Source organism: Cryptomeria japonica, chromosome 9 (genome assembly GCF_030272615.1).
Source record: "Cryptomeria japonica chromosome 9, Sugi_1.0, whole genome shotgun sequence".
In the NCBI taxonomy this organism is placed as follows: Eukaryota; Viridiplantae; Streptophyta; class Pinopsida; order Cupressales; family Cupressaceae; genus Cryptomeria; species Cryptomeria japonica.
Window position 1 is genome coordinate 126,738,168 of NC_081413.1, and position 64,366 is coordinate 126,802,533.

The window sequence follows — 64,366 nt, forward strand, 5'->3', positions numbered from 1 at the left end:
TGCAAGCTATTATCCTTTCCTAATCTGCAAGTGATCTCATTAAAGATTAATCTGCTTCAGATCTTCTCCGAACCCTCGACCACCACCAAGTTGTCAAAGAATTCGGTAGCCATGTTTGGTGAGGAGCCGTATGGGTTTATTATGAGCATTTATCCAAGGCCACCTCATGCTTTGGTGCAAACACTCCCATTTCCCTTTCGGCTTCCACTCGACAAGTCTCATTCAAGAAAATAATAGACTTAAGATTGAAGCGGCTACTACTTCATCGAGAACCAAAAAGCATCTTGGCGGTAAAGTTGATTCTGGGAAATGGGCATTTAAGCATGGAGGAATACCCCCATGACAATACAAGCATTTCATCCAGATTTGTTGCCTCTCTTTTGGATTTGAAGTTAGCAAAGCAAGTTGTTTGGATCTTCACAAAGAAGCCATTTCCAGATGAAATCCTGCTAGAATTGCAAGAGATCCTCAACAAGGTGCACCATGATTCAGGAGCTCCTAGACCGAGTGATAGAATACTTTTCAATGTTCCCGGGGAACTCATCAAATATTATCCCTTTCTGCTTGACCTGAAAGGCAAGGACCTAGACAATCACAAAGCTCTAGCAGGTATGGGGCTCAGAGTCCTCAAATGGCGTTTCCTTGGTGAGAATCTAGAAGATTTGGGTAGGGAGGAAGAACTCCTTGAATTTGCAAGGATGAATGGAATTTTGCCACCAAAAGCAGAAGAAGAGGAACCTCATGCTGAACGGGGCAGGAGAGATGGTGGCAACAGTTCTAGTTGCGATCAAGGACGACCTCCGTGCAGAGGCCATGGAAGAGGCAGAGCTCCAATTCCCCCCGCTGGGCCACATGAAGATCATTAAACATATAGGTTTTATGCTGATGGTTTATTTTGAAGACATTGCTAAGCCTTTAGTTGGCTGCTGGTTTATAAGTTTTTTCTCAAAATATTTTAGATAATCCCTGTTAAACCTAAACTCATATTTAGAATGTTAAATTTTGATCTTAGTTGCTACAAACTATGAAGGTTTTTTGGAATGGATGAAGAAAGTGCTTTGAAATGTTTATCTTAGGTTTATGATCTTTTTAATTCTGTATCTAAATATTTTCAAATGAATATAGTCACGACTTTGCCTTTACTGATAAAAAAAAAAGTATATTTATTTTATTACATAATTATTAAAATCAATTAATAAACTCTTACTTTTTATTTTTATTTACAATACTCTATTAACCTTTCAAATTAAAGAAAAGAGTCAAAATTGACAAACTTAAACAAACAAGAAAAAAAACATTTTTATTAATCTTTATAATTAAAACTAATATACCTAAAACAACTTTTTGTAGGGTTGGACTTACATCCTAATATTTACTCTAATTTGATATTATTTTTCTATTTATAAATTATATATTTATTTTAATTTTTTGTTATTTGATCTAAAAAAGAGGGAATAATGTATTCGAACAATAAACTTTTAAAAGAATATCCTTATAGAGAGATTTCTAAGATTTATTTTTATACAAATAAAAATTTAAGTATACATTTCAAATTTAATTTTGAATAATATAAGTCTTCAATTTTAATTCTTACTTTCCTTAAAAAGATGAAAATTTTCCCACCAATCTACAAGATTTATTTATTATGTCCACATGACTTACATTTAACACTTTTTAACCATGATTAGTATTAAAAATTAATTCAATTTTTTATTAATTATTAAAAATAAATTTTAACAAAAATTAATTAATTTAATTAAAAATTAAATTAAATATTATAAGACAAATCTTAAAATCATCACAGAAAAAAATGTAACTTTATAAAAGTGAACAATCCACCAAATAAAAACACAGTACCATAAATTCATGAGACCACTTGCTTCTGAACGACAGACATAATAATAATAGCAGGGCCACTAAACGCCCGTATCGAAACAAATTGGACAAATCTTAACCGGTTGAGAGGGGGTGCCAGGCTGAGCAATTACTTGAATTTTATTTATACTGCACGCATAAATGGACGAAGTGCAGATAGATGGTGTTTCATCAGGAGATATGGATGTATTTATCCTTTCAGGGCAAAGCAACATGGCAGGCAGAGGAGGAGTATCTGCCCATAAATGGGACTCTTTCATTCCTCCTCAGTGTCAATCACATTCTTCCATTCTCAGGCTCAATCCTCATCTTCAATGGGAGAAAGCTCATGTCCCTCTGCATGCAGATATAGACAAACGTAAGCAAACACACCCATGTTCAATTGTTGTGTTTTTAATGAAAATGTGCATACTCATAAATTTCTAGAACCGATTTGAATCTGTGAATACCCTCGTGTTCCTTGCCATTGAAAGGCAAACAGTCATTCATTATTTTTAATATTGGCAATGCATCTCTTTATAATCATTTCAATCTGTACATACCCGATTGCTCTTTGACGTTGAAAAGCAGAACATAATAATTCTAGCTGCTTTTTGCCATTGAAATGCAGATAAAACGTGTGGAGTAGGACCAGGAATGACATTTGCAAACACTGTGCTGAAACATTACAGGGATAATGAAAAAGGTTCATATCGTATTGGCCTGGTGCCCTGTGCAATTGGTGGCACTGCCATTAAAGAGTGGGAGAAAGGAAGTTTTCTGTATAATAGTATGATTCACAGGACAAAAGCAGCTCTTGCTAGAGGAGGTGTTCTGAGAGCTATTTTGTGGTACCAGGGTGAAAGCGACGCAACTCACGAGAAATCTGCTGAGTGTTACAAGGAAAATTTAGAGAAGTTTATACATGACGTTCGTTCTGATCTGCAACAGCCCAATCTCCTTTTCCTTCAGGTATTGTTCTGATTGTAAATTTTCAATTTAAGTTCTTCTATTTAATTGGTAAATTTGTTCTTGCTGGGCGAATATTGGCGTGGATGGCGTGGAGTTGAATGTGAGTTTTTCCAACACATAACACATAAAAATGTCTCTATCCAGTGTTTGATGTTGTATTATAATTATACCCAATCTCAACTTTTACCATAGTCTCCATCCAGTGTTAGGTTGTGGTATTTTACCTAATTATGAAACTAAACATGTCTCGCTGGGATGCCTCTTTAATTTTCCACTCTAGCTAATCCCATTGAATTGGGATCCAAGTTTGCAGTGGGATCCAAGATTCTTAGTTTGCCTTGCAATTAAGGATTTTCTACACTTCTTTTAAAGGGTAAATGTTTTTGAGGCCACAAACAAAGCAAGTAGGTTACAGAAGGTTGCAGGACAAAGCAACTAGATAGGGGAAAAAAGAATCAAATATGAGTAGTTCAACCACAGTTTAACTTGTCATACTGTTTTGACCAAAGCTGAACTTGTCATTTAGATTCCAACAAGGTCAAACTCATATGAATGGGATAATATTTGCAGTGGCAATTTGTCAGCGTAAAAGCATAATTCAAAATATTGCCAAATACCTGCAAAAACTGTGAGTATGCACAAGTTTATCTCCTGAAGGAGAAAAGTAAACTCGCAGCTGAATCAATGCAAGTCTGAGTCATGGATTCATTATGAGTACTTGCTGGTGCATCTACAACACTGCAGAAATGTTTCCCAGCAGCTGGGTAAACCTGCAAAATGTGTAGTATGGTCCACAGCAAAAGATGCTGTTATTTGCAGTGTGGTTAGTTGTTTTTGGGTCTGTGTGTAAAGGGTCAATTGTAAAGGTAATAGCAGTAATGTCAAGATGCTGTTCAACTGTAAAACCAGTAAAATATACTAATAAAAATGCATTATAAGTTCAATCTACAATTTTAAACATTTACAGGAAGTTGTTTTAAAATGGAATAGCACAACTGTACAATTCATCACATTACAGTCTGTAATATTAAAGAAAAACTCTCAGCTAAGATGTGCCTATGAAAGAGCTGGAAGAAAATTCATGGTCAAAAACAAAATAATTCTCCAATCGCACAAGGTTTTGGAATCTATCATAAGAAATACTTTGCCAATGGCCCATATATACAAGATGTGAGTTTAAGTAAATATGAAATATCATATGCCATAAAGGTCAGAGGTCATAGTTTTCTAAATGTAAAGGGTACGAGGTTTTTAGCTATGCTTAGAGGTGTGAAAAAGTGATATAAAGTTGGTAATTATCTGTTTCTCATTTTTGCATGCATATTTTGGTTGTTGTGGACTAACAACTAGAGTAGATGCATTTTGGACACTACCATATGGCATGGTTATTCAGATTTTCAGCTTTTTAGAATAATGATAGTCTTGAAGAGTTCAGTAAGTTCAGGTTAATGATACTTCTTGGTGGTATTCTTAATGACCCTTGTGGGAGCAAACTCGTATGTTGTTTGAGGTGGATTCTAGAGTGGGATGTGTTGAATTGATGCATGCTTTAAGCCATGATTGTGGTTGATAAAATTTGAATACTCCAAAGGAGTAGAAAAATTGGCAACTCATTTTAGGAAGACTAAGTTTTGGTTTGGTAAGCATTCGTGGGACCAAAAGCCATGTAATTGGCAAGGTGTGATTTAAAAATTTCAGGGTGATTACTCATTATCAGATGGTTGAGAGATCAAGAATGCTGTGAGACAGAGCAAGATGAAAAAAGTAAATAGTGAAGGAACATTTGTAGCTTACGATCTCAACTCGATCTCAACTGTAGTCAAACTAATGCACTGTGTTTGGCCACAAACAAGCTTGGCTTATTTATTGCAAGACAATATATCTGAAAGATCATCTGGAGACGTGAAATCATTTTCCTTCTTTTGACTCAGATGCTACTTTTTTCATAGTTGATTATTATACCCACAGGGGTATGTACTATGGAAATTTTTCCTTAATGAATGGAGGGAGTTATCGCTTGGAAAGACAAGGAAAAATGTTTAGAGTTAGAATTCTCTTGAGAGAACTGCATTTCAGTCAAGCTAGTCTTAAGGTTATTGGCAATTAAAGGTAGAAGTCAATATCCACGTTTCTTGAGGATTGTGGCCACAATGGAATCCACTAAATTAGTTGCAAGTGAAGAATATTAGAAGAGAGGAGGCCCTTGAAGTGAGCCAGCTTGTACAAGCAAATTTTAATATTGGATTCTAAGCTTTTTCCACATTGGGTTTGTTTGAGGTAAATCTCTTAAATTATCTTGTGCTTGCATTTGTTGTTTTTCAATTTTCAGTCACTTGTTTATGACATGTTGCTACAACTTTCTAACAACTAAGACAAAACTTTTAGATTGTAGTCTTAAAATTCATGACTTGGCAGACTATCTGCAAAAAGATAGCAAAACTCAGCAACAAAAAAAATGTATTTACATTTATTAACTTGATAAAAACTCAGTGTTAGGCAAGAGCACAGACATCCCAAACACTCACAGTGAGTTCTGGCCTTCAACTCACTGAAACTTACCCACAAGTAAATGGGTGAGAAGCTCAGCTGCAGTTGAAGGCTGCAAGGTTTGAATCCATGGTTTGGATTATGGGAATGTTCCTATTTATATCAATTTTAGCCTTCCATGTTGTCCAATTTTATCACTGAACTAGTGAGTGACAAAATAATGAATGCAAGATTCATATTGGTGATTCCTCGAATGGATTATCCATGGGGTTTATGGATCAGATATATAGGCTATCAAATGCGCTCAACTCAGCCTTTTAGCAAGGGATGATTTTGGTGGCTGCTGAATCCATTGCATATCCTTGTTTTTCCTGTTAGAGTAATGTATTGTTTCTTTAATGGTCATCTAGTTGTCTAGTTTGCTTAGGTAGTTTCTATTTCTAGTTTTAGTTCACGATTGTTTCTTTTAGAAACATCGTCTTTGTAAATCTATATAAGGAGACTTCGTCTCCATTGTTTAATACAACAATATTGAATATTTTAATAATATGGTATCAGAGCGAGTCTGGGTTTGACACCCTCACGGGAGGGCCCAGGGTTTTGGGAGGGTTTCTCTAATTCGCAAATTTGAGGGTGTTTTGTGAAATCAAAGGGTTTTGCAAATTTCGTGGATTTTCTTCTTAGAAATTTGCGAGCTAGGGTTTTGGTTAGAATTTTCTAATACCCTTTTTTTATCCTGACAAGGGTTTTTGCTCGCATTTAGTGTTCGTCCTCCCCACGTTTTTCTTCTGCAACTTCTTCCGTGAATCATGTGGGTTTTGTTTCTCCATTGCATGGGTTTTGGGCGAGCATATTTCGGGCTAAGCGCGATTTTCACGACCTACGCGATGATTGGTAGTTTTCATGTGAGAATTCTTCATCGGCGTTTTCTGGGTTTGCTACTGTTTTCTGCATGGATGCAGATTCACGATTTTTCACGACCTGCTTGCGACGGGTTTTCAGTTTGTGTTGTTTCGCATTTTTTCCGCCACAGACTTCTATTTTATGTGCAACAACTTACGTGTTGTTTCCATGTGCACATGATTTCATTCCGCATTTTTAGTGCACAATTTTGAGTCTGGAGAAGATTTTATACATGTTCGTAGGGTTTTTTTAAAAGAAAAATTCTAATAAAAAATTAGTCGTGGGTTTTCATGATTTTTGTCCCTTAAAAAAATTACTAATAGTTTTTATAATTTTGTCTTCAAAAAAAATTATTCTAGGTTTATGTTTTTGTCCTTAAAAAATATCTATGGGTTTTAATAATTTTTTCCACAAAAATTATTCATGGGTTTTAATAATTTTTTCCACAAAAATTATTCATGGGTGGGTTTTACCGTTTTTCCTCAAAAATGATGTTTTGTATTTTGATTTGTGTCTCGGATTTTGTATCTTGGGTTTTGATTAATTTTTCACTTCAATAATCGTGTTTGGTCATCTATAATTCGCGATAATCGTGTGGGATTTTGGGTTCATTGGTGTTCCTATTTTAGGGTTTTTACAATTTTTATCCGAAAAACGATGCTTTGTAATCTTCATTTTTTGGGTTTGGCAATTTTTTCCTCAAAAGTCGTGGCTTCTTGCAGTCTGTTTTGGGATGTCGTACGTCGTGCTCATCTGCAAAAGTTTGAGGGTTTGCCGATTTTCCCTCAAAATTGCGGTTTCAGTTTCATCTTCATCTCGGTGTCTCTGGCTACAAGGAGTGATACCTTTGTTACCCAACATCAGGTTGCACGATGTTTTTTGATATTTAGAAGTTCTGCAGATTCTGGGAGGGTCAGTGGCAGGCTCTTGTCGTAGAGCGTTCGAAGAAGAAGGGGGCAGACTTCTTTGTTTTTCTTTCGGTTAGTATAACGATGACCATTAAGGGAGGTGTTAGAGTAATGTATTGTTTCTTTAAGGGTCATCTAGTTGTCTGGTTTGCTTGGGTAGTTTCTATTTCTGGTTTTAGTTCACGATTGTTTCTTTTAGAAACATCGTCTTTGTAAATCTATATAAGGAGACTTTATCTCCATTGTTTAATACAACAACATTGAATATTTTAATAATATTTCCAAAATGGAAAAGTGAGAGGTGATCCCTGAGGGTCTTAGCCATCCTATGAGCCTCCTTCATTGTTCTCCATCTCTTTTCATTTTCTACAGAAGTCTTTTCCATGAATGTAAATGATCCATTTGGATCAAGAGCATTTTCTAGATCTGGTCTCTTGAGCTCAGAACTCTTTCCGTACTGTTATTGGTAAAATCAAGAACTTACTATTCTGGGGTGCTTGCCATATATTGTAAGTGTGATCTTTATGAGTTACTAACCCTTTTTCCTGTAGAATCTTTAGTGTGAAGATTTTTACTTTATTCTTTCACCTCGCAAATCCCATGGCTATACCCAAGCCTATTTAATAAAAGTGGGAAATTATAAATTTTAACATAGGTACCGGCCAGTTACGAGCTGAAAGGAAGACCATAGAACCTTTCAGATCCGATCGCATGAATCTTCAATTCATTGCTTATCATTGTTTATTAAATTGAGAAATTACTAGTTGATCTCTTTGACTCCCGGGGTCGAGCCTGCCCTATGTTCTTTTCCTTTTACATATGGACTGAATACTGGCATTGGCCAAAATGTCTTGTAAGCCATTAGCCTCTCTTTTTATATATGTGAAATCAATCTCTGCTCAACAAATATAAAGCATAATCTTATCTCTTCCATTAGTATTTTAATTCTCCAAATACAATTTTCTTTGCATCTATGAGGCCTGGAACGTGTAGATGTCCTTGGTACTATACCTTTATCCTACAATTTTTTGAGCAAATAAATAATATAATATTTTCCTTATATTGTGTACTGATTGATAGCTATGCCCCATCTTCTATTAGAATGCTACCAAACGAGCTTCCATTACTCATGCTGTGGTTGATGCCAAAGATTTGAATCTATGACCATTATCCATATCTTTCAATGGCTTAACTGACTTGTCTACGACCTCAGCACCAAAAGAGCAGAGATTTTATTTAGCATTGGTTCTGGCTAGTTATGAGCTCAAGAAAGGCTCCAGCAACTTCTAAATCCCATTAACTCTGTGGTTCTTTCTAATCCTAGTTAAAAAATTCAGAAAATTGCTAACTTTGTCTGCTTCTCAGAGGGGATTCACTGTTAACTTTCGTCTTCTCCTTTTTAAGTGTCACCTTAGTGGTGGCATTCGACAAAGATTCTGTTGCCTGGTTGGCTCTGCTTTTTTAATTAGTAAATAAAAATCATGGAACCATATGCAGGAAAATAGTTCCATGGACATGTATCTAGTGTTAAGTTCTTTCAAAATTTTGTGATCAAAATAGAAGAGATGGAGATATGATCTGAAAGTTGTATTTTATCTGCTATAGTGTGTTTTAAAGATGCACTTCACTTATCAATTTCGGTGTGTGCATCCTCCTCAATGTAAGCATACTATATAAGTGGATGAGGGGTTACGTAGTGAAGAGATATGTCTTCCCACGTGGGAAGACACATCTCTTCCCTACCTACCTCTCACCACAGTATATAAACTAGTCACTGTTTACTTACCCGATCAGAAGGAGTGCGACTTGTTTAAGAATCGCTATACCACCCGATACCATGAACGGTGTAACCGTTGGTCAAACGCGATAAGTTAACTTTGGTTTTAATTATCATTAGTTAACGTTAACATATTAGTATATGTAATCAAATATATATATATCGGAAGCATGAAATATGTAGCGTCCTAAAATTGCGACACTTGCAATTTCGACCGCATTTGGGTCTTCACGATGGCGACGCAACACTGAACCTGAATGGAGACCCCGAAACTTGCTCACGACACCAAAAACTGCATTTTTCAGCACCCTGGCTTGATCCTCCTTGCACCCCGTTGTCCCTGGAGGTGGGACCATGGCGCCCAGCACCCTGGTCCCTGGCCCTATTTTGGGCCCGGTCTCCTATGGGGCTTTGGGTCTTTATGTTTGCAATTTGGAAAATAGTACTTCCTGGTCGGCCCAAGGTCGGAAAAATCAGTCTTTTAACCCTAATTGACAAGTATATAAACTACTTTTCCTCTCCCATTTTGGTAAGAGGAAAAAGGAGAGAAAGAAAAAGGCGTGGAAACGATATTCAAACATTCAAGCATTCAAGCATTCAAGCATTCAAACATTCCTTCAAGCAATTGATCATTCTAAGTCTCCATTCAAGGCTAGGTGTTGCATTCAAGACAAGGATTCAACCATTGAAGAGGAGATCACATACTACAACATACAACATACAACATACAACAACATCTATACCTTCGCATATAAGGATACAAACATCCTTACAACAAGGTATTAGTACTTGTTTTGTATTACATTTACAGCATTTCTCATTTCTTGGTTAATTCCAAAACCGGGGTTTGACCTAAAGGCAAACCCCTCATCCCTAACCCCCCAATCGTCCTCTCTTTTCTGTGTGTAGGTTGCAGGTACGCGGCTGTAATTGAAGATCTGGAATCCTTGTGCAGAGACGAACAGATCCACCTTCGTTTCGCGGATTTTCCGGAGGACCGTGTGCACGCCGGGCGCCATCGTCCCGTCAACTTTCGCTCAAATTTGCAGGACAGCGCCGTCTCGACATTTTACTGCTAATTCCAGGTCCGCAGCTTCATATCATATTCCTATCTCTGTTTATAAGTGAATCTTTCCTACTTTGCATGCATTCCTAGTTCAATCTTTCTATCTACATTTCTTTACAAAAGAGGGTATCCTTGATGTCTTAACCCTTGAAACTCATATAGAATCCAATCTTGCATTGCGTGGGATTGGATCTTGTGGGTTTCAACCCCTCTTTTGAATGTAAAGTCCTTCCTAAGTGAAAACCATCAACCCTAGTGACTCTCCCTTCTCTCTCCTCGGAGTTGGGGAGGGGAGAACGACTAGGGTTCGATTTTTCCGCTTTACAAAATAGTACAATCGACGTTACAAAATTAACACTCCCTCTTAACTAGGGAGGACACATTTCATGTTAGAGAAAACATCACAATTCATACATTGATTGTGAAGAGAGGAGATATCACACCATAGTGATATTCAGAGATATGGTTCAACAATGAATATCAAGTCTCATGATACTCACCATAACTCATAGTTATCAAGTAAGGTATGTGCACTAGCATCAAGTCACATGATGCCTACCATACTGATAATGATTTCATGGCATGTCCATGAATATTATGTTCATAATATTCAACATGAAGATCTATATCATAATTATGGTTTATTTAATGATATCAACCAACAGATATCTACCATAATGTCTCAAAGATATATATACTATCATGACATGTCCACAGATATCAAGTCACATGATATCCATCAAGATAGTTAAATTGATAATTGTAAAATCGCCACCTTACAATATCAATTTGAAACAAGTGTTCATTATTGAAAAGTCGTCACCCTTCAATAATGTTTACAGAAGGGCCATGCAGTCACACACATGACAAATAAAAGAGTTTACACACTAAACATCTTTAAATATATTAGTATATCAGAATAAATGATTCTATCTCAAAATTAAATAATATTTTCAACCATACCAAGTTTATCTCTAAAGTGTTCAATCTTGATCCTGGAGAGAGGCTTGGTAAGAATCTCTGCAATCTGATCACCTATACTAATATAATTCAGTCAGATCACATTCCTTTCCACCATATCTCGAACATAGTAATAAGGAATCTCAATGTGTTTAGACCTGTCATGAAATATTGGATTCATTGAAAGCTTGATGCAACTCTGATTGTCACAGCTGATGACAGTAGAATTTAAGGGCTGACCAAACAGTCCTACAAGCAATTTCCGGAGCCATACATCTTCTCTTGCTCCCATGGAGGCTGCAATGTATTCAGCTTCTGTAGAACTGTGAGCAACTGAAGACTGTTTTCTACATATCCATGAGATCATTCTTGATCCTAAACTGAAGCAGCATCCTAATGTGCTTTTCCTGTCAACTATGCTTCCAGCCCAATCAGAATCAGTGAATCCATGTAGGTCAAGTTCTACATGTTTATATTTCAAACCAAAACCAATAGTTCCTCGAAGATATCTCAGAATATGCTTTGCGGCAACAAGATTTATTTCCTTGGGTTCACACATGAATCGACTTAGTGCATTTACATCATAACATATATCAGGTCTTGTGTTTACCAAATACATTAGAGATCTAATAATTTGTCTGTAAAGTGTAGGATCTGCAAATTCAGATTCTGCAACTGTTTCCTTTAGCTTGTGCAGATTTGTCTCCATAGGTGTGGTCATGGATCTACAATCCAACATTCTAAATATGTTGAGTATATCAATGGTGTATTTTCCTTGATTAAGGATTATACCATCTTCCTGCTGCCAAACTTCCAATCCAAGGAAGTAGTGAAGAATTCCTAAATCTTTCATATCAAACTCAGAGGCTAATTCTTTCTTACATTGAGAAATACAATTATCCACTCCTGTGATTAGTAGATCATCAACATACAGAGTAAGAATTAATAATTTACCATTGATTACCTTGTGTAGAGATTTGGATCTACTTCATTCTTGAAAAACCCTAATTCCAAGAGATAGTGATCAATTTTTTCATACCATGCTCTGGGGGCCTGTTTCAGTCCATAAAGAGCTTTCTTTAATCTGCAGACATGTGATTCAGCCTTATGAATCACAAAACCTTCAGGTTGCTCCATATAAACTTCTTCAATCTTACCATTCAGAAAAACAGTCTTGACATCCATTTGATGGACTTTCCATCCTTTAGATGCTGCAATAGCCAAGACTACCTGGACAAAAGTGTATTTGGCAACAGGAGCAAATGTCTCTTCATAGTCAATACCTTCTTTCTGTGAGAAACCTCTGGCAACAAACCTTGCTATGCTACCATCTGCTGCATGTTTGATTTTGAAGAGCCATTTAGAAGATACCACAGATTTTCTTTTAGGCCTAGGCACAATATCCCAAACATCATTTTTTCAGAATTGACTGATACTCTTCTGACATAGCATCTTTCCAAACTTGATGCTTGAGCGCATCTCCAACACAGGAAGGTTCTGCATCAATGATCTCACTCATCAAGGCAGTATAACTAGAAAATAAGTTAGGTCTGTTACTTTCTCTGAAGGTCCCCTTTGGAGCAGCATAATTTTCAGCTTCTTGAAGCATCTTTTTAGCCCAAAGTGGTCTCTTCCTAGTTTTGGGATAATTTTCTTCTAAAGGCAAGCCTTGAACTTCATGCTCAACATCTTCAGGGGTCTCCCTCTAAATCTCAGGGGTGGAATCCTCATCCAAGCTTGTAGGAGGATCTTGGTGTTCTAATTCATTAGAGCTTTTGGACCTCCTGAATGCTATGTCTTCCTCAAAGATGACATCTCTACTTAGTTCGATTTGTCTTTGATCAAGTATGTATATTATGTAGGCTTTAGAGGTTTCAAATTTGACCTCTTTTCTTTGGGGACATGAATATAGACTGGACACCCAAAGATCCGGAAATGACTTATGTCAGGTTTGTTGCCAATAAAGGCTTCTTCAGGGGTTTTATTGTCAATAAGAGAATGACGACATCTATTTTGAATGTACACAACTGTCCTAGATGCTTCAACCCAAAATGAGGTTTCTATATTTTGGTCAAACAACATAGCCCTAGCAGCTTCTACTATAGTCCTATTCTTTCTTTCAGCTACCCCATTTTGTTGTGGGTTATAAGGTACAATTAACTCCCTCTTAATCCCAACATTTATACAATAATCTTTAAACATATCAGAAGTGTATTCCCCCCCATTGTCTGCTTTTAAGGTTATGATTTTCTTACCTGTCCTATTTTCTGCAAGAGCTTTGAATTCCTTAAATTTAGAAAGGATTTCTTTAGACTCTTTGTACCTCAGAAAATATATCCAGGTCTTCCTAGAATAATTATCTACAAATATTACATAATATAAAAATCCCTCTAATGAAGGTACAAACATGGGTCCACATAAATCAGAATGAACTAATTCTAATATAGAATTAAAAGACCCTTTAGTGTTCTTTCCCAAGGCACACCCTTTGCAGGCTCCTTCAGATTTTTGACTTAGCTTGGGTAAGCCGATCACCATCTTCTCTATCTTAGGTAGGGCATGGAAATGAAGGTGCCCTAATCTTATGTGCCAAAGTTCATTCGAATCTGGAGTCTCATGAATCAAGGCTAGAGGTGGAGTGGTGCAAAGTCTGTAGAGGCTGCCTTGTCTTACTCCAATGGTGTGGGCTTTCTTGATGGTGGAGTTCTTTGGCGAAGCAAGTACCTTTCCTTCCATAAAGGTTAATCTGTAACCCTTATCTTCGAGTGCAGAAACTGAGACAAGGTTTCTCTTTATACCAAGTACAAATAGAACTCCAGTCAGCTGTAGGGATATGCCTGACTTTAGGTTGATATTGCAGGTTCCTATTCCCATAATTGGATAATTTGAGTCATCACCAATTGTCACTTCTTCATTTGAACTTTCTACAAGTGTATCTAGGTGCTCATGAAATCCAGTGATGTGCTGAGATGCTTCGCTGTCAATCACCCATGTGTTGAAACTAGAGGTGACTTGACTAGAGAGGGCTGAGTAGAAGACTAGCTTCTCGGAATTACTCCCTTTCTTAATTTCTGCCATTGAAGCTTGTTGTTTGATCCTGTCTGGACACTTCATTGCATAGTGCCCGTATTGGTCACATCTGAAACATTGTACTTCAGAAATGTCTCTCTTCGTCTTTGAAGACCTCTTCCCATTTGAGTTGTTGTCCCTCTTTCTCTTAAAGTTCTTCTTCTTTCCTTTCTTGTGGGAATTAGAGTTTAGAACTTGAATGTCTTCATTACCATTGTTTTGTTTTATTCCTCTTGTGACAAGCCAAGATTCCTTTTGAATGCAATCGGTTTTCAATCTATCAAACTTAGGAAATTTAGAACGAGCACTGATTCCTTGAATGAACGATTCCCATGAGGTAGGAAGTCCATTTAGGACCATCATAGCAAGTTCTTTGTTGTCTACTAGATGTCCAATAGTGGATAGTTGATCCCTAAGCTCAGTGATCCTCAAGAAATAGGATGTAACTGTTTCTCCTTTATTCATCTTCATATGGTGTAGTTGATTCTTTAGGGTGAGAACCCTGCTAGTGTTGTTGATTTCATAAATGTCAGCTAGTGCTTTGAACATCTGAAAGGCCGTCTCATATTTAGAAATGACTGGTACAATGTAGTCTCTTACTGAATCCACAATTATCTTAAGGGCCTTCTCACTGTCCTTGCTCCATTGAATTTTCTCTGTATCATCAGAGGGTTCAGGAATTTCACTTTTGACATGGGAGTCAATTTTATATTCTTTCAAAACAAGCATGTTCCTGAATTTCCAAGATACAAAATCTGATGCTCTATCTAATCTATCTTCAAACCTAACTCTCGTTGCCATTAGGATTATGGGAATGTGATCTTAGCAAGAGCTTGGTGAAAGTTTATGAGATCGTTACAGAATTTTAATATGATCTTCCTTAACTTTGCTCTGATACCATGTTAAGTTCTTTCAAAATTTTGTGATCAAAATAGAAGAGGTGGAGATATGATCTGAAAGTTGTATTTTATCTGCTATAGCGTGTTTTAAAGATGCACTTCACTTATCAATTTCGGTGTGTGCATCCTCCTTAATGTAAGCATGCTATATAAGTGGATGAGGGGTTACGTAGTGAAGAGATATGTCTTCCCACGTGGGAAGACACATCTCTTCTCTACGTACCTCTCACCACAGTATATAAACTAGTCACCATTTACTTACCCGATCGGAAGGAGTGCGACTTGTTTAAGAATCGCTTTACCACCCGATACCATGAACGGTGTAACCGTTGGTCAAACGCGATAAGTTAACGTTGGTTTTAATTATCATTAGTTAACGTTAACATATTAGTATATGTAATCAAATATATATATGTCAAACGCGATAAGTTAACGTTGGTTTTAATTATCATTAGTTAATGTTAACATATTAGTATATGTAATCAAATATATATATATATATATATCGGAAGCATGAAATAGTACGATCGACGTTACAAAATTAACATCAAGAACAGGTTTTTTGTGTCATTTTTTAGGAGATGGCTATTAAAAGAAGGAAAATTTAAAAATATAAGGAAATTTTAAATATTGAAATGATAACATTGGTAAAGCATTCATAGATATTATATAACTTTAATGCATAACATTAAACTTGAATTGAGATTTCACATGAGAATTGACCCAAAAAAACATAATTTAAATGCTTTTACCATCAATGTGCATATATATTATATAAGAGTTACAAGAAAATACCCAAAAGCTGCAAAAGTTTCAACTACAAAAAGACAAACGGAATTATAGCTGTCCCTAATCAACAATAGCTTGGTAGATCTGCATCAAAATTGGAGTCCAAGTTCAAGTCATTGCCACTATGAGAGGCTGCTTATTGCAATGGAACCCCAACCAACCTCTCCTATTCCTCGTAAGCTTGTATAGCGTCTTCGAGATCAACATCTCAATGTGAGGTTGGAGTTTGATGGTACTCAAAGGTTTGTTGACCCTATAGTCACAAGGTACTATGTAAGACCCTATTCTCATCTTAGCGATGATACAAAATTAGGGATTGTAACAATAGAGAATGATAGCAATTCAAGTTGAATCCACAAGGATCAATTCACATCAAAGACATTATTTTTTACTAAATCAATTACCAATAATCTGCACCTAATAAAGGTTAGCACTATCATTACTTAGTCATTTTGAATTTATTGAATCATTGCATATGTACTACAAACAAACTAACAAATCAATCAAACCTGAAAGTATGATAGAACATTCATAAGCCTTATATCAATGATCAAAACATTACTAACCTAATCCTCTAAAAGTTACCTTGAAAATCAATGTAAGTTACAAACGTAATCATTTATAAAATTCACACTCAAAGAATGTAATTACATTGGCATGATCCACAAATCAATTTGAAGAACAATATGAATGTGTAAATTAACACCTACTTATAGTAAATTAAATATCTTTATCTATATTTAATTCAATCATTAGTTAACATCTAATTAAATGCTACAAGTTAAATTAAGTAATTGCCTACTTAAACCTATAGTTATAACTTCTTGATTCATGTGTTGAATTACATAAAGCTCTAATTATGATCATACCTTCATGAATATAACCAAGAGTTAGATCATCATCAACAAAATCGCATATCGGGGTTAAGCACAATTTACTACTGATTAATGACCACCTATGAATCCACCCTTCCTATAAGTTACCAGTCAAAAGGGTTTCCAAGCATAATATCATTGACTAATAAAAGTGTAACACATTAAGCTTTGGAAGATTTACTTACCAAGATCAGAACTAATTAACAACATGAGAATCATAATGCTGGAACAGTGGGGCAAAGGCTGCAACATGGTTGGGTCTTACAAAGGATAAGGGCAAGAAGAAACAAAGCAATAAATGGTGCGATCATCATCGCATTAGCTCCTATAGTGATGTTGAATGTCAAATGCAACGATCTTTGCTTGTTTAGACTACATCAAATTCCATGCAAACCAAAGAGACTAATTAAGCGGCATGGTGTCTTAGCACAAGCACCATGACAATTGACATTTTGGAGGAGCACAAGCATCTCTTCCATACAAAGTGCTGGGCTAATGAACAACCAGTGCATGGCATCATCAATGTTCGTAGTGAAAAACATCATTGTGTAAGATTTATTCAAGTGCCCAGATCTTTTCACTAAAGTACATGCAAGACCATGCTTTTTGGGATGGTTGTAACAAGGGGAGGATATTCAGGTAAAACACCATTGTACTTTCATGTTGTCAAAACCATGCAGGACACAGCTAACTATGACATTGCATTGCTAGAAGTTTGTGACATCCTACTTGTAAGGCCATATGTGCATGATAGAGATGGTGTTTATCAGGTGAACCCATAGGGATGTATTGTGCATGTGAGTGGTTGCTACTTCAATCTTCACAAGTAGTCTTGTTATTTGCCAAACAGTGCTTCAAATATCATTTCATAAATGCAAACGTTCACACTTCTTATTGCTAGTCTAGAGGCATCTATGCAAGAAATCAAACTTGCATTGGTGCAATGAAAGGTCGACATCATTGCAGCAGCAATGACTCAACAAGATACTCCAACAGTACAAGGGTGTCTTTGAAGGCTCCAAAGGTATTCGTACATGCTATGCGGTACAACATCAGATTGATTTGGTTCTTGGATGCCCTCTTCCAAACATCCCTTTGCACTACAAACCTATTTGGGAGAATGAAGAAGTGTGGTGCCAAATTTAGGAGCTAATTGATCAAGGCAAGGTTAGGCCTAGCTTTTATCCATGTGACAACTTGATAGTTCTTGTGCTAAAGAAGGATGGAACATGGCACTTTTGTATTGACTATCGTGTGCTCAATAAGATCACGATGAAGAAACAATATCCTTTGTTGCATGTTGATGACCTTTTGTACTGGCTTGGTGGTGCACAATACTTAATGAAGATTGATCTCTAGTCAAGATATTACTAGATACTAGTTTATTTTGAAGACATCTGGAAAACAACATTCAAAACCAAGGAGGGATTGTATGGATGGATAATTATGCCTATCAACCTAACCAATGTGCCAGTGACGTTCTTGTGCTTGATGAATGACATCTTGTGATTTTTTCACAAGTTCTTGTCATTGTCTACTTATGGCATTCTCATCTTCAACATGAATTGGGAGAAACATGCAGAGCTTGTCTTTCATGCCCTAGACACTATATGCTAATACAAGCTGCAAACCAACTTTAGCAAGTATACCTTTGACAATGTGCAAATTTATTAGCTAGGCTACATCATTGATCAACAAGCATTTGTGTAGATTTAGGGAAAATCTAGGTGATTTGAGATTGGCCAACTCCTACCATAGTTGTGTCCTTCGATTCTCACACATTGCTTGGTCACTTAGCCAAATTAGGCATGCCAAGGCAACATTTGTTTGGATGCCTACACAACAATGCACTTTTGAGGAGCTCAAGCAACATCTCCCCAAAACACCTGTTTTGACAATATTTGACATTACACACCCCTTTGAAGTCCAAACCAATACATTTGACTATGGATTCAATGCTATACTCACACAGCATAGACATCTGGTTCAATATCATTCAAAGACATTTAGTGACATGGTTATGCATTATACTACCTGTGAAAAGGAATTGTATGCCATCATACAAACTATTAAGCAGCAGCCTCACTACTTTCTTGGTAAGGAGATAGTCATTTAGTTGATCATAAGCCATTTTAGTTTCGGTACAGAGTATGTTGGAGAATGCATGTCACATGAAGTGGATAACTTACTTGTAGTTCCATTTGGTGATCAAGGGGAAAGACAATGGGGCAACATATTGCCTCGAGTGATTTTCAGTTCACTCTATCATCACATTGTTGGACTTGCATAGCCACAATTTTGCCAACTGGTAGGACCTCTACTTAGCAAATTTAGACTTTGCATAGACCTATGTTGTGCATGTGTGAGGTAAGAGGTTGGTGGCTTTCATTTGAGTAATAGGCTTCTTTTCAAGCTCAAACATCTCTATGTTCTAGAAAGCGCTCCTTGTCAATGAATCCTATGGAGGCACACTATGCCAAGACAGCTAGACACTTTGGCATCACCAAGACTATTTCAACATTACAAAACTTTTATTGGCCTCACATGCATGTAGACATTGAGTGCCATATCAAGTCTTGTACTCGTTGCATTGCCAAGCCCACAAATAAGAAACTTAGGCTTTACAACACCTCTATGGATTCCACAAAGGCCTTGGGAATCCATTAGCATAGATTTCATGAGTGGACTCCCTATAACAAAGCACTAGAATGACTATTTGTTGTGGTGGATAGATTTTTTAAAATGGCGATCATGGTTGCTTGCAAGAAGAGCACCACTGCACAAGAGACTCGGCACCTCTTATTTAATCATGTTTGGGTGTATTTAGGGTTATCTATATCTATTGTGCCTGATTGTGAGCCAAGATCTGTCAACACTTTTTGGCAATCCTTGTGGCAGAGATTGATACACAACTAGATCGGTCCACAAACTTTCATACGTAGACAAACGACTAGACGAAGGTGGTCGGTTGCACACTTTTGTATTTATGCATTGGGATGATAGTCTACCATACATTCAACATGCCTCCAATAGAGCTTTGCACAATTCTATGGGGCATGGCCCTTTCCCAACATGTCTTACATTCCCCCCCTGTAGAACCCTTAGACATATGGTGTTGCACACCACCTCATGCAGAGCCATGCACACAAGAAAAAATAGATAAAGTTTAGAAATTTTTGCAACACATACAAAGTGTTCATCAACACATTCAATTAATTCTCTTGCACCAACAATAGAAGTACCAAGAGCACCATGACATGCATGGCACATCTTACTCTTGTAAGGTTGATGACAAAGTTTGGTTTCATCTTTAGAATGAATGCTTCAAGGGGCCACACCAGAAGATGAAGCCTTCACTATTTTTTGCGCAGTTGATGAGAACCTTATGTTTTCAATCTCTTACAATACTTGGGATTGCATCCGATATTGAACGTGGAACTCCTCAAGCCATATTTTCCTTATATTCTTGAGCCAACATAAACTCAAAACTCTTTGGAGTTGGATACTAAGCACTAGCAAATAGTCATGCAAGATGAAATCATTCAAATTTCCATAACGTGCATCCACCAAGGTTCACATCATTGTTCAAAGTAGCTAAGAAAGGACAATCTGTAGATCAGGTAAAGTAGTACAATATATAGTAGCTCCATGTTTAGCCTCCCCAACTCATTGAAGATGCATTGGGGACCATTCTTCTCAAGAAAGGTTAAATGGGCAGAGCATAGTCACACAAGCCTTATGGAACCTTGTGCACACCCTGCCCTTCTATAGCACTACCGTGCATTCCTTTGCAACATACATGACCTGGGGACAGGCCATTGTGTCATCAATTGCCCTTGTATGAGTCACTGATCCATTGCATGCCACTGTGTATGGCTCAACAAAGCTTCACGCATCACCTGGCATCACCTGGCATCACCAACAATCCATTGTACATGGCATCTACAGCAAAGTTCCTTAGCCACAGGAATGGAATGCCAACCATCAACAACTGCCAAATAGTTGGAAGGTCTTAACAGTTTAGGAACCGAACTGTTTTACCATCTCATCTTGTAGCCACATAATAATATATACATTTCCTCACCTTGTCACATTGAAAGATGTTGATGGATAACTGAATAGTGTAGGCAAATTAATTTGATGTGTTTACTCCTCAATTCTAAGAGATTTCCACAATCCATCATATACAAGAGTGCAGTTTCTGGATTTGATCGTATTTACTCCTTTCTAGTCTCCAGAATCTTCATTCCTCGACTTGCTATTTGTAACATCTATTGTACCCTATTCCTTTATGTTGTGATTAGAAGTAGCATATATATATTTGCTAAAACTTTAATCTTTCTACTTGCATAATCTGATTGTGTGTTATTTTCCTAATCTCTTGCTTTTCCATGCATAATTTATAAACCCATCTTGTCAAGATTGGTTTTTTACGCAGACCACCTGGGATCTAGATCATAGGGGATACCACAGGCCAGATTATCCTGGTTACTTTGGAACTAGACCTTATCTCAGAGGAATCATCCCAGCCCTGCTAAAATAATGTCTTGGTAGTCTCACTGTACTGTGCCGAGCGAGAAGGTTTGCTCTGCCCAATTGGGTAGTTGGTTCTAAAGTATGCCTAGAGCACTTCTAGTTTTGTAGTAATTCATATCAATATGTGAGGTGATACAAGGTTCACATACTCAGGATTTAGTGCATTCGTGTTTATATAGAGCAGAGAAGCAATAATATAAGGCAGCGATCCTTGATTTGCCATCATAGAGTTAACTTTTCGATTCTTCTTTACTAATGTAGTTGCTGGTCCAATTTGAAAATATTATTTGTTGTTGTTGACAGTTTGCGACTTCAATTCATGAGACTACAGGTGACTCCATGTACTCATTTCATGGGTGATCCTCTTTGTGGTGTGTTACAGGTTGCTATATCCATGGGTGATCTTCCATACAGTGAAAATGTGCAGAAAATCAGGGAAGCACAATTGGGAATTAACATTCCAAATGTGTACTGTATTGATGCCAAAGGTCTACCTCAACATGAGGACAAACTTCACTTGACAACAGAGGCACAGGTGCAACTTGGAAAAATGTTAGCAGATGCCTATTTAAAATATGGCCTTTCTCAGGATTCACCTATGAATTGTAGTGAATGTTGCCAGGCACTGAGAGACTGCTCTGTAATATAAATTCAGTCTATTTGAGGTTCTAGCACCAAGGTGATTCAAATAGATGATACTCTGTAAATGATTTTCTTATGTTAGGGTCACTAGAAGAGAAATCAAGGCAAATTCATAAACATATCAAATTCCAATTTGTTAAGGCTTTGGAGTAAATCTATTTTGTTGTCAATTCTTAAAGATGTGTTGAAGGCCGTTGCTCAAAGCACTAATGTTAATAAAAAACAGAACAAACCTGGCCAATTGTTTTCTTCAGCAAAACCTACCTTTGTAACCAAGTTTACTTTTAATGTTTCGAAAAAGAAATTTGGATGGTGATAGAAAACATAAGATCACAAAAGTAACTGAATGTACAAGAAGTCACTGGATGGGGCTCTTACAAAATGTTTTATTGGAATAATTTTTTGAAAAATAGATTTAATGGAGGTACACCTTGTCCTATTCTAGTAAACACCCGATACATAGAATTCGTGTTGCTATTAATTTAATTATGTCCTAGATTTTGTGAGGCGTATCAGGCAGTACTTAATGGAATGGTAAAATTTAAGAAACAAATTGAATTGAGATCAGTTTGCACTGACTATTTGTTTGAAATAAAATAAAACTACTGCAAGCACAAGAAACACAATCCATGCCACAAAAGGAATTTCAACCATGAAAATACAAGAATTTTCTGCACAAGAAATGCTGTACAAAACCATACAAATAGAAATTCAATTAGAATGTATGTACAAAACTTTTTACAAAAGAATACGAGTTGATTGGTGTCTGGTGTGGGGCGCAACACTACAGTTTTTATCTGAGTTACCGGGTTCGGCACTCAGGTAGTCCATGCCTGGACCAGGTCCGCCCGGGTTTGGGTTCGCACCTGAGTCCAGGTTGGGGTCGCTGTTTTCCACCTGTTGAAAACAGCACCTCCAGGTTGGGTTCGCTGTTTGCCTAAGTGCTTGCAGTGTTGCCATTACAGAATGGTAAAAATATGCAGCATGCCTCAGGGACGTGTCCTGTGGGCATTTACTTGGAAACATGTGTTGGTTGAAAATTTTGTACACTTGGGGAAATATACAAAATTGTGGTTTCAACTACAACACACGAGTAAAAACTCTCCTAATCAAGGGAAGACTCCCCCTATATAACTACAACTTGGAAAATAAAATGGGATGGGACAACAATCTTTTTTTTTTTTTTTTTTAAGAAAGACAATATCCTTTTCTCTTCATAGAAAAGGATAGCGATTGAATATGAACAACAGTAACCACTTTCAAGTAAAATGAGAGAAATGAAATGAAGTTTCCTGAAAGCTCAAAGACTCCCGTCACTTCCTTTAGGACGGGACAACAATATCAAGCTCAAAGACTTGACTATTGGAAGTCCTATCTACCCTTTGCTATACTAAATTTTACAACGAATAAAAGATAACAACTCAAAGACTGGAATAATCTATTATTTCAACACAAAGACAAGAACTAATGCAAGCTCAAAGACGTGCTGCTATTTTTTATCAAACAGTAATTTTTCCTCAAAAATAGACGCAAGCTCAAAGACTTGCTGCTCCTTCAAGGGAGTTTCTTATTTTAATTAATCTTCTCTACTTGTAGCTCAAAGACTTCAAATCAGATTGGACTAAGCTCCTTTAGAAACACTTGGCATAGAAGAAATAAAAGATTCAAACTCAAACATGTAGCTCAAAGACTCAAAACTTGAGTAATCCTTCTTTATTATTCTTCAAAAACTTTCAATTCACATACATAAGTTCAAAGACTTCTTGCTGTAAATTTGGTAGAGTTTTTGCTTGTTTTCCAAAAGATAAATATTACAATAGAGCCCTCAAGTATTTATAGAAGAGGAGCCTTGAGAAAAAGGTGGGAGGATTTTAACTAACTTGAGAGATTCTCTCAACCACCAAGACTCATTCAATAACTAACTGAGACTTCATTAACTAACTAAGAGCTACTCCAACTAACTAAGACTTATTCCAACTACAGTCTTAATCAGACACAACTTGTAGTTGTCTTACATGTAATTACAAAAGTGCAAGTAATGTGTAACTTGCATTTTACAAAAAATACTTTTACATGTAACTTGTCAAAACAAAATTACAACTAAAGATTACAAAAGAGAGAAAATTCAACTAAGTGTTGAAAGACACATAAGTTGCGTTTTGTGAAGACATGAATCCTTGAAATTTCCGGATGCTCACTTGTAATTCCTCGGGATTCCGTTCACGGGTGTTCTTGGCAACAACCATAGGCTTCACAATAGTGTCGTGACAGCGGAGGAGTGCGAAATTGTTTTTATCCAGGATAGATTGGATTTCATGCAAAAAGGTTTGGTGTTTCGTCAATGCTTGAATTGAAGCTGCCGAGAATTGTTCGCTCCTCCATTCATTACAAATCCTCATTTGTAAATCAGCAAGAACTTCTTCTTCTGGAATCAGCTCTCCATCCTGACTTACTATATTGCAAGAGGCCCTTTCACAATGTGAGACAATACCTCGATAAACTTCATCCCGAAATCTCCTTGCATCACCGACCTCGTCAATGAGGGATTTAAGAACAAGGGTCTTGTTTTCCATGAGTTCTTCAAATTCCAAGTACATGACCCTGGAAGAGATGATGACGTGCTCCTGCAAAATACTCAGCTGTTGTTGGGGCATGGTACACCAGATTGTCAGACTTTTCTCAACACTTTCTAGATTCTTTTTGAAAGTGTTAGAAGTCTGATCCAGTTTCTCCTCAATGGTTTCCAACTTAGACATTATTTGAAAAATGTCTTTTACTACTTGTACACATTGATCATGAAGCTGATCAACCCAGGAATCTAGTGCTTGTACTTTCTGAGCAGCCCTTTCCACTCCATGAATCGATTCTTGGGAACCAGAAGAACCTATGGAGTTACTCCCTTCAGCAGCAGGTTTTGTGATTTTATGAATGGCTGCCATAAGCTGTCGCTCTTCTAGCTTGTCTTTCTTTGCAAGAAGATCGTCACACCTTTGCACTAGTGAAGCAACAAAAACTGAGCATCATGTTTAATGACCTCATGTGTTTGCTTGCCCAATTCTACCCTTGTAACCTTATAATTAGCAGCTGACATTTCATCAAGTGGCTTATCTGCAATAAGTTCCACAATTTCAGCTACTTTCATCTTGTTACCATCAACAGTTACCCTAGAGATAGTCTTGGCCTTCTTAGCAACTTTGGATCTGGACTTTTTGAGTTGCTGGTAGTCAAATGCATCAGGTGAGATCTCTTGCTTCTTCCTTTTCGGGGTGAAAGAACTAAGCCATGGAGGCAAAGTCATCAACTCACTTCCAGTAGTAGTCGTAGGCAAAGGAGAAGCAGTTTCTGTTTGAATTACCGTGGTCACCCTGGGAGGAATATTTGTTTGGACAGCGACCACGGTTTGTTCAGTTACCAATGGACATGAAGATTGCCTCATGAATTCTTCAAAACTAGAAGTGGAAGTATCAATTTCTGATAACTGAATGCAAGTGGGATTATCTTCAGGAACTTTCAACACACTTTCTTGTTGCCGAACAGGAGAAGGCTCGTATGCTGAAATGGGAACTGCATTCTGAAGAGACTCATCTACGAGCAAATCGGGAGGTGAAAGAGGCGTCTCAATGGAAACTGGAGGAATGACCTCATGAGGTGAGTCTGAAACTGCAGACTTAGGAGCATCGTCAGATTGTTGCCCTCTTCTGGATTATCCAGATTGATCACCTAAACATGGAACCGTGATTTCTCCTTCCCACGAATAGTCGTCTCCTCAGGAGGAAGCACTATTGCACGACTGACTCGTAACTTGATCCTTCTACCCGAAGATGAAACACCCTCCTTGTTATCAATCTGAATCTCAGACTTTCATCCAAGAGGCCTCGTAGAATCATCTTCTTTACCAACCTTAATTTTGATAAGTCTAACAGCATTACTTTTCAGCCATGCATTAGTGTTGGCCAAGATAGGCTGAAATCTGTCTAGGATGGAGACGCACTCCTTGTGTGACCATTGGATCAAAGGAAGTGGAGCTTCCTCAACCGTCCGTGAAATGTATTCAGGATCAAGTATATGCTTGTCATCAATCATCTCTTGTGGGATATCTGCCAAGTTCAAGTCAACAATTTGCTCAATAATGAGCCTGTAGTAATCCATCTGTAGAATTTCGACTTCTGTGCGGAGATCTACCCAAATGTCTTCAATGCGATGAACGTGCACAAAGGATTTCTTGATCTTCTCCTTCATACCTCTATAATCAAAATCAGCTCTAGGTTTGAACCTCTTAAGCTTGATTTCTTGCAATTCAGCCTCCATGGCCTTAGCCTTCACATATGTGACGAGGGAGTATTGACCAATTTTTAATGGGTTTGTGGTAGAGATCCCCATTCCAACCTTGTCTCTAGCAGACTGAAAAGTATGAACATCCATGATCTGTCTTCCCAACTCCATAAGAATTATTTTATCGGTTGGGTATCTTGGAAGCATGTATGGCTGACCATCATAGCATCCAATCCTGATATAAGTGAAGGTGAGAAATTGCAGGAACAAACACCCATACTCAGATACCTTGACCCATGCTTCATCTGATACTCTTTTGTTCCTGAGATCCATGTCAAACTGACACATGAAATATCCGAAGAATGCATCTTGGACTCTTCTAAAATGCAGTTTGCTGGGTTTCAATGGCAACTGGTCATAATATTCCCAAACTGGTACAAGCGAATGATCACCCTTGGTAGAAAGACCTGGAATGTGTCTAAGTGATGCTGCTAAATATACCAAATAAGAATTCATGAAGAAGGTCATGGTGGTAGGAACTGCTGCAAGTTGTTCACACAAGGCATCGCTGATGACTTTCCCCCATGAAATGTGATGTGACTGCTATATGAACATAATGAATTGATACATCCATGGCTCAAAGACATTGGAATGCTCAAGGCCCATCATCCTGTTGAGAAGAGTGATGGTGTCTCCTATCTCCCATTTGAAATCACAACAGTACAACTTTGCCCACCTTGAGAAGGAAGGACGTGGCTCTTGGATCCACCTATTGATGTGTCGCTTGCAATCTTTTTCCCTTTTCACATAATACTCTGCTGCACTTTCTTTAGTGATTTCCATATAAACAGGTGCAGGAGGTATTCTGAAGACCTTCTCGATTGTATCCGCATCAAGACGAATTATAGCTTCACCATCATCATTTTTTATGACTCTTGACTCCTTGTCAAAATGATGGGCGCATGCAAGGACGAACTCAGGTTCTAGGGCAGCCACTGGAAAGGAAGATGCATGATGGATATGACTGTCCAACAACCGCTGCAAGTTGTTATCCTGTGGATCTTCTGCCCTGTTGATGAATTCTGCCATATCAACGTGCCCTATTTCCGTGTCTCTGATGCGATCCAAAAGAGAAGAAACCTGGGAAGGTGCAACCTCATTCTGATATTTGTCATATTTGTATTTCATTTTCTTTGGAGTTGGAGATGCCGACAAATCTGACATTGATTGAGAACTTGGAATGCTGTGATGAAGACTTAAAAGAGTTAAGGCAACATCATAGTCAACTGCAAATATCATTCTTCCTTCTTCAAATGGGTAAAACTTTGATTTTTTGATTTCACGATTTTGAGAGAGGAAGAGGGGAATTATGTAGAAATGAGAAAATCTTGACTTTGACCAATTTTAGATCTTGGGAGAATTTTCGCAAGTATACAAGTTGGAAAGGACATACATGCAATCGGGATTTAAAAACCCGAATACAAGTACACTTGTAATTTCGAAAATAGAGAAATGGACGAAAAATGAGATTTTGACTTGCGGGAAATGATGGAAATGGAATGTATGGATATGGGGAACATGAATGGATAGGAATGCGAAAATCCGGGAAAGTCATTTTCATAAAAATGGGAAGAACTCTTCAACATGTAATCCGATTTTTAAAACCCGAATTTGCAAGGGAGGGGTATTTCACACTTTTCAACTTGAAATTTTAACAAAAAATGGTTAAATTCCTTAACCGTAGGGGAAGAACAAGAATTTCTAGCGAACTTGTAATCGAGATTAAAAATCCCGAATACAAGTAAAGAGGGAATTTTGGGAAAAACAATGCAATTCAACAATTGCATACCAAGGGGAAGATTTCTTTCACAAAAACCAATTTTTTGGGGGAAGAATCAACACATGCCAAAAATGCAACTAAGAACGAAAATAAAGAAAACAAGAAAATAATAAAATGAAGGAAATAAAGGAAAGAAAACATACCTTTCTTAAAAATGCACAATGCTTCTCCAATAATGCAACAATTCTTGGTATGAAGAAGCAAAATTAGTAAAAAGGAGCAATCCGGAATGCCAAACCCTTATCACCTTTTTTGTAAAAATGTCTTATATGGAAAAACGTGGTACCAAGCAAGAGCAAAATGTCATAAAAAAAATGCTTGAATGCTTCCTAGACCTCAACGCCTTGGTGCTTCAAACTAAAATGATCCATGTCCTTGAAGATGCGTGGCATTCAACATTTCTAAAATGCAACCGTAATGATTCACGTGGAGGAAAAAACGTGGCACTTGTTGCATATTGGAGGACATCATTTAATTGCTTAAAACTCCTCCCAAACTCCATGCCTAGGTGAGAGAGGGCAAAACGCTTTAGGAGATTGCAGCTATAATAAGTTCTAATCCCCCAAAACGTGGCATTAAATAAAAACGCGTTTGCTGATCTAGGGCAAAAAACCAGTCAATATAACCTCCATTTGGCATGAAAGATGTTCACGATTGCATGAAAATAGGGTAGAAGCAAAAACGCCTTTCCTCCCTAAAAAATCTCCACAAAAAATTGCTTTGAAATCTTCAACAAATCCATTTTTCATGCAAATCGGGTTTTGGAAGACAAACAACAAGTTCGAATTACCCAAAATCATGCAAATCGGGTTTTTGGGAGAAAATAACAAGTTTTATTTTCACTTTTTCCACTTACAAGCCAAAATCGGGTTTTTTTAGACAAATTGCAAGTTTTATTTTTTACTTTTTCACTTATCAAGCCAAAATCAGGTTTTTTTGGACAAATGACAAGTTTAAAATGGTCAAAAATGCACTTGCAAGGCAAAATCGGGTTTTTTGGAACAAAATGCAAGTTTAAAATACTTGTAAAAGGGAAATAAAATCCCTACAACAAGTTATAAACACTTGCACATATGTAATGGGGATTTAAAATTCCTATTACATGTGAAAACCATTAAAGTAAGGGTTTTTTGACCAAACTACAAGTTTACTTGCAGTTGAGCCAAAAAATCCCTATTTTAACTAAAAATGACCAAAAAACAATAAAAAAATAAAAACAACAAAGGGGAAACTTAAAATAAATTACAAGTAACATATTTGAAATAAAAGTGCACATGTAATCAGTCAAAAATTCCCCTACAGAGACCAAAACAATGAATATCATTAAAACTTGCAGTTTGAAGAAAATTCTCCACTTGCAGTCGGGGTTTTAGAACCCGGAATTGAAGGAAAGACATAGCAAACGAACCCATAATTGGACGAAATTCGAAACGTAGTTCGAGAATGGACTGAGGATTAAGCCAGTCCAAGGATTAGTCAAAATTTTGCCTCGGGAATTGTGCCATTAGAGTAAATTTTTTCTTTTTTTCATAAAAATTTCAACGTAGTGGTTCTTCATTTTTGGAAACAAAAATGAGGACAACAACTGGCTCTAACTGGGGAATTCTTTCATTTATCCTTCAAGATTGTGAAAGAAAAGAATCCAGAACTCTAAGTGCCTTCCTCTTATCCATTGGGTCATAGAGTCAAACAAAGCAAAAACAAACAAACAAAAGGTGGAAAACAAACAAGAGAAAGACATTATTTACAAGAAGTTACCTCAAATCTTCATTCAAAGTAATGCTTCAAATGCTGACCATTATAAGGCAGCGCAAATTGGGTACCATCATGATAAGCCAAGATAAAACTATCTTCTCCAGCAACACGGTGAATAGTGAAGGGTCCTTGCCAAAGAGAGTCAAATTTGCCATGTAAACCTTTCGGTTCCCTTCACTTATCCCAAAGCAAAACACGATCACCAACTTGGAATCGTTTTTGCTTTGCTTTCTTATCAAAAAGAATTTTGACCCGTTGCTGATGCTGAGCAATTCGGTCTACCACTTGTGTTCTTTGTTCTTCTAGTTGAGAAAGATACATGATCCTTTTATCTAAAGCATTCTCATAAGTTTGATCCTCAACTGCTTTAGACAACTTGAGAGCAGGAAGTTCCAAAGTGATGGGTATTTCTGCATTGATCCCATATAGGAGTTGAAATGGTGACATACCAATAGCCCTTTTGGGTGTAATCCTGTCCGCCCATAAAGCATCAAAAAGAGCCTTGTGCCAGGACCTTTGATTTTCCTCCACAAGTTTCGAATAATAGTAATCAAATTCTTGTTACTAGATTCCGCCTTACCATTACCTTGGGGATAATAATTAGATGAATGAGTTAACAAGATATTATACTCAAAGCAAAATTGTGAAATTTCTGAGGAAGAAAAGGTGGTTGCATTATCAGTCACAATTTTGAATGGAACACCAAACCTGGAAATAATATTCTCCTTGAGGAATCTGCATACTATCTCAGAAGTAGCGTTCTTTACTGGTATGGCTTCCATCCACTTGGTGAAATAATCAGTAGCTGTAAGGACATAGGAATGCCCTGCACTTGAGGAGGGATTGATCACACCAATGAAATCAATGCCCCATTGTCGGAAAGGTTCTTCAACAATAATCGGCTTCAATGGTAATGCTGCAAGCTTTGGTTTGCCTACAAATTGCTGACAATGTAGACACTTACGTACCCATCGGAAAGCATCTTGAAAGAGTGTAGGCCAATAATATTTTGCTCTCAAAATTTTGTGAGCGGTCATTGGCGTAGAAAAATGTCCACCACAAGCCTTATCATGGAAAGATTCCAACAATTTGGTTTGTTGTGCTTTGTCAACACAATGGAGGAAAGTATCGTCAATGGCTTTTTTGTACAGACCAGTATCCCATAATACAAAGTTCGCAGCTTTCAACTTGATACTTCTTTTTTCCTTGAATGTCAAATGTTGTGGACATTCGCCATAAGTCAAGAAAAATGCTATGTTAGAGTACCATTCATCAGTAGTACTAACAAACAACACCTTGGGAAGATCTTCAGAATCATCCAATTCTCGCTCCTCCAGAATACCTTTCGCCATCAGCTGACAGAGTCCTCTTCCTCGAACAAGCTTTGTAGGCTTGATCTCCAAGTCATACTCTTGGATTTTTGTGATCCAATTTCCTCTCTTTGTGCCAAACTCCTGTTGTGTTAAGATAGATTTTACTGATGTATCAGAAACTAACACAACGGTATGAGAATTCAAGATGTAAAAACGGAAGTTCTTACCTGCTTTAACAACCGCATAGGCATTCTTCTCAATAGAGGAATACTTGAGTTCATGAGATTTCAAAGGACAACTCATGAAAGCGATAGGAGATTCAATTCCTTCTGAATTTTTCTGCATCAGAATAGCTGACAGAGTATGCTCGGAAGCATAACTATACATGATGAACTCCTTGGTGTAATTGGGACAAACCAACACGGGTGCATGGGCAATTGCATCTTTGATTTCATTGAATGCCGCTCTTCCTTCAGAATTCCAATGGAAAGAAGACTTTCCTTTCATCATGTCCACAATATGACGAGTCTTCTCCACAAAGTCAGGAATGAATCTTCGCAAAAAATTTACCTTACCAAAAAAGGAATGAACAACAATCTTGTTGGATGGCAAAGGGAGATTCTGAATAGATTTAACCCTCTCAGGATCAACTTTTATACCCTCCTTGGAAACAATGTGACCAAGAAGTTTTCCCTCCATCACCCCAAAAACTAACTTCTTAGGATTAAGAGAGATGCCATGCTTGCGACATCTTTCAAGTACATCTTGTAGATGAAAAAGATGATTCTCACGATCTTTAGAAAAAACAGTAAGATCATCAAGATATACTACAATATACCTTCCCACAATACCACGGAAAGCCAAGTCCATAGCTCGCTAGAAAGTAGCCCCTGCATTGATCAACCCGAAAGGCATTTTGCGGTATGCAAATGTACCCCATGGAGTGGTGAATGCAGTCTTGTGTTGATCAGGTTCACTAACCTCAATCTGATTGTATCCCGAAAATCCATCTAGCATAGATAGCATCTCGGAACCAGTCACTGTTTGCAAGACTTGATCCATGATTGGCAATGGATAATTGTCCTTAAGTGATAGCTGATTAAGATTTCTGAAATCAACACAGATACGTATTTCTCCATTCTTCTTACGAACTGGTACTATATTCGCCAACCATGTTGAATGATGGATGGGAAAGATAATCCGAGCATCAAGCATCTTTTGAACTTCAGAAAGAATGGTACTTGAAATCTTCGGATTATACTGGCGTTGCTTTTGTCTGAAAGGTTCCACGCCAAGCTTGAGAGGAATGTCATGTTGCACTTCCTTGGGTTGGAAGGATTTTAGATCATCATATGAGTACGCCAAGACATCATGGTATTGGCGCAAAAGCTGAATAAATTGATCTCTCTCATCTGAAGTGCAGTTATTGCCAATATTGACAAACTTTGGATCTCCATCAGATCCAATATTATATTTCTCATATCCCATAGGAGGATCAGTACTTTCTTGTTGTCGTCTCTTGATATAACGATCATGTTGATCGAAAAGTTTTTCAAGAGAAACCAACCCCTTGGGAATTTTATTTCCTTTCAGCTGAAGGATATTTTCATCTGATTCAGATGATGTATCAGACACCGAATCTGATGACAAAGAAGTAGGAGAATTACTTCCTTCAAAATACAGGTTGTTGAAACCATCCTTAGCTTGCAAGAAATTATTGATCTGTTTATCATCATTGAAGATCTGCCAATGATCCCAATTGTCAGGCACACTTGGTCTGCAGATTATCTCAATAATATATTTATCTTGACCAAAGTCAAGATGGGGAATTAATGAAGTAGCTGAAACAGCAAGAGTATCAGCTCTACCATTGTATTCACGAGGAACAACTGAGATATTGAAAGAATTGAAATCTTCAATATTCTCCCATACCAAATTGCGGTAATGCTTGAGTCTGTCATTTTTAGTTTGATATATGTTTCTCACTTGACAAACAATTAATTCTGCATCACCTTGGGCATGAAGGTTTTTGATTCCTCTTTTCAATGCAACACTCATTCCTAACAAAAGCGACTCATATTTAGTTGTATTGTTGGTATTAGCAAATTGCAACTTGAAAGAGTAAGGGAAGATCTCTCCCTTGGGAGATACAAGAACTACACCAGCTCCAGATCCATTCGTAGCACAGCTGCCATCAAATTCAAGAGTCCATACATCATTTGAACTGTTGTTTTCATTGGAATGATTAGAGCTGCATTCATTCGAGATGGGCGCATTATGAAAAGAAAAGTTGTCATCTTCTTCCATAGGAGAGGATGAACTTTCCTCTTGAATAGACGAAAAATGAAACTCATCTTGTCAAGGAGGTGATGGAATACTTTCATCAGCAAGTGAAGATGCGACTTCCTCAACCATAACATACGAACTGGATGACCCATCTTCTAATGCTTGGTCCTGATCAGTATCAACAAACTTTTCATTTGCTGAAAGTAGTGAAATGTCAGAGCTGCTAGAAGGATAATCTTCAGCAAATTCTGAAATTTCATCTATATGAAGATAATAATTCCCAAAACCCGAAGATTCAAAAAGAATCTGAGCATGAGGGTCATTGGACTTGACAACCGTGTACTTGGTTTCTCTTTCAGGAATTAACTTCTGCACAACACCTTTGACAAGTATTCTTGCTTCTGTCATATCCATGTTGAGTTCACCTCCAACATCTTTACAAAAATTACGACCAAGTAACATTCCGTATGATGCAGGAATGTCAGCCACCAAGACAGTCATCTTTATTTTATTATCCAGAAAAGCAGCAAATGCAAATTGCACATCCTTGATTTGCCCAATAAGAGGCACTTGCTTGTTCTCCATGGAATAACAATGATCAAAAGTTTTGGTCAAGGTCAGCCCCAAAGCTTGAGCAACTTTCGCGGGCATGACATTATCAGAAGCACCAGAATCCAAGACACAATTGCTTAATTGAAAACCATTGATCAACAAGGAAATGTAAAAAGGTTCTATCTTTCCTTGGGTGGTAGATGGAATGGTCACCAAATGATTGGGCAAATTCTTGGTTTCTTGTGGGATAGTGTTTTCAAGTATAGGACGAGTCTCCTTACTTTTAACAAAATCAGCTTATCTATCAAATTGATCGGGATTAGCTTGTAAATACTCAACTTCGAACATTTGAATCTTAGTCTTCCTAGCATGGTCAATAATATCAAAGGCTTGAAATGAACCAGCTAGAAAGGGATTAACATTGTCCGATTTGGGGTTGGGCATACTGGGCTTGGGATCAACAGATGGAGCAAGAGGAGGACTTTTGTTACTTACTTGGATTTTCACTGCATCCTTTGGAATATAAGGCAACGATGTTCCTCTTTTAGCAATAATAACAGGTGGTTGTAAATCACTTGCGATCTTTTCAGCTTCTTGTTGGGCCAATCGGGTTTGGGATCTTGTCGTTACAGCAAATACTTGGCTATGAGTCCTATCGGTAGCAACAGAGTCATCATAGTGCATGTAACGTATAATAGAGTCGCCAGTCACTTCTTCTTCTTCTTGTTGAGGAAGAGCAACTTCGACGGATTGATAATCAAAATAAGAAGACTCATTTTGATCAGTCTCATAATAGCCAACTACTGCCTTTGAAGCAGGTGGCTCAAGTGCAAGTCTCTCCGGAGGGGGAGGCAACTTGGGTTGATTTTTGGCAGCATAACTGGCAGCAGTATTAGGATATGTCCTTCTTGGGATATCCTTGTACGGTGTGGGGTAGGAATTCTGAGATACTTGCTTCTTTAAAGCAAGAAGTTCATTTGCCAATTTCTGTACCATAGGATCAGTAGAACTAGAAAATGAACCATCCATATGCGAACCTCCTTTGGACCGATTAGAATCATTTTTGATCTTACTAGCTAGGATCAAATCGTCCTCAATTTCAGTAGCCATTGATTGAGCAACTTCTAAATTAGCAGGAGATGCTCGCCTTAAGAAGAAATTGACCTCGGGCAACTGAGTGTTAATGAAAAAACACTTGAGGTTCTCAGGAGTCGGTTTAGAATTAACAGGAATTCTATTTGCTAATTTGTTAAACTTAGCAATGAATTCGCGCATGCCTTCATGCGTATCCTTCTTCATTTGTGTCAACTGGGCCAACAAGGCGTGCTCATCTTCTGCAGGCTTGAAACGTTCCTCGAACTTGTCTCTCAATGCGTTCCACGAAACAATTGAACCAACAATAAGATTGAAAAACCAGTTTGCTGCAATACCTTGAAGAGTCTCTATAAACAACCGAACAACAACATGTTGATGTTCAACTCCAAGAACACCACACGCCATATAGAAAGACTTGACATGTTCATCGGGGTGTTGCTTTTACTCGCCATAAAATTTGGGAAGATTTTTGCGTGAACCTTGTGGAAGCGGATGAAGAGGTGGGGTTAATGCCAAAGGACCAAAAGCTACTCCCCATGGACCGGGAGGAGGAAGCGGAGGTGGATTAGCCATATTAGGTAATGAAGGTATCAGTGGGTTGAAAAAGAAAGAGGAATTTTCACTTGGGATAGATTTTTTCTTTATTGAGGGAAGATAACTTGTGGTTCGTGATAGGGAAGATGTACTAGTGAGTAAAAAGAATCTAGCTCTTTCAACAACAGATATTTCTTCTGAATATTCACCTTTCTTCCGACGAACGTAAACACGCAAACTTTCCAGCTTAAAGAAATGAAAGAATTTCCAAGCTCTTCTTTCAAAAACAGCAGGACACTAGTCTTCAAACGAAAGCGTGAGGCTTCCGAATGCGTCCGTGTCCCCAGCAGAGTCGCCAAAAAACTGTTGGTTGAAAATTTTGTACACTTCAGGAAATATACAAAATTGTGGTTTCAACTATAGCACACGAGTAAAAACTCTCCTAATTAAAGGAAGGCTACCCCTATCTAACTACAACTTGGAAAATAAAATGGGATGGGACAACAATCTCTCTTTTTTTTTTTTTAAGAAAGACAATATCCTTTTCTCTTCACAGAAAAGGATAGCGATTGAATATGAACAACAGTAACCACTTTCAAGTAAAATGAGAGAAAGGAAATGAAGTTTCCTTAAAGCTCAAAGACTCCCGTCACTTCCTTCAGGACGGGACAACAATATCAAGCTCAAAGACTTGACTATTGGAAGTCCTATCTACACTTTGCTATACTAAATTTTACAACGAATAAAATATAACAGTTCAAAGACTGGAATAATCTATTATTTCAACACAAAGACAAGAATTAATGCAAGTTCAAAGACTTGCTGCTATTTCTTATCAAACAGTAACATTTCCTCAAGAATAGATGCAAGCTCAAAGACTTGCTGCTCCTTCAAGAGAGTTTCCTATTTTAATTAAACTTCTCTACTTGCAGCTCAAAGACTTCAAATCATATTGGACTAAGCTCCTTTAGAAACACTTGGCATAGAAGAAATAAAAGATTCAAACTCAAACATGTAGCTCAAAGACTCAAAACTTGAGTAATCCTTCTTTATTATTCTTCAAAAACTTTCAATCCACATACATAAGTTCAAAGACTTCTTGCTGTAAATTTGGTAGAGTTTTTGCTTGTTTTCCAAAAGATAAATATTACAATAGAGCCCTCAAGTATTTATAGAAGAGGAGCCTTGAGAAAAAGGTGGGAGGATTCTAACTAACTTGAGAGATTCTCTCAACCACCAAGACTCATTCAATAACTAACTAAGACTTCATTAACTAACTAAGAGTTACTCCAACTAACTAAGACTTATTCCAACTACAGTCCTAATCAGACACAACTTGTAGTTGTCTTACATGTAATTACAAAAGTGCAAGTAATGTGTAACTTGCATTTTACAAAAAATACTTTTACATGTAACTTGTCAAAACAAAATTACAACTAAAGATTACAAAAGAGAGAAAATTCAACTAAGTGTTGAAAGACACTTAAGTTGCGTTTTGTGAAGACATGAATCCTTGAAATTTCCAGATGCTCGTTTGTAATTCCTCGGGATTCCGTTCACGGGTGTTCTTGGCAACAACCATAGGCTTCACAATAGTGTCATGACAGCGGAGGAGTGCGAAATTGTTTTTATCTAGGATAGACTGGATTTCATGCAAAAAGGTTTGGTGTTTCGTCAATGCTTGAATTGAAGCTGCCGAGAATTGTTCGCTCTTCCATTCATTATGAATCCTCATTTGTAAATCAGCAAGAACATCTTCTTCTGGAATCAGCTCTCCATCCTGACTTACTATATTGCAAGAGGCCCTTTCACAATGTAAGACAATACCTCAATAAACTTCATCCTGGAATCTCCTTGCATCACCGACCTCGTCAATGAGGGATTTAAGAACAAGGGTCTTGTTTTCCATGAGTTCTTCAAATTCCAAGTACATGACCCTGGAAGAGATGATGGCGTGCTCCTGCAAAATACTCAGCTGTTGTTGGGGCATGGTACACCAGATTGCCAGACTTTTCTCAACACTTTCTAGATTCTTTTTGAAAGTGTTAGAAGTCTGATCCAGTTTCTCCTCAATGGTTTCCAACTTAGACATTATTTGAAAAATGTCTTTTACTACTTGTACACATTGATCATGAAGCTGATCAACCCAGGAATCCAGTGCTTGTACTTTCTGAGCAGCCCTTTCCACTCCACGAATCGATTCTGGAGAACCAGAAGAACCTATGGAGTTGCTCCCTTCAGCAACAGGTTTTGTGATTTTATGAATGACTGCCATAAGCTATCGGTTTTCCTCTTCTAGCTTGTCTTTCTTTGCAAGAAGATCGTCACACCTTTGCACTAGTGAAGCAACAAAAAACTGAGCATCATGTTTAATGACCTCATGTGTTTGCTTGCCCAATTCTACCCTTGTAACCTTATAATCAGCAGCTGACATTTCATCAAGTGGCTTATTTGCAATAGGTTTCACAATTTCAGCTACTTTCATCTTGTTACTATCAACAGTTACCCTAGAGATAGTCTTGGCCTTCTTAGCAACTTTGGATCTGGACTTTTTGAGTTGCTGGTAGTCAAAGGCATCAGGTGAGATCTCTTGCTTCTTCCTTTTCGGGGTGAAAGAAATAAGTCATGGAGGCAAAGTCATCAACTCACTTCTAGTAGTAGCCGTAGGCAAAGGAGAAGCAGTTTCTATTTGAATTACCGTGGTCACCCTGGGAGGAATATCTGTTTAGACAGCGACCACGGTTTGTTCAGTTACCAATGGACATGAAGATTGCCTCATGAATTCTTCAAAACCAGAAGTGGAAGTATCAATTTCTGATAACTGAATGCAAGTGGGATTATCTTCAGGAACTTTGAACACACTTTCTTGTTGCCGATCAGGAGAAGGCTCGTATGCTAAAATGGGAATTGCATTCTGAGGAGACTCATCTACGAGCAAATCAGGAGGTGAAAGAGGCGTCTCAATGGAAATTGGAGGAATGACCTCATGAGGCGAGTCTGAAACTGGAGACTTAGGAGCATCGTCAGATTGTTGCCCCTCTTCTGGATTATCTAGATCGATCACCTAAACATGGAACCGTGATTTCTCCTTCCCACAAATAGTCGTCTCCTCAAGAGGAAGCACTACTGCACGACTGACTCGTAACTTGATCCTTGTGCCCAAAGTTTAAGCACCTTCCTTGTTATCAATCTGAATCTCGGACTTTCTTCCAAGAGGCCCCGTAGAATCATCTTCTTTACCAACCTTAATTTTGATAAGTCTAACAACATTACTTTTCAGCCATGCGTTAGTGTTGGCCAAGATAGGCTGAAATCTGTCTAGGATGGAGACGCACTCCTTGTGTGACCATTGGATCAAAGGAAGTGGAGCTTCCTCAACCCTCCGTGAAATGTATTCAGGATCAAGTATATGCCCGTCATCAATCATCCCTTGTGGGATATCTGCCAAGTTCAAGTCAACAATTTGCTCAACAGTGAGCCTGCAGTAATCCATCTTCAGAATTTCGCCTTCTGTGCGGAGATCTACCCAAATGTCTTCAATGCAATGAACGTGCACAAAGGATTTCTTGATCTTCTCCTTCATACCTCTATAATCAAAATCAACTTTAGGTTTGAACCTCTTAAGCTTGATTTCCTGCAATTCAACCTCCATGGCCTTAGCCTTCACAGATGTGACGAGGGAGTATCGACCAATTTTTAATGGGTTTGTGGTAGAGATCCCCATTCCAACCTTGTGTCTAGCAGACTGAAAAGTATGAACAACCATGATCTATCTTCCCAACTCCATAAGAATTATCTTATCAGTTGGGTATCTTGGAAGCATGTATGGCTGACCATCATAGCATCCAATCCTGATATAAGTTAAGATGGGAAATTGCAGGAACAAACACCCATAGTTAGATACCTTGACCCATGCTTCATCTGATACTCTTTTGTTCCTGAGATCCATGCCAAACTGACACATGAAATATCCGAAGAATGCATCTTGGACCCTTCTAAAATGCAGTCTTTTGGGTTTCAATGGCAACTGGTCATAATATTCCCAAACTGGTACAAGCGAACGATCACCCTTGGTAGAAAGACCTGGAAAGTGTCTAAGTGATGCTGCTAAATATACCAAATAAGAATTCATGAAGAAGGTCATGGTGGTAGGAACTGCTGCAAGTTGTTCACACAAGGCATCGCTGATGACTTCCCCCCATGAAATGTGATGTGACTGCCATATGAACATAATGAATTGATACATCCATGGCTCAAAGCTATTGGAATGCTCAAGGCCCATCATCCTGTTGAAAAGAGTGATGGTGTCTCCTATCTCCCATTTGAAATCACAACGGTACAACTTTGCCCACCTTGAGAAGGAAGGACGTGGCTCTTGGATCCACCTATTGATGTGTCGCTTGCAATCTTTTTCCCTTTTCACATAATACTCTGCTGCACTTTCTTTGGTGATTTCCATATAAATAGGTGCAAGAGGTATTCTGAAGACCTTCTCGATTGTATCCGCATCAAGACGAATTATAGCTTCACCATCATCATTTTTGATGACTCTCGACTCCTTGTCAAAATGATGGGCGCATGCAAGGACGAACTCAGGTTCTAGGGCAGCCACTGGAAAGGAAGATGCATGATGGATATGGCTGTCCAATAGCCGTTGCAAGTTGTTATCTTGTGGATCTTCTACCCTGTTGATGAATTCTGCTATATCAACGTGCCCCATTTCTGTGTCTCTGATGCGATCCAAAGGAGAAGAAACCTGGGAAGGTGCAACCTCATTCTGATATTTGTCATATTTGTATTTCATTTTCTTTGGAGTTGGAGATGTCGACAAATCTGACATTGATTGAGAACTTGGAATGCTGTGATGAAGACTTAAAAGAGTTAAGGCAACATCATAGTCAGCTGCAAATATCATTCTTCCTTCTTCAAATGGGTAAAACTTTGATTTTTTGATTTCACGATTTTGAGAGAGGAAGAAGGGAAATATGTAGAAATGGGAAAATCTTAACTTCGACCAATTTTGGATCTTGGGAGAATTTTCGCAAGTATACAAGTTGGAAAAGACATACATGCAATCGGGGTTTTAAAACCCGAATACAAGTACACTTGTAATTTCGAAAATAGAGAAATGGACGAAAAATGAGATTTTGACTTGCGGGAAATGATGGAAATGGGAAGTACGGATATGGGGAACATGAATGGATAGAAATGGGAAAATCCGGGAAAGTCATTTTCATGAAAATGGGAAGAACTCTTCAACATGTAATCCGGTTTTTAAAACCCGAATTTGCAAGGGAGGGGTATTTCACACTTTTCAATTTGGAATTTTAACAAAAAATGGTTAAATTTTTTAACCGTAGGGGAAGAACAAGAATTTCCAGCGAACTTGTAATCGAGATTAAAAATCCTGAATACAAGTAAAGAGGGAATTTTGGGAAGAACAATGCAATTCAACAATTGCATACCAAGGGGAAGATTTCTTTCACAAAAACCAATTTTTTGGGGGAAGAATCAACACATGCCAAAAATGCAACTAAAAATGAAAATAAAGAAAACAAGAAAATAATAAAATGAAGGAAAGAAAGGAAAGAGAACATACCTTTCTTAAAAATGCACAATGCTTCTCCAATAATGCAACAATTCTTCTCCAATAATGCAACAATTCTTGGAATGAAGAAGCAAAACCGGTAAAAAGGAGCAATCCGGAATGCCAAACCCTTATCACCTTTTTTGTAAAAATGTCTTATATGGAAAAACGTGGTACCAAGCAAGAACAAAATGTCATAAAAAAATGCTTGAATGCTTCCTAAACCTCAACGCCTTGGTGCTTCAAACTAAAACGATCCATGTCCTTGAAGATGCGTGGCATTCGACATTTCTAAAATGCAACCGTAATGATTCACGTGGAGGAAAAAACATGGCACTTGTTGCATATTGGAGGACATCATTTAATTGCTTAAAACTCCTCCCAAACTCCACGCCTAGGTGAGAGAGGGCAAAACGCTTTAGGAGATTGCAGCTATAATAAGTTCTAATCCCCCAAAACGTGGCATGAAATAAAAACGCGTTTGCTAATATAGGGCAAAAAACCAATCAATATAACCTCCATTTGGTGTGAAAGATGTTCATGATTGCATGAAAATAGGGTAGAAGCAAAAACGCCTTTCCTCCCTAAAAAATCTCCACAAAAAATTGCTTTGAAATCTTCAACAAATCCATTTTTCATGCAAATCGGGTTTTGGAAGACAAACAAGAAGTTCGAATTACCCAAAATCATGCAAATCGGGTTTTGGGGAGAAAATAACAAGTTTTATTTTCACTTTTTCCACTTACAAGCCAAAATCGGGTTTTTTTAGACAAATTGCAAGTTTTATTTTTTACTTTTTCACTTATCAAGCCAAAATCGGGTTTTTTTGGACAAATGACAAGTTTAAAATTGTAAAAAATGCACTTGCAAGGCAAAATCGAGTTTTTTTGGAACAAACTGCAAGTTTAAAATACTTGTAAAAGGGAAATAAAATCTCTACAACAAGTTAGAAACACTTGCACATATGTAATGCGGATTTAAAATCCCTATTACATGTGAAAACCATTAAAATAGGGGTTTTTTGACCAAATTGCAAGTTTACTTGCAGTTGAGCCAAAAAAATCCCTATTTTAACTAAAAATGACCAAAAAACAATAAAAAGATAAAAACAACAAAGGAGAAACTTAAAATAAATTACAAGTAACATATTTGAAATAAAAGTGCACATGTAATCAATCAAAAATTCCCCTACAAAGACCAAAACAATGAATATCATTAAAACTTGCAGTTTGAAGAAAATTTTCCACCTGCAGTCGAGGTTTTAAAACCCAAAATTGAAGGAAAGGCATAGCAAACGAATCCAGAATTGGACGAAATTCGAAACGTAGTTTTAGAATGGATTGAAGATTAAGCCAGTCCAAAGATTAGTCAAAATTCTACCTCGGGAAGCGTGCCATAGAGTAAATTTTTTTCATTTTTTCATAAAAATTTCAACATAGTGGTCCTTCATTTTTGTAAACAAAAATGAGGACAACAACATGGGGATGGGGATAAAACATCCCTTCCATCAACCAAAGAAAACAGAAAAACGGGGATTTCCCCTAAATAGGAAATCTCAAGGTGGTTTGCCGTTGTCCTGGAAGACCCTAGGATGTTCTCTGCGGCTGTCATTTGTTGACAGATTAAAGACATTATATATCCACAATCCACGTAACGAATTTGTAAATGTTTCATAAACACTTACAAATTCATTTGTTGACAGATGCAAAATAATAATGATAATTTATTATAATTATAAAAACCTAAATGCTGACCCAAAAGTTGTCTGATCCATAATCATTGCCGATCTTGTTGCCTAATGCATTTATGCATTTCTTGTTTAGTATTTTTAAAGTTTTGATTCTCAATTTTGAGTTTGTAATTTTGTAGTCGGTGTACTTTGTATTCATGAATTGATGAAAGGAATACCATATAATAATCATATTGATGGTTGGATCGATAGACTGTCATGGTGAACACAGTGCTTTGTATTTACTTTTTAAATTTTTTACCTTCTTATTTATTTTGAATTATTTTTTATTTTTTGTATTTCAATAATTTAAAGATTTCAGAACCTTTTTTTCGCTTTCTCAAAATCCAAAACTTTTTTGACGCGAGAATCACTGAAATATGTCTCAAATTATATCTGGACGGATGTCTTTTTTAGTCTGTATGTTCCCTCTCTGTGCATGATTGTCCAAGCGAGTATTTATATTCGCTGGAGGATGCAATTGTACATTTTGGCTGAAATTCTTGCCTGTGGTTGTTGGAGCATTAATGCATGGTCAAAGTGCCTTTTGGAATTTATAAAACTATCAAAATATGTAAAATTATAAAGATGTTGAAGATGTTAGGAGAAACGTTGATGTTTTTAGCTTCCTGAAGGTAGTAAGTTTGCCAAAACAAAAAAAATGTTTGTTATTTTTGTACGGTGCCTTGGATTTTCTAGTGGGAACGTGTGCAAGTTTTTGGCTTTGAGGGATTTAATCTGAATGATCATTCAATGTTTGGAATCTGATATATCTGTAGATCTGAAGATCAGAACTATATGATGTAGTTGCTTGACACCTGCAATCTGATTTGCATTTGGCACCTAGGTTTTGGTCCATGGTGTCCCATCTATCTGTTAAACTATTCAAATGCTAATACTGCAATAAATCTAAATGCACGAACGTCGAAAATAGAAAACTGTTATGGCTGTTTATGCAGCATTCCAAAATTAATGTCTATGCATGTTGGTTATTTGCTTGAGTGGGTATGTTATACCAACACAAAATGTTTGGATAATAGTTATGTTTTTATGAATGTCTTATATTTTCTATTAAAGATGGGCATCGCGTAGTTGCAGAAATTTTAATTTATAGAGTTCCAATGTCCTATGAAAAAAATACATTTTTCAGAAAGTTGTGTAGGACAGAGTTGTATAAATGATCATGTTTGGTAGACTAGGGGAAGGGTACCAGTAGTGGACATGGCTAACTTCGTGTACATATAGCTCTCAAACCATACGTCGGATTTCAATTTTTTTTATTTTTGGTTGTCTCCGTATACGACTTAACTGCTTATAACTAAGGATCTGGCTTCTGGGTAGTGATGATGCACGTTGTGGAAATCGTTATTTGCCGAAAGGTCAAAAAGTGGTCATTTCAAAGTGTCTACCTATACATGAACTCCTTTGCGCCAATAGTAGATAACTCATAATTTTCAGTAGTAGTGGACAAATGCCCTAGTAGTTTTGCACAAATGTCCGGTAGTGGTGCACAAATGGGCTAGTAGTGGTGCACAAATGAACTAATAAAGGGCAAAAAAATTGAAAAATTATCCACTATTGGTACATGTGATATTCACTACTGGTGCACCATTGGTACATTTTTTGGGCTCCTTTACAATCTCCTACCGGGGGGTTCGGTTGACAAAAAGGTGTCCACTATTGGAACTATGTCCGCTACTGGAACTATGTCCACTACTGGAACCCTTCCCCTAGTTGGTATAGATTTATGCCTCTATAATGTTAAAATATTTGATGTTTGATGTTATTAAACAATAGAGTGAGAGCTCTATTTAAAGAATTTACAAGAGACCATGTTTCTAAAAGAAACAATCGTAAACAGAAGTTGAAAATAGAAACTAACTAAAGACGACTAAGATGACTAAAATGACTAAGATGACCTTTAAAAAAAACATTACAATATTCTAATACCCTCCCTTGATGGTCATCATTCTAACTACGTAGAGAAAAATAGAAAAGGTTGCCCCCTTCCTCTCAAAATGTTTTGCGACATGAGCCTACCACTGACTCTGTCATTGAGATGAGCTTGCCATTGACCCTCCCAAAATCTGAAATCATCCACAAACTTTTGTAGATAAGCATGATGCCCCAAAATAGACTGCAAGAAGCCACGACTTTTGAGGGAAAAATTGTCAAACCCATAAATTGAAGTTTACAAAGCATCACTTTTTTTTTGGGAAAAACGGTAAAAACCCTAAGATAGGAATGCCTATACCTATGATTTTTGAGAATAAAATCAGGCAAAACTAAACACGATTTTTGATGCAAAAGTCGAAAAACCCTTACAATAATTTTTGAGGAGAAAATTATAAACCTTACAGAATAAGTTTTAAGGTAAAAAGTTATAAACCAAATTAAATAATATTTTTAGGATAAAAATCCTCCCAAAAATTTTTAAGGAAAAAAATTATTAAAACCCATCAAAAGTTTTTTAAGGGAATTTTTTTATTATATCCCATCAGAACATCTCTAGGCGACCAAACAAAGAGGTCGATTGCGTGCCCTAGTCGCATTGTTGTAGGGAGATGAAGACATCGAACAAGGCCCGACTCCACGAAGCCCTAGACCGCAGGTATAGAGGATTTGAAACTCTAGGTCGCATGATGTAGGATACAATTGTGGGTTGCAAATATGAAACACCACAATCATGAACAGATTCCAAAAATTTGTGGGCATGAAAAAACAAAAGAAAATCTCCATGATCTTCAAACGCAACACCCAAATTGCCCACGAACACGGGTCCACGAACCTACAAAAATTTTGAATTATAGCTCCAAAAGAGCCCATGAAATTCTGCAAAGATTTCAACAAAACCTCTAATGATTTATAAAAAATCGAAAAAATAAATTTCTGGAAAAAATCTAGATAAGAAGAGGTTACAAATTTTTTCTCAAAAAAATCCCAAAATTTTATGAAATCCCATTGGCCTGCTTTGATACCATGTTAAAATATTCGATGTTTGATGTTATTAAACAATAGAGCAAGAGCTCTATATAAAGAATTTACAAGAGACGATGTTTCTAAAAGAAACAATCGTAAACAAAAGCTGAAAAATCGAAACTAACTAAAGACGACTAAGATGACTAAGATGACCATTAAAGAAACGTTATAATATTCTAATATATAAAAGCTGAACTGAGATAGTTCGATACAATTTGTGTTGTTAGGTTGAGGGTAGGAGTCTATACTTCCAAAGTCTGTTCAAATGAACAACCGGCTAATGAACGTCCATAATACATAATGAGAAAGAGAAGACAAAAAGAGATTGTTTGGAGACACAAGCAAGATTTTACTAACTTGCAGAAAGATTTCAGTTTACAACTCATCTATCACCCATTCATTGGAGATGACAATCATGCAAAGACACTCTCCACAATGAGTCAAAACTTTGTCAACGTGTACTCACAATTTTCTTATTTTCACATTGAAGTTGGTGACATTTAACCTTAAACTTTATCTTTCCTAAAAACACAATCAACTTATCGTTCACTTTATCAGCAACAATGACGAATAAAACAAAGAAACACGATGGACAAGCGAACACTAGAATAATGTGGAAAACCCAAATAGGAAAAATCACAGTGAGAGTCAACTCACAATATATAAAATGATTACAAATTTGTACTAGGCTCACTGCCAAGGAATCACACTTCCACCTAAAAGACTTACAAGCTAAGATGCACTATCCTAGGACAAGATACACAAGGACTAGTAGGTTGAAGCTCACTACTCTAGGGAAAGATACAAAAGGATTTGTAGGGTTAAACTCATTGCTCCAAGGAAAGATACAAAAGGACTCCTTCAGGGCCAAATACAATATCACAACATCTGAATCAGTATGACGAAGTCTTCTCCAAAATGAAGTTGCACTTGAATCATTGTCACAAGTAGCCATTTCCTATAGCAATAACCACCACACTATCAGTGTCTTTGCATCACAACTTTGCAAGTGATATGATGATGAAAGCACATTTGCACATATTCTAATTTACTTGCCCACATCACAACACCCAAACATAAGAACTCCAAATGATCTTCTATATATACCATCTTCTTTGTTACAACCATCAATTAGCTCAACCAAAACAAAGGATAGACAAATCCTATTAAGCTGGCCACCAAACATAATTGTGGTGAATGTGGTCTAATCTAAGAGATAGAGAGGACCTAAACTATCATGTTATACTTCTCTAAGTAGCTCCAAATAATATATGCATTGTCACAAATCATCTAAGGACGACATTAATGTAACGTTTAGATAAACTATGTAGCACATAACTAGTTGGTCCAAAAACATAGCATCCAAATGAATAAACTCAATGTGGATCCCTACACACCAAAGGTACGACCCAAAGACAACACACTCTATAAAGTCAACATATGTCATTAAGATCATAGGACAAGCTAGAAAATAAAACTATGTCAACCCAAACACAGCAATTACTTAGAAGACAACATTAGACACAATGTAGCACCAACCAAAACGTTCAACGCCATGTGTAGCACATAAGGACATTCCCAGAATGTCCAACATCATTCCCAAATAGTTCTTTCTCACTATCACATCTATACATGCTAGTGCAACATAAATAGACACAAAACACTTCATTGTCAGAATGTTAGGAAACACAGTCTTGAACAAAATATCCATAAATATTATTGCAGAACACTTCTACACTTCAAAATGGAACTAAGACAACACGCAAACATCAAAAGCATGTCCTCTAAGTTGCAACACCTGAAACATCAATGCAAAGAAATGTAGAGATTTTTTTGGACCAATAAAATCCATTTTTGACAGACAACCAGACTGTCAGCAAACAACAATATCTAACAACATCTGCTGCAACAATAGGAACTTGGAAAGATAGCAGTGCAATGTCCACAAACAATAAAAATTATGTCCAAATCCGCAAGACCAAATTCTCAAATGCAAAGGAATACAAAGCATTCTTCCAACCAGACTAAATACTCTTTCCTACATATCACATTTCCTCATATAGAAAACATTCCAAAACAACATTAATATGAACATGAGTGATAGGGCCAAGGAAGGAACAACCAAATCATCATTATTATCAACATTATACTACCATCATTAACATATCAACACCGCATACTAAATGTAGACATCAAACACCGAGAAAATGGATATCCACAACCCAAAGCAACCCAATATAAAACACATATGATATCCCAATACAAGCTACAAGTTGACAACAAATGACAACACTACCAACACTCTCTCCATTGACATTAACAATACAACAACATCAGTGTCCATATAAAAACTACTTAATTGTCAAGAGCACATCACCAAGGACAACACATTGTCAGACATAAGGTTGATATCAATGACAAAACATATTGCCAACAATCTCCCCCTTTGTCACAAATGGCAACACCATATATATCATTACATAAACTCCTCCTATCAGTAGTAACTCTTCTCTTCAGCAGGTCTCTCTCCCACTTTGACATCAAGGACAAATGATGCATAGATACACCTCATCATTATTCTAGCACATATATCTCTCCCCCTTATAATTTTGCAACCAAAATCATTCTACCTCTACAATAGCAACAAACCAACCATTTGCTCCCTTTGAGAGCAACACTCAACATTAGTCTAGAACTAGGAGACTAATATGCCTCCTAAGAAAAATACACTACCACTAGTACTTTTATCATCAATATAGTTATCCCAATGAACATCTATGTAAGCCATGGGAGAGAAATCACTACCCCTTTTGTACCATAAGCCATAATCGAGAGTCCCTTTCAAATACCTGAATATTCTTTTGACCACCACATCATGAGATTTTTAAGGATTTGCTTGATATCTAGCAACCATACTGCATGCATAATATCGAGTCTAGAAGTAGTCAAGTACAAAAAAACACTTATCACAGATCTATATTGATTCTAATAAACCTCCAAAGATTCATCATCCTTACTCAAATGACAACTAGTCACCATGGGGGTACTCACTGGTTTAGCATTCTCCATTCAAAACTTCTTTAGCATCTCCTTAACATACTTTTTTTGAGAAATAAAGATTTCATCATCTAACTAAGCAACTAGAAGGCCAAGAAAGAATGAGAATTCACCAATCATTAACATCTCAAATTCCTTTTGCAAATCTTTTACATGTTTTATCTTTTCCTCAAAAGATGATATCATCAACATATACAACTACTGTCACAAAAATTCCATCCTCAATTCTGAAGTAAAGATTGATATTGGTTGTACCTTTCTTGAAGCCTTGCTACTATAGATACTTGTCCAACCTAGCATACCAAGCCCTAGGGGCTTGCTTGAGACCATATAGTGTCTTTTTCAATTTGCATACCATGTCTGGATCATTTGCCAGCTGAAATCCATCAAGTTGCTATATGCAGACTTCTTCTAGTTCACCATTCAAAAATTCTAACTTGACATCCATCTGATATACCTTGAAGTTCTTGCGAGCAACAAAAGCTAAGAACTTTTTTATTCCTTCCATTCTAGCCACAAGAGTAAAAGTTTCCTCAAAATCAATGTCTTTAACTTGAGAATATCTCTTACACACTAATCTAGCCTTGTTATCACTTTCTCTTCTTCATTCAATTTATTTTGAAACACCTACTTGGTTCCAATGACATTCTTATTAGTAGGTTTGTGAACAAGTTCCCATGTTTGATTCTTCTTAATCTGATCAAGTTCTTCTTTCATAGCTTTCATCCATCCTTCCTCCTTACATGCATTAGAAAAAAGTTTAGGTTCAAACTCATTTGATGTAAAATCACCTCCTCTATCAAACCTTAAGCATTTGATCTTAGCATCCGTTTAATTTTCAACCATATATTTGAAAATCTTAAATCTATCTAAAGCTTTTGATTTCTTCTTTATAAAAATAACCCATGTAATTCTAGAATAATCATCAACAAGTATCATAAAGTACCTTTAACCATGAAGTTCCCTTATCCTGGTAGGTCTGTATAGATCAATATGTATCAGCTCCAAAGGTTTTGAAGTAGAAACTTCTTGCTCTTGAATCTTGTCTTTGTCTATTTTCCCATCTAACATTCCTTGCATATAGTGTTTGCACATTTGGTAATTTTGAAAAATATCTAACAGCATGGGTTGAACTAATTTTCACCAAGTTATCAAAGTTTATGTGTCCCATTCTCTTGTGCCAAAGCTACCATTCACTACTCTAAGCAATTAAACAATTTACATCTACAACTTACTTCAAGTAGTACATATTTCCATTAGTTATTGTTCCTTCTGCAATCAGTCTTCCAGAGTCACCTTTCTTGATCTCACAACCCTTATCATTAAATGTAAGTTTGTATCCTTTAATGCACATTTGACTAACACTAAGAAAATTGTACCTCAAACCCTTAATATATAGAACATCCTTTGTCTTGATCCTTCCATCAATGGATATTGTCCCTTTGCCACAGACTTGGGCTAATTCTACACCAACAAACTTAACTATTCCACTATTTTTCTTTTCAAAACTGATAAATTTTCTTCTATCGCCTGTCATGTGGTTAGAGAAACCCTTGTCAACCACCCATGCATGTAGAGTAGACCACACAATCAATGATCTTTCATTGTTCTCATCAGATTGCAAGAAATTGGTTTCCTCATCATCATCAATTTTCATAGCCATGAACAAGATTTCATCATTAGAATCATCATACTCCTCATCTTCAAATGAATGGCTACTCTCTTTGGAGTACAACCTTCTCTTAGGGTTATCCCCATTGTCTTTGTCATCTATCCTCTTGTTTCTATCATCTCTCCTTCTATTGCTTTCTCCTTTATAAGGGCATCTAGCAACAAAATGAACAATCCTAATACAATTGAAACATTTTAAAGGTAATTTAACTTTGCATTTACTAGTGCCCTTCGGTAGTCTTCTCACAAAGTTAGCTTCTGCATAATCTAGGTCAGCATCATCTTCATCCTTCTTACTTGCTTTGAATGTAACTTCCTTGGTTTATCCAATTCAACTTTTCTCATCTCAAAAGCAGTAAGGGCTCCATAGAGTTGATCCATAGTAAAGCATCAAAATCTCTACTTTCTTTCAATGGCAAACTTCCTAGGAACAAAAGACTTAGGAAGAGTCCTAAGTACCTTCCTCCTAGTAATTTTTTTGGGATAGCTGAGATCACTAATACACTTTTAGAAGAAGAGCATGTTGAAGGCAAATATGTTGAAGTCTCCAAATCAACCAATGATGATGATCTCTTATCTTATTCTAGTGATGTTAGTCAAGATGGGTACTAGTTGTATATCCAAATGGAGCCTTTGGAGAGTAATTTGTTTAGAGAATCAATCTCATGTGAGGTACGCGTTTTCTCTAAAAAAAGCAACCAACCCTTAAGTCCTTGGGACTTGGGTGTGTTGGCACTTAAATATGATAGGGAACCAAATTGGGATGAATTACTTTTTGAAGAAAATGTTGTTCTAACTTCATCTCAAGAGTATGCATAGAGGATGACATTGAGGACATTGATTTTGAGAGTTTTGATCTTGAAAACAAATTAGAATTATTATTTCATGGAGCCGATTTTGAGCAAAAGCCTAGCGACTTTCTTGATTTGGATCCAGAACTTAATGTTGAGCATTTTCATCAAGATGGTAAAGGAGAGGCACATGAGACTTGGGATAACCATGGAGACATTGTTGAAAGGTATGAAGAGAGTTTTGATTTTTATATGCATCATAAAAATAGTTCAATAACCTTGTATGATCATTATTGAAAAAAAAGCATTTTTTTTTATAATTGATGATAATGAAGTGTAAATTTTATCTAAACCAGATGGAAAAAATAGGCTTCTAGAAAACTTAATTCAAAATTCACCAAGAGGTCAAAGTGAGCAAATTATTACCTTTGTTGATTTACAAATGATAAAAAGCACAATGGAAGAAATGAAATCAACTTTGTTTGATATGATCCATGATAGAGATGTGGCCACGAAGATTGCAAATGAGGCTTTAATATGTCTAGAGGGACAAAGGGAGATGTTATTGAGCTCACCATTGAGCTTAATTCCACGAAGCTTGCTTTGGAGAGTATCCAAAAGGTACTTCTTGAAGTGAAAGAACAAATTTATGAGGCCAAAGAATTCAAGGCGTAGGAGAACAGAAAAAGGGCCAAGGAGATCAAGCAAGTAATTGAAGAACTTGATTGCATAAAGGAGATTTGTGATCTCATCCATTGTTCCAAAAACTAAAAAATGGAAGACTAGATTAGTAGGATGATTGGTTCAAGTTTGGGGATGAGGATAATCTTTATTTTTCTAATAAACCATTGTTTGAGATAGGTGCCGATATATCATTCAATAATATACTCTTTCAGTTGGATGATGGAACATTTTTTGATTTCAATGATGTGGTTGGTGATAATCACATGATTTGGGATCCAAGTGAAGTTTTTAGTTGTGAAGTGTTGACTTAGGATTGGAGTTGTGGACAAATTTATAGAGTTGGTACTATTGTCCACTTTCCAATCAACGTACATAGAACTTTAGATCTTGACATACAGATGATTTGACATGCAATTCTAGCCCAACGATGGAGTATTTGATGGTTGGAGTTGAATGGGGAAGGTGATTTAATCATAGGAGAAGATTTTTCAACCATTTTCATACTCACAAATATCTTACGTTTTTAGGAGTAATTCATTATGACAAATGTTGCCCTTGCATTTTGATGATGTTTATGACAACATTAATTTATGGGTTGATTGATTTTGAGCACTTGTAGGTTTTATGGAAGCGGGTTGTGGGAGGTTTCTCGTATATGGTGTTGTTATTTCTAGCTCCCACCTTTGTGAATGATGGTTACTACAGTCATTTCATAATATTGGTATATATATCTTTAGTTGATACTTTGATGATTGCAATTGGTTTGGTTAGTTGGTGTGCTTGGGACTACCTTTTTGACACTCGGAGATTGGGTGTTAACGAGGTGCTATCAATTTATGATCGTGGACGTGTTCCTAGTATAGCTAATTTCAGGGTCAAGGTTAGTTGTCATCTTCTATATCAACCACTTGCCAAGAACTGATATACTCCATTTTTGGGTCATCATGAGGAGTTATGTTTTTTGGTTGAGCAAATTATTTTTTATGTTGCCCAAGATCTTGTTAGGTAGTGGGTTTGCAAATGTGGACCTTACTGAGATGCTTTGGGAAGGGGTTAAGATCTATAGCCTCACTATTGATTGTCTCACTCTCCCATAACCTATCTGCATATGTCACTTGTCTCTCTATCCATCTCATTAATACTTCTGTGTATGAATTCTCAATATTCATATGTCCCACTATCTATGCTCTTGTTGCCTCTATCTTTATTTGTTCTACCTAGGTATATGGTTCATCATGCTCTAATCTCATGGTGACCACCTATGTATCTATTATATCTTCTCTAGATATCACTTGGTCTCACTTTATTGTGGACAATATAAGCTCAATAGAAGCTCAATCAAATCTAACCCCACACACCTCGTATGCAACTCTAAGCTATGCAATGGGATAAAAAATATCCCAATGTCCCCCTTGGTCATAAATATCCTATAGGTATCCCAAACACCATGCTTCAACTCCATGGGGAGTCATCCTAGCTAAAAATCAACCAATGAAGTCAACCTAATGGCATATTCTACCTAGTAAAATTCTTGACATTCTACTAAATCATCATATAATGAAAGCACAAACACCAATTCTAATGCTCTAGTAGCACATAAATGTAGAGAAAAATAGAATGCCCATACCTGGTTTTTGTTTTGTTAATCAAGGCATATAGATATTGTGGTTGTAATAGATGATTTTGATATGATAATACCTACTTCATCCCATGTTGTGGTAGCACTATTTCTCTCACCTCACTCCATGGTTCTGTGTGGCCCCTATCACTACAACCTTGGCTTAGATTTATATCATTTGTCTATCTTTTCCTACTAGTGTATTGCAATCTTATTTTATCCATCTATTTGTTGGTAGTGTTCACACTACTACCAATAATACCTCTATCTCCTCCTTGTCTCTCTTCCCCTCCTCATCATCTCTTCCTACTTATGGTATTGCATCTCCTACAAGGGTTTTTGGTGCATAAATAGGCATCAATCCCACCCTCTACCACCATGTGACATACAAAAACTCCACTCATGCATCGTCTAATCTCTACTAATGTTAGACATGGCATATCTCTTAGCCTTGCTACACAATGGTAAACCTAGTGTACATAGGTAATACATCCTACACCTACTTGAACTATCTAGTAACTCTATTGTAATCAAATGGTACTCAAATGTACTCTACTTTCCTTTTAAACTATCTACTCCTATTCATGTAGTCCATCTATTACATATCTAGGCTCTCACACACATTCATGTGCCTATATAAGGAACATTACAATAGATACATTTGATATTTAATCAAAATTTTGTTGTCAATATAATAAGTTTCCAACCTATCATTGTCTCCACAGGTGGTAGGCATGGACCCATAACTTATCTAGTGATCATGATGGTATATCCAATCAATTGTGTAACTCTAATATGCTCAAATTCTCATATCTAGAGAAACATGGAGGTCATTAGCTTATGTTTCACATGCCACAAATATCACTTAAGGCCATGGTATTAATGAGTGAGCATGCTCTAACCTTAGGTGTGTTAGGTCCCAGAGACAACTGAGAGGGTGGGGGGGAGAGGAGGGGGAGGGGGCGCGGGATGAATCAGTTGTCTAATAAATTCAAACCAAAAACCATTTAACCAACTTAATGCTTAATACCGGTAAACCAGTTAAGTATGCTGGTAGACAGTGTTAACAGTAAATTGCTATACCGGTAAAGATTAATGCATGAAACATAAACATAAAGTCATCCACAACACATAACACCAATATTTGTACATAGAAACCCTGTAAGGGGAAAAACCACGGTGGGAAACCTTACCCACAATCAGATGATACTACTGCAGATAGTAAGTGTACATAAATGGGGTCTGCACATGCAGAAAGGCCAACAGCCTAGAGCTCATTGCTCAATCATAAAATGGGAGTCACACTGACTACAGTTGGATGGTTAAATCCAATAAGAATGTACTGTACAAAATAACATCTTCATATGCTGGATTCAGTACCGATGTAATGCTGATATGCTTCTACAAAAACTTAGCTTCACCTTCAAATGATGTCTTCGTGTATACCTCTGCTTAATCTCGCATATACCTTCTCACAATTCTTCTTCACCTTCCACATTCGATCTTACAAATAAGATCTTACATTTATACCATAACCTAAAACCAATTTTAGTAGGTCGGCTCTACAAGTTATTACAATAAAAACATTTTACAAACAATATAATATCCGATGCAATAACCGATTGAACATGTTGACTTAATGCATTTACAACAATAATAAATCATCTCCATAGCGTGTCATGTTGATCTGGAAAAGATAAACCTGCCGGTGTAACCCTAGATAACCCTAGACCTATTTGTCGGTAAAAACAAATATGCAAATATGAATATACCAATGATTAATTCTTCAAAACAAAGTGTTCACACGATGTCTTCGACATTACCAAGTGTCTTCCATATCATTCCAAGTGTCGGTGAACATTATATCTTGCTTGTGAACCATATACCAGTAACTATGCAATAGTTACTTGCTCGCCGATGAATGTTGCTGGATCTGCAAAGTGCTAGTGTTCCACTAGGTGTTGACATCAATGATAAAACCATACCAAAATACCAACAATCTCCCCCTTTGGCATTGATGGTAACACAAGATGGAAAAACCATCAAAGTGCCAAAACAGAAATGCCAAAAACCAAAAATCAACAATCTCCCAAAGAGATCATAACCAGAACTCAAAAATACATAATATCTCTCCCCAAGGAATAAAGTCTCTCCCCCTAGGAATAATATGTGTTATCCATGTGTTTTTCCATATCAATCTCTCCCCCTTTGACATCAAATGCCAAAGCAATACAAAACCAAATATAATTAGTTCAAAGAACTTATCACAAAATACCAACTCATTCAATATACCAACTACTCCCCCTGAGAAGTAGCTTCCTCATCAAGGACCAGAGTAAAAGATTTGTCTTTCAACATTTGCTTAAGCCATAGTACCTGTGTATGGTTAGTTGTTGTTGCAACATATTCTGATTCTGCTGTTGATAAAGATGTACAACTCTGTTTCTTACTCAACCAAGAAACTAATCTCTTTCCAAGAAAGAATGCTCCTCCACTGGTGCTTTTTCTATCATCCACATCTCCTGCCCAATTTGCATCTATGTATGCACATAGATCAAAATTTTCATCTCTAGGATACCATAATCCAAGATTTGCAGTGCCTTGTAAGTACCGGAAAATCTTTTTTATTGCTAGTTCATGATTTTCCTTAGGATTACTCTGAAATCTAGAAACAATACATACTGCATTCATAATATTAGGCCTGGTTTGTGTCAAATACAGTAAACCTCCTATCATTTGTATCTAGTTGGATTAACAGGTGTAGACTCATCCCTTTGAGATAATTTGTCATTTGTAGTCATAGGTATGCTTACCGGTTTAGAGTTCTCCATCCCAAATTTCTTTAGTAATTCTTTCAAGTACTTGGATTGACTCAAAAATATACCTTTATCTGTCTGTGAAATTTGCAATCCTAAAAACAATTTTATTTCCCCAATCATAGACATTTCAAATTCTTACTGCATTTTAATAGAAAATTCCTTACATAATCCATCTTCTCCTCCAAAAGTTATATCATCAACAAATACTTTTATAATCAAGATGTCATCATTAGTTATTTTGTAATATAAATTGTTGTCTACATTTCTTTTAGTAAAACCAATCTTTAAAAGATACTTATCCAACCTTGCATACCAAGCTCTTGGGGCTTGTTTCAATCCATACAGAGTTTTTCCTAACCTGCAAACCATATCATTGTCATCTATCAAAGAAAATCCATCAGGTTGTTCAATGTATACTTCCTCTTTAAGATCTCCATTCAAAAATGCACATTTAATATCCATTTGATAAACTTTGTAGTCCTTGTGAGCTGCAAAAGCCAAGAATAATCTGACTGCCTCAATTCTAGCTACCGGTGCAAAGGTTTCATTGTAATTAACTCCTTCTTTCTGAGAATATCCCTTACACACTAGTCTTGCTTTATTTCTGACAACCTTACCATCTTCATTAAGTTTGTTTCTAAATACCCATTTGGTTCCAATTACATTTTTATCTTTAGGCTGGGGAACTAATGTCCAAGTATTATTTTTCTCAATTTGTCCTAATTCTTCTTCCATAGCATTAATCCAAAATTTATCTTCACATGCCTCATTGATAGATGATGGTTCAATTTGAGAAATAAGACATACTTCTTCATTTGCCAATCTTCCTCTTGTCATAACTCCTTTAAATTTGTTTCCAATTATCTGATCTTCAGAATGATTTAATCTTACATATCGGGGTGTCTTAGTTTGTTGTTGTTCTTCAATTACTGTGGAATCCTCTGATGGTACCGGGGTAACTGGATCTTCATTCTGTACCGGTGGATTTAGTGTAGGTTCATTTGTCACAATTTTTGTTGCCAATTCAGAGTCTATATACCTTGAAGTTCCTCTGAATTGTTCATCAATCTTTACATTTGTACTCTCAACAATTTTCTGCAATCTTTTATTAAAACATCTATATGCCTTGCTCTTAAATGAATAACCAAGAAATATTCCTTCATCACTTCTAGGATCAAATTTGTCAATATACTCATCTCTTCTAATATAACATTTACTTCCAAAAATTCTGAAATACTTAAGAGTAGGAGTATTACCAAACCATAGTTCATGAGGGGTCTTATCAGTTTCACCTTTGATGTGAATTTTGTTGAATGTATAGACATCAGTGCTAACTGCTTCTCTCCAATACACATGTGGTAGATTTGCTTCAGATAACATACTTCTTGCTGCATCCAAGATAGTTTTGTTTTTTCTTTCAACAACTCCATTCTGCTGTGGTGTCCGAGGTGCTGATAATTGTCTTCTGATTCCATTCACTTCACATAATGTATTAAAGTCCTTAGATGTGAATTCTCCTCCTTGATCTGATCTTAAACATTTGATTTTCTTACCAGTTTCATTCTCAACCATTGCTTTGAACAGTTTGAACTTTCCAAGTGCTTCTGATTTTTCTTTGAGAAAAGTAACCCAACACATTCTAGAATAATCATCAATAATTAGCATGAAATATCTATTACCTTGAGCTTTTAGTTCTAGTTGGACCACATAAATCAGTGTGAATCAAATCAAGAGCATTATTGGATTTTTCTGGAATACTTTTGAAACTAGCTCTAACTTGTTTTCCAAATTGACATTTCTTACAAATTATATTTTGAGGTTTCACAATTTTAGGTAGATCTCTAACTGCCTTAGAAGTACTAATTTTTACCATGCAATCAAAGTTTACATGACATAGTCTCTTATGCAATAACCAACTTTCATCTATATGTGCAATCAAGCATGCCTTTTCACTGTTATTCAAATGAAAGATATTACCTCTAGTCTAATTACCGGTTGCAATTTCCAAACCAGTTTTATTCATGATTTTGCATTTTCCATTTTTAAATTGCAACTGAAATCCCTTCTCAACTAATTAACCAACACTTAAAAGATTATGCTTTAATCCTTCAACATAGTAGACATTGTTAGTGTTATGCTTACCATAAAGAGATATTGAACCCTTACCTTTGATTGAATAGGCTTTGTCATCTCCAAATCTTACTAAACCTCCATTGTATTCTTGAAAGTTCAAGAATTTGCCTTTGTCTCCTGTCATATGATGTGAGCATCCTGAGTCAATGATCCATTCATCCTTTACTTCAACTTTAGCTGCTAGGGCTTGTTCTACCGGTTGAGTAGTAGGTGCTGGTTGATCTTCTGTTATAGCAACAAAAATCCATCCATTGTCTGTTGGATCCTCATTAGAATCATCAGTCACACCTTCATCAGCAATGTAACAAGATTTGTCTTTGTTCTTCTTAAACATGTATCTCTAATATTCAGGATTAGGCTTGTATGTTCTTCTAGCTTCTTCTCTTAGTCTAGCATGTCTATCGGGGCATCTCGAAGCCATATGACCAATCTTATTGCAGTTGAAACATTTAAAGGGTGCTTTACCTTCATACTTACTTCCAACTGGACCTTTTGGCATTTTCTTTGCAAATAGTGCTTCAAGTTCTTCAAGCTCTTCATTCTCTTTCCTAGTTTCTTCAAGTTCTCTTGCATAAAAGGCTTTCCAGTCTGATTTGTCAAATGATGGAGCAGATGATGTTGATGCTTTAAAGGCCAAATCTATCTTTATAGTAGCAACGAGACCAAATTCCTCAATTTCAAAGGCTAAAAGTTTTCCAATCAATGTATCCCTAGTTACTGATGTATTAGGCATTGTTCTCAACTCATTTATAGCAGCAACCTTCATTTTATATGCTGGTGGCAATCCTCTTAAAATTTTTGAAACAATTTCATCCTCACTCAGTGTTCCTCCACAACATTTAATACCCAAAACAATTTCATTTACTCTTTCCATAAAAGCAGAAATTCTTTCATCTTTTTCCATTTTCAAATGTTCATACCTGACTCGGAAGCTTTCAAGTTTTGCAATCTTGACCGTGGAATCTCCTTCATTTAGTGTTTCCAAATGATCCCAAATAGCTTTAGCAATAGACCTATCTGATAATCCCATGATTTGTTGATCTGATAATGCGCTCAGAAGTGCTTCTCTTGTTTTGCAATCATTCTCCTCATCTTTGGCTAAGGTAGTTGGAGCAGTCTGACCAGCTACAACAGCAGTATAACCATTCTTTGTAACTTCCCAGATGTCTTTACCAATGCAATTCAGATGTGTCTCCATCATGATCTTCCATATCCCATAGTTGGTTCCATCAAGTTTAGGATTGTCCTTCCTGAAATAATTAGTAGACATGAGATCTCCTCAAGTTGTTAAACTTCTGCAAAAGAGGACTAGGCTCTGATACCAATTGTTAGGTCTCGGATACAACTGAGAGGGGTTGGGGGGGGGGGGGGGCGTGAATCAGTTGTCTAATAAATTCAAACCAAAAACCATTTAACCAACTTAATGCTTAATACTGGTAAACCAGTCAAGTATGCCGGTAGACAGTGTTAACAGTAAATTGCTATACTCATAAAGATTAATGCATGAAACATAAACATAAAGTCATCCACAACACATAACACCAATATTTGTACATGGAAACCCTGTAAGGGGAAAAACTACGGTGGAAAACCTTACCCACAATCAGATGATACTACTGCAGATAGTAAGTGTACATAAATGGGGTCTGCACATGCAGAAAGGCCAACAGCCTAGAGCTCACTGCTCAATCACAAAATGGGAGTCACACTGACTACAGTTGGATGGTTAAATCCAATAAGAATGTATTGTACAAAATAGCATCTTCATATGCTGGATTTAGTACCGGTGTAATGTTGATATGCTTCTACAAAAACCTAGCTTCACCTTCAAATGATGTCTTCGTGTATACCTCTGCTTAATCTCGCATATATCTTCTCACAATTCTTCTTCACCTTCCACATTCGATCTTACAAATAAGATCTTACATTTATACCATAACCTAAGACCAATTTTAGTAGGTCGTCTCTACAAGTTATTACAATAAAAATATTTTACAAACAATATAATATCCGATGCAATAACCGATTGAACATGTCAGCTTAATGCATTTACAACAATAATAAATCATCTCCATAGCGTGCCATACTGATCTGGAAAAGATAAACCTACCGGTGTAACCCTAGATAACCTTGGACCTATTTGCCGGTAAAAGCAAATATGCAAATATGAATATACCAATGATTAACACGATGTCTTCGACATTACCAAGTGTCTTCCATATCATTCCAAGTGTCGGTGAACATTATATCCTGCTGGTGAACCATATACCAGTAACTGTGCAATAGTTACTTGCTTGCCGGTGAATGTTGCTGGATCTCCAAAGTGCTAGTGTTCCAGTAGGTGTTGACATCAATGACAAAACCATACCAAAATACCAACAAGGTGTATATGCTTTGACTCTCCATCTCTTTGATATTGTAGATGATCCCACCATGCAAGTGTGTTCCTTAATTGTCCATGGCCACACACATTGTTATTTTCACTATCAAAATCTTTCGCAAAAATAGAATCTCCTATCTACCCTATTACGTCCTCTTGAACATAACATGAACTGATTAGACACTTCAAATATTCGAGTCAAGCATGTACATGTACCCTTCCAACACATAGTATAGTGGTCTTTACTCCATGTTCTCTTGTGGGTATCCATAACATAAACCTGATTGAGTCCCAGCGCTCCATTAGCACCATGAACACACAATCATTATATCACATCTTAGGCATGTACTATATAAGTATAGAATGTCATGCTTCATATGCATAACCTTGACCAATGAAAGTTTCCCTTCTCAAGAACACAATAGAGAAAGTATCTCTCCCCATTCTCTCTCACATATTGAGTGGATCCTACAAAAACATTGAACAAACATTTTATCAAAATTATTTATTCTACAAATAAATTATTTCTATCAAAAAAATTCAAATGTACACAATTATAATCTAATTATTTTACTTCAATTATTATTGATTTATCTTCTAAACCTAGGATGTTACCATGTCCTTTAATGTCAACGCATAGTCTAGATGTTAGCACATGTATTGGATGCTTGCACACACTTTATATTCCAAGACATGGTTCGGATGCTAACATGTGCAACAAATCCCAAAGTGGATTGTTAGTCCCATATTTAAAAAAAATATGCAAAAATGACAAAATTAATATTTACCACAAGCACCTCTTTGAGTTGGATACATGTTTGACATAGTCTTGAATATTTTATAATAAGGGTGGGTGTAACTCATGTAGATATAGTGTTTTTTAATAAAATCTACTCTCAAACACTCTAGTTCTCAAAGCTGAATAGTTAAAATTAAATGCTTTCATCTTCACCTTTCTGGTGGAGATGGATATAACTTCTTTCGAATAGATTGTATTTTTTGTATGTTTTATTTTGTATAGATGTAGACTTTTCCCTCTTCTCTATCATATGTTCATTCTCTCATTGATTTTTTTTTCATAACAACTTTTTGAAAGTGTCTCTAGAATTTCTATTTCTTAACACTATCTAAAATTTCTTAGGGCATATTCTTTCACCCATATTTTTAGTGGGGATCTTTATTCTCAAAATCCATTTTAAAATTTTTTTTACTAGCCCATAGGCTTTATATGGTGGGGAATCCCATCAGATTCGTCTATTATCTTACATCGTCTTTTTTTTTTCAGGCCAAAAAATTCATTAGAAAATGCGAACAAAAGCTCCTCTCAAGATAAGGTGCGCACCGCCATTTAATCAGAGCCATACAACGCTGGGATGTCCCCTTTCCTTACCAACTTTTCAATACAATGATTGCATTCACTTCATCTTTTCCTTTCCCAGTGATCTCGAAAGGACACACGTAGAATCGTATTACTACTGTGACGACTGTGGCTAAACTGGCTCCAAAACAACACGAAAAGTCAATAACACGAAATTTGTCAAAAATTACAGATTGTTGATTGTGATCAGCAGAATTAGCTGCGGCTTTGATTTTTCAATTTTTTTAAAAAAAATCAATAAAACAAGTTTTATAACCCCATTTGGAGCCAGTTTAACTGCATCCCTAGTGTGACTAGTACTGAGATGTCACCCCATACATTTTTTCAGGGAAGACATTTTCACAAAGCAAGCATTTTATTTTAGTGTTTACGGCTCTGGCTATTCTGCTCTGGCTTCAAAACTGACCTAACATACTACAGAAATGCACATAACAGGCAGTTACAGATGCATTGTTAACCGTTAGATCGCAAAAATGATAGCTATGATTTTTCCAAAATACACATAACACGAACATTATTAGAACTAGAATAGGTGCATCCTCATTCCATTGTCAGACATCATTACTTCAAATTGATGGTACTCAGACGATATTATTATCTCACTATTTGAAACCAAAGAAATCCATACGTTGGTATTTGCTCCCTGTTAGTACTCTTTTGTAGGGAGTACTCGTCCAATAGTAGTCTCAAGAGAAGAAAAACAGAAGTTTAAAAATTAATCTAAGTTCTTGAAATATGGATTAAGAGTAATTTTAAATCCTTATAGATTGTGATTAATAGCATTTTATTTGGGAAAGCCTGAAGATGTTCCTCACAACAGCAGAGTTGTTTGAAGACAAGGGTGTGCAAAACGAGTTCTATTTGAACAAGTTTAGTTCATCTTCCACGATGTGGGCATATATAACTGGTACGCACTTAAATATGTTAAAGATATTCTGTGTTCCCACCCAAGAGATCAACACTACATAGCAATGGTTTTGTTGTAGGCCATTTGATTTAGATTTTGGTTACTATTTGAATGTGTGTCAATGTTCAACATTTAATGTTAGTACATCTGTGCATCTTTCTTGCAGCTAGATAGACGAAAATACCTTGTGATTGAACTGAATGTTGAGTTAAAATTCCGGTCAATCGCTTCGAAACCCACTTATTGAAATGATTAATTGAAGCAGTAGCTACGCTACCAACCATTTGACTGCAATTGATGGTTTGCCTCAAGAGGATTGATGAACTAAATTAAATTGACCTTGTGTGTGTCGGCACAAACTGGGTTTGTCCTGCAATGCATACAAAACAAGCAAGGATGAATGTTTCGTGAAAATCCATCCTATGCTTCAAGATGGTAAATGATTTGATAAATGTAATAAAAATACAAGGTATATTCAAAGTTAGCTCTGAACAAAAGTTTACATGCACTGGGGAAAATAAATTGGGTGACATTTGGTTGCTTGAGGGAGGTTTGAGCTATAAAAGAGTCAATCTTATGTGTTAGAATATAGTGGGTTGTTATGCAACACACACACAAAATAATTAAGGATGAATGTTTCATGAAGTCAATTATTTTCTAATATTTTGTTGACATGCATATGCTAAAATTAGATAAGTAGTGCACCCAAAAGTCTTATAGTTAAAAATATTCTCTTTCTCATTGTTGAATCAACGTAAGAATTGTTTTTCTTATATAATAATATGATGTATTAAATGATTAAATAGTAGAATATTTAAGTTTTTTATAAGAATAATTTATTAATTCATTCAATTAGTGTTCATATTTAGCTATGAAGACTATTCAAATATTGAAAGTTATAATAAGTTAGATAATATAAAATTTAAATACTTTGGTATCATGGGTTCATTTACAAAGGTATCAAATAAATATATTGTCATGTGATAGTATGTTATGAAGTAAACATTTTTGAATTTGGAGGAGACAAAGCATCATTAGCATGATTTTGTTTCCAACCATGAAATAATATGCTTCTATGATTTTTCTTCAAAATGGAGAAACTTAACACTTCATGAAGAATTCAGAAAGACGAATGTTCACACATATGATCTGGTATGATATGTGATCACTGACAATATCATTGTGTATGTATACACATGTACACATGCATATTTATGTATATGTATATGTGTCACTAACCAGTTTTAAG

At 36.6% G+C, this 64,366-nt stretch overlaps 1 protein-coding gene across 1 annotated transcript; it reads left to right on the forward strand.

The window, feature by feature from the left end:
- Window positions 1-1,854: 1,854 nt before the first annotated feature.
- LOC131031395 (probable carbohydrate esterase At4g34215) lies at window positions 1,855-21,915 on the forward strand. The gene is made up of 3 exons (XM_057962512.2): window positions 1,855-2,233; window positions 2,486-2,826; window positions 21,478-21,915. Exons 1-3 carry the CDS (start codon window positions 2,017-2,019, stop codon window positions 21,742-21,744), a joined length of 825 nt encoding a protein of 274 aa, XP_057818495.2. The 5' UTR covers window positions 1,855-2,016; the 3' UTR covers window positions 21,745-21,915.
- The last annotated feature ends 42,451 nt before the right edge of the window (window positions 21,916-64,366 follow it).

Excerpts from the sequence above, each read along its gene's own strand:
- LOC131031395 (XM_057962512.2), top strand. The coding sequence starts at position 2,017 with ATGGACGAAGTGCAGATAGATGGTGTTTCATCAGGAGATATGGATGTA. Across the intron at positions 2,234-2,485 it reads GCATGCAGATATAGACAAAC|ATAAAACGTGTGGAGTAGGA; the intron begins GTAAGCAAACAC and ends ATTGAAATGCAG. Across the intron at positions 2,827-21,477 it reads CCAATCTCCTTTTCCTTCAG|GTTGCTATATCCATGGGTGA; the intron begins GTATTGTTCTGA and ends GGTGTGTTACAG.